This window comes from Equus przewalskii, chromosome 22 (assembly GCF_037783145.1).
Source record: "Equus przewalskii isolate Varuska chromosome 22, EquPr2, whole genome shotgun sequence".
Taxonomy (NCBI): Eukaryota; Metazoa; Chordata; class Mammalia; order Perissodactyla; family Equidae; genus Equus; species Equus przewalskii.
This window is the reverse complement of record NC_091852.1, coordinates 27,041,804-27,113,892: the sequence shown is the minus strand read 5'-3', so window position 1 is coordinate 27,113,892 and position 72,089 is coordinate 27,041,804. Positions and strand designations below refer to the sequence as shown.

The window sequence follows — 72,089 nt, the reverse complement described above, 5'->3', positions numbered from 1 at the left end:
ACCAGTGACTTTGAGACAAGTTACTCAATTTCCCTGAGCTTCAGTTTCTGCATAAGGAAAACAGGAATTGATAAATCTTACCTCTTAATCTGTTATAAGGATAGAAATAACATATGTTAAAAGCCTAGAGTACTACTGGCATATCATAAGTAGTCCCCAAGATTATCAGCCTAATGGGTTAATTCTTCTCATATTCCATAACGCCCATGAACTATAAGAAAAAATCAGATAAATTTTAAGTTAGAGATTTCTGATACGATATAGCCCCATACGAAGGTTGTTACAAGTATATCCCAGTTTTAGAAAATCAGAACTGTAAAATTTGAGGTGAAAGAAAATACAAATTAAAGGATGAGTTTACACATCACCAAATGAATTCTCATTTTACAGCAGGTGTAATTTTAGGATTCTTTTAACTAGCATTGCTTCCCTCAATCAAAGTGCATTTAAATATGATAAGTTCTACTAATATTTGATTTAAGTAAAATGTTGCAAAAAGTTCTCTCTTTAAATAAAGAGAAGTGAATCTTAACATTTATTGGCATAGAGTTTCGAAACAAGAGGCAAGACAATAAAGCAGAAAAGAGAAAAGGTTTTTGATGGAAACAGTGCAAGGTTTGAAAGTGGACTGTGAAACTTACTATTGTGTCATCTTAGTCAAGTTAACCACTCCTAACCTCAGTTAACTCACCTGTAAAATGAAAATAACAATAGTCCCTACAACATAGGGTTGTGGCAGGGATTCAAATTTAAATGAAATAGAACACAGTAAGCGTAGATGCAGCGTCAGACACATACTATAGGCTCGAAAAAGATTAAATGGCAGCTCATTCTTCATTTATATTTTATCTTCTGAATCTGGAAGAGACTGAGCCTAGGAGTGTGTCTGCATTGATTTTTTTAAAAAATCATTTTCTTTTTTAGATGTTGTTAGGGATTTTTTAAATGTCAGATGCACTATAATTAATTCTATAATACTCCTCCATTTATAGCACTCCATGGCTATCAACAGACTATGGCAGTCTGTTATTTGATTACGTTTCCTCCTCTTGTCAAGGGAAGACCATTCCCCATTTTAATTACCTGAGGGAGCAGGCTGGAAGAGGCAATGCCTTGATGATACTTATTGCATGAGATGGGAACTACTTCTTTTCTGCAGCAGAGGAAGCTGCTGATGACAATCAAGGGGACTATATTTAATTCTGGCAGGCACACTTTGGATGAGTTTTCTGAGTTGAGTCTACATACCTATCTAACCTCCAGCATCAACAGAGTTGGGTTTCTAGGAAAGGAGCCAAAAGACCAAATTTATTCACAATCTTATGCAGAACTGGTCACAATGGCTTGCTGATGTTATTCAGATGGATAGGTGAATGGATGGATGGATGGGTAGATGAATAGAACGTTACAATGGCACAGTCTGGAAGTTTATTAAAGAAATTTCTGAAACATTACCGCACTCTAAATTTTGTGTTTTCCCTCAAAAGCTAGTTGAAAAGTTTCCTTCTCAAAAATGCATCTATTTGGGGCCAGCCCAGTGGTGTAGCGGTTAAGTACCCAGGTTCCACTTCTCGGTTCTCGGGGTTCACCTGTTCGGATCCTGGGTGCGGACATGGCACCGCTTGGCACGCCTTGCTGTGGTAGGCGTCCCACATATGAAGTAGAGGAAGATGGGCACGGATGTTAGCTCAGGGCCAGGCTTCCTCAGAAAAAAGAGGAGGACTGGCAGTAGTTAACCCAGGGCTAGTCTTCCTCAAAAAAAAAAAAAAAGCATTTATTTGGCCTTCTAATGGACACTCAAAGGAAGAGGAAGAATGAGTTTTATTTGATTTAGTTGGTGTTTGTTTAATGACATTCTCCTCGTAAGAGGCAAGACAGGAAAGACAAATCAGTTGACTGTGTAGTTCATAAACATAAACTTTGAAATAAGACATTAGCGTTCCAAAGGAACCTCTCAGCCAAAGTAAGTGGAGGATCCTTACTATATAATAATTTACTATTGATTGCACTTGAGAATATCAACAGGCACAATAGAAAAGTTCCAGAAGGATCCATAGAGCTTCTCTCGTAAATATTTCAATGTTCCACAGAGAGAATTGAGCATAAACTGATGGTTGAAAGAAAAAAACTTAGGAAAGTTTAAGCATTTAGTAGCTACTTAGCAAGATGTATATGTGATAAGAGTAGGTACTGAGAAACCAATGTTGATGTTTTACCATAATATTTGACTTGTTCACCATAAATATTTAGCTTGTCACATTTAATAACCATAAAATGTAATTACACAGTAGTTACCAATGTCATTTTAAGTTTATTTCAAATCGCCAGATTATCTCCACACTGCATACACCCTAAATCACAATAGAGCTGTTAGAATAATCAATATTTAATTAACTTATAATTACTCATACTAACTGCCTTTTAAATGTAAATTAAACGCTACCATGTGACATTTAAAGAGATTATAATTTTTCCTATTAGGTCACTGTATAGTATGTTTATTGCCATAATTTATCCTTATTGCTAGTGAGAGTATTTGTAGTCTCAGAAGATGTATAATTTGTAGAACATTAAGAAAAACAAGGCACTAACAACTGTGTTGTATTATCTTCTAAAGCCATAATTTAGAAGAAGAATAAATAACAATTCTTTTAATTTAGCGATTCTGATCTTGCTCACAGAAGTACACCGACTGCTTGCTGCTCAGACTTCCCAGGGGCCTGAAGGAATCGCTCCATTTACAGCAAATGCCCTGGTACCTTGCAGCAAACGGTCGGGGTCCAGGTGTGAATAGATGGTACTGATCCAGCTCAGACGCTGCTCTCTGCTTGCAGTTTCCACTCCTTTGAAAGCCGTAGAAATTCTTTCAGGCCTCAGAATTGCCATTGAGAAGGTAGCTACTTCAGTACATTAAACGGTACTCTACTGGTTAGAAAGCACTTTTCAAGTGTCCACAGTGGCAGGACTTATAAATAAGAAGTAGTTTCAGCTAGTAGATTGCAAATGGCTCTTAATTAGATTCTTAATTTCTGAGAGAGCTGGTAATCAGTTTTATATCTTTGGTATCCTTCATGGTGCATAAATCTGGGAGTAACCTATGACAAGCATTCTTCTATTACTTAATTTGCTATGCAATGGAAAACCTCAATAATTTATTTTTAAGGGGGGGGTCCCTTACATCCAATACCAAACCACTATAGCATTAGAGTCAAATCACATTTAAGAAAATTGAATTCAAAGATGCCTATAAAATCGGGAGATCCCAAGAAAATGCTGTGATTTCCAGTAGGAAGACCTGTGCTCCCAACCCACTAGAAAGCGAATTTAGTGAGACGAGCAGTCGGTTGTAAATTCAGGAGAGGCTTCATCTGTAGAGATGCCCTCAAGTGACATAAATGTCCAATGGTATACGGCTATTGACACTACGTTCCAGTATGGCAGACACAAGAAGGAGAACTGGAGACTGCAATGACCAGGAATGCATGCCTCGTCTACAGGGAACAACTACTGCTAACTCTAGCCAACTGTTCACATACCTTCTTCTAATTTTTCAAAAAATTATAAGAATCCAGATTTTTGTGTGAAACCTGATCATATGGCAAGTAATTTGAATTTTTTAAAAATATTACATGAGTTTCCATTGTATAAGCAATATGTAATACAACTTTGGATTCTGTGTGGCTCATGGTGTCAATTAGCAACCTCTTCTCTGTTGTGTCTAACACATCCCCTTCACTCCAACCCAATAGCTGCCCAACAGATCTCCGAGCCCTTAACTACTCCACACCTGTACACCTGTCACTTTCCTCCACTACTTCCAGATCTGGTCACATCATTCACTGATTTAAATCACTTCAGAGTTTCTCTGTTGTCCAAAATAAAGTCAGATTCCTTGGTGAATTCTGTTAAGTCCCATGTACAATTTTAACTCTTACTACCCCAGGACCCAAGGACCCTATACTCAAACATCTCCAAACGATTTACAGCTTCCTAAGTATGCCATGCCATTTTGCACACATATGTGATTGTACATGCTATTCTAAGTGAATTGTCTCCCTCCTCCTGTCTCCTCCACCTGGAGAATTCTACTCTGTCTCTAGGCCCAATGTCAGTGACTCCTCCTCCATCAAGATTTCTCTACTTGTACCATTGATTTCTCTTTCCTCTGTGTTCCTGTAGCCCTTTTAGTGTTTATTTCATCAGATTGCAAATATGGATTTGTGTCTCTCCCTATTAGAATGTAATCTTTGAGAGCAAAGAACAACCCTCTTCATGTTTACATTTTCAGTGCCTAATAGATCACCTGGTTTTTATTAATGTTTTATGAATAAATAGATAAACCCAATATTGACACCTGGATATTTCATTGGCAAAGCACAGATTTTGTAAAATATGTACTGTATTTAGGGAGTATGCTTTGGATACATATGTGTTCATGGAAGAAATGAGTTAAGTAAATGTATCAGTCAAAATATAGCAGATGGGCTACAAGAAGTACATGCCAGGTACTGGACAATCCAGAGATGTGCTGAAATGGCTTTGAAGCAGGGCTGAAGGAGACGTGAAATAAGACTGGCTTTAATGCCGAATGAATGGCCATGAGGTAAGTGCAGATATAAAAGTTTGGGAAAGTGAAAAACAGCCTGTGGGAGAGTTAAAAATGCTGGGTAGCATCCAAGCTTTGATTAATCTAAGCATTCCACATCCTGTCATCAAGTAGAAAGGTCTCTGGAATTTTGAACCAGACCCTGAAACCCATCCATGAGAAAAGGAAATAGGGATGGGGTGGCAGAATGGTTGGGAGACACAGGGGTGAGGCTGGATGAGTGATGATGGTCATGCTATGGTCCAAATGCTGACAGATAATCTGGTGGGGGCCAACTTGGTGTGGACTTCAAGGAAAGCATTTCAATTCTCTTGGCCTTTATTTCTCCATTTGTAAAATAAAGGATTTTGACAAAATATTACCACACATTCATTCCACTGGTCTATGATTCTATTTAGTCTATGAACGTCTAAAACAAACCTGGAGGAACATTCCCCAAGTCTGGAACTGCCCAACACTAGGGACTAAAGACACAGACGTGCCACGGTGACCCCAGAGGGTGAGCTCCACGAGGGCAGGTATTTTTGTCTCTTAGCTTCACTGCTATAAGGCATGCATCCAACGTAGTGATTGGCTCACAGTAGGCTCTCAGCAAATGTTTATTGATTGAATGAATTGGGGAAATACTTCACAAAGACACTTAGAACCCTTTAGAACCCTTTTCCAAGCGCGAAGGCAGTGTCCACATCTGTCTTTTCAATAAGGCTCTAAGTGTGTGTGTGTGTGTGTTTGTGCGTGCGCGTGTGTGTGTACCTGCATTCACCTGAAAATCTAGGTCATTTTTCCATTTACCAACTTTTGGCAATAGTACTTCAGCATGTTTTGCAACACGTCTATGCAGTGGGTGGTTATTTGTGCTACACAACAACAACACGAACGAGGGCACAGCCATGTGTCCAGGTTCCAGTATTTTTGCCATAAGCAGCTTTGCCCTAGACATCTTTGCTGCGAGCACTTTCAATGCAAACATTTTCGCCACATACTTAACTGACCATAAGGCAATTTTGCTGTAAAAGATAAATAAAAAATAAAACAGGGACATTAAAAAGGACATAATGAAACATGAAAAAGGAATAATAAAATTTAAAAGACTTTATTGTGAAATAAACACAAAATATTTGCATATGTTTAAAATGTTTGTAGATTCATGGCAATACTGTGCAAATAACTGATTTTGTTTTGTGAGTTGATTGTACCTAAGCACTTTTTTCTAAGTCCTTTGTTCATAGTATTATACTTTTTTTTCGCTTGTTGATTCGTCTCATTTGGTATCCATTACAGTTTTTCTTTTTGCAAAAGTTTCTTCCTTCATTAAGAGAGGTATCAGTTTCCAAATACGAGGATGCATCTTTATAGCTGAGGTTTGTATTGTGTTGTGAAAAGGCGGCTACACTGTTGTTTGTTCTTGGCATATTGTCACATGTCCATTGACAGATGTGTCAAAGTTCTATGGGAAATGTGGACCTAAGATTTATATAATATAAAAATGGGAGTACTGTGTCAACAGAGAAATGAAACCAAACTCTCAACTAGTTATTTTATCTTAACCAAACTGTCAACCAGTTATTTTATCCTTTACGACAAAAATGCCTTACAGCCAATTAGTTATGCAAAAATACTGGGCGTGGTATCAAATGAGTCCCATTCTGTCCGAGGTTCCCCCCTAAATGTCTAGCAAGACTATCCCAGGCACTGTAGATTCCATTCCTGGAACCAATGAGCACTCAAATAGATGACAGCACCTTACTCCATAGAAAGTAGGGTCTGAACAATTTTAGCTCAGTAGTTTTCAAACTGTTCGTGGCCCTTGGATCCCATAAAGTTATATGGAGGGCTGAGTGAGCAGGGTTCCGGGTTCCCCATCTCCTGGGCTAACTGGAGAAGTATCATGTTTATCTATCATACTGAGTTTCCCATAAAGTTTTAAATTTGAAGAAAGAATTTACTGTTTTAAAATGTTTGAAAACCGCAGATCTAGCCCTCAAAGGTTCTACTCAAAATGTCCAAGTGCCTACAAGTGACTAATGGTAATAGCTATCACTAATGAGCACTTGCCATGTGCTAGGCTCTGATCTAAGAACTTTACAGGTATTCACTCATTTAATCCTCATAAGTAGTGTTACACAGGAAGTCAGAGACACCGGGATACCACCCTATGACAGAGGTATTTCTGTTATTCTCACTTTTCAGATGCAGAAACTGGGGTAAAAAGAGGTTAGAAAACTTGCTCAAAGTCATGCATAGCTAGTAATTGGCTACAGTGAGATTCAAAGCAAGGCACATTACCTCCAGAATCCACGCTGTTAACCACTCCATTATGTCACTCAATTATAGAAAGAGTCAAAAGTAAGCACTCCCTGCTGGCTTGAGTAGGTTTTGCTTCTGGAAATCTCTCCAATAGCTTTTGCATGATCCGCTTTGATAGACAGCAAGACTTTCAACTAAAAACAAAAACTACATCTGCCCAGGAATTTCAAAACTGCATCTTGCTTCACCTCCTTCAGATTCAATCCTTTGGAATTAAATCATTGATATGGAACTTGAATTTGTCCCTACACCATTTGGACTTACAGGTTTAACCTAATATGGGAATAACACCTCTGTTGTACACCTAAGTGTGTCTAGCCCTTTAAGGCAACTCAAATACTCAGGTGCCACACGTTTATCAATGAATAGGGATGAGCAGAGACACCCCAAGTCAATCATGGCATCCCCTTAGATCCTGCTTTCTTCTGCCTCACTTGCTGCCTTCCTAAGCCCTATCTCCATTCTGCTTTGAGCTCTTGGCTCCGAGACTCCTATTCCATCTTGCCCCAGGACCTATGGCCTTGATGTTGCTTCTTGGCTTGCCAGAACCCAATGTGCTCAGATTTGGCTTGCCTCTTTGGCTCTCCCAGCCAAGTACTGTGTCATGTCAGAACCCAGCTTTAGTCCCTGTCCTTCAGAATACAGTTACCAACACTAGCCAGTGTCCTGGTCCAGGATGCCCAAGCCCCTCTTCTCTAGGGCTGTATTCAGATGTTTTCCTCCTTCTAGCCTAAATTCTAGTTTGTTCCAGTGCAGGAGCTCTTAGCATTCACCACGGCCAGAGCTGGGTCATTTATAACCCAAGTAGAGCATCTGAGTAACAACAAAGTGAGACTGAACGAGTCTTTTAGAATCTCTAAAAAATGAGTAAGAAGATTATGAAGAGAGCCAAGGAAAGGTAATTGGATTGCCTCACTTCCAACCTGATACAACGATAGAGAGTTTTTCAAGAGGAGTTTCAAAACCAAGGCTCAGAGAACTGAAAACTGAAGATGTATTATGGAGGATGGGGTGGTAGGGGAAGCCCTCCCCTAGATATTAACACATTTACACACTTAGCACTTTAGGTCACCTCAGAAATTTGATGGAGTAATTTTTTTTAAAACTCAGATATTTACAATTCACTCATCTGCTACGGATCCTCAACTCTTCAAACAGAGGAGAGAGAGAATGATAGAAAATGGCCTGGATGGATCTTGCTGCATGTGGATTTCCAAGAATTTGAAACTGTATCTTCAAGCCCTAAAAGTCATTTGACTTGATGCACAACTATTAACTCCAGAGTCATGGGAAGGTAAATTGGGGTTAGGGTGTGTGGAAATTACACCCCATTAGAATAAGAGAGAGTTGGCGTGGCCTGTACTCTCAGCTAGCCTATGCTGATTTTAGTCCAAGTGTAATATTGACAAAATCAGTATGCCTGGCAGTTGTGCACTAAAGGCAGTACCTGAGTAGCATTTGCAATAAATGATTAGCTAAATAGCTTACTCCCTGCTGGGCCAGTAGTGTTTGCTTTGCTTTATTAGTCTGCAATATTTAGAACATGTGACTGCTGAAAGAGACCCAGGATGCACTCACAATTAGAACAAAGAATAGAAGGAGTATGCAGAGTTTTTGAAGATGCTTGTTTTTCTTTCAGAAGAATAGGTTAGGTGGAAGAGTTGTAAGCCTTTATTGAAGCCCTACTAATTCTAGACACTGCCCTAGGCATTAGTCATGGTCATGAAAATGTGTCTCTCAGATCTCTGTCTGTGAGAAGCATGATTGATCCAGGCCTCCACTGCTGTGCTCTGAAATCCATCACTGCCTATTCATGGAGACCATGCTTCCATGGGCTGCTCCTAACCAATAACTGAGCATGGCTGCATACTGAGGTGGGTCCATTCTTAGGAGATAAGGAACTCTTCTGGTGGGTGTCTTTGGCTCAAGGACTTTCTTAGGCCTGTGCTGCTGTCTAAGACTCTTCCACACAACCCTCCTTCCTTCCCTGTCTCCTTCACAAGGGTCAGGTCAACACTATATTCTGACGGTTCTCCAGGCTTCTCTTCATTTCTTACCCATTTTCCCTCACAGTCATTTCTCTAATACATCTCTTGTATATCTAATCCCATTTTAGTGTCTGTTTCTCAGACTTAGACTGTAGTTTTATATACATTGATTCATTTTACTCCTTACAAAAATCTTATGCAACAGGTTATTAATTGGGAGTCATTTAAAATCATACAAAACTGGGGCTGGCCCCGTGGCCGAGTGGTTAAGTTCGTGTGCTCCACTGCAGGCGGCCCAGTGTTTCATTGGTTCAAATCCCGGGTGCGGACATGTCACTGCTCATCAAACCATGCTGAGGCAGCGTCCCACATGCCACAACTAGAAGGACCCACAACAAAGAATATACAGCTATGTGCCAGGGAGCTTTGGGGAGAAAAAGGAAAAAAAACATTCATTGTAAAATCATACAAAATTGATGTTTTTAAAACAAGAAATTATATTCAACTAGCAGGGGTAGATGGGAAAGGGAATAATTTTTTTTGTCGGAAAAGTCAGAGGAAGAACTTCAGGCATAACTGGGTTTAGGATTCAATCAATGTCATCAAGAATTAATTTCTGTCTATCTTTGGCTCTGAAGTTCTCAGTTTTGGCTCCATTCTACAAGAGCTTACATTTTTGTATTAACTCCAAGTTTGTATCCTCCTGCTAGCAACTTCAATGGTTCAGAGCTTCTGTCTTCCCAACAACACAGTCAAACTTCTAGACATGACTTACATTGACCTGAGTCAGGTAACATGCCCATGCCTGAAGTAATCATTGTGGCCTGGAGAATTGGATACACTCACTGGCTTAGTGCTAGGACATAATCCCACCCTGAAGCTGGGGGTGGGATAAGCCCCATTCAACCACATGGGCTAAGAATGAGGAAGAGATGGTTTCCGTAATGGAAAATTAGGATGTTCTTTTCAAAAGAAGGAGAACAGTTTCTGAGCATCATATGTCGATCACAGAAATATATCACATATTGGAAAATGGAAGTCCAGGAGCATTAAACTATTTGTATAAAGTAGTGGTTCTTAAACTTCAGAGGCTGTCAGAATTACTTGGAGCACTTGTTAAAAACATAGATTACTGGGCTTCACCCTCAGAGTTTCTGATTTAGTAGGTCTAGATTGAGCCACAAGAATTTGCATTTCTAACAAGTTCCCAGGTGATGTTGATGCTGGTCTAGGAACCACAGCTGGAGAACCCACTGCTCTGAATAGACAGAAAGTGTTAATTCTTTTGAGTAATTACCAGGTTCTAGACACTGTTATAAGGTTTACATACATTATATCATTTAGTCTTCACAATAATGCTAGGAGGTACTTACTATTATCATCTCCATTTGAAAGTCTTAGGAAGCTAAGTTTCGAAAAGACTAAGTAGCTTTACCAAGGACCCATGTGAGAAAGTGTCAAAGTTGGTATTGAAACTCAAACATCTCCTAAAGTAAACTTTCCTGAGACAAACAGCCAGGAGGATGATGTCTGCCTAGGGAAGACCTGTTCCCCGCTATTGGGTTATCCATGGCCTAGGTGATTTGAAATTTAAAAATCAATTAACTATCATTTCCCCAAGATCATACATGTTAATTATATCCTAAGCACATATAGGCACATAAAGAGGTTATAAAAATGGTAGTGGTTTTATGCCAATTTATAACCCAGACCAGCATCCACATCATAGAAACACCTAGAAAGGACGTGTTTCTCTCAGATATTTCCTCCTGAGCTCCTGCTGCAGCGTGAAATTTTAATATCTCCTCAACTATATAGCAGTCATAAACCACCATCCTTTTTTATCTAGTTTCTAATGCAAGAAGAAGCACATTCTTAATAATGACCTAAACCTATCTCATGAAATAATGCTCAACAATGATGAACTCTAAATTACAAGTGATTATTTTTAAATGCACGGCAACTTTCCTGAACATTTTTACTACCTGCTTAATTTCTCTAGAAAACCACAATCATTGTCACCCACAGTATAAGCAGTTCATGTAGAGGAAGGAATTCTTGGTTTCCTTAAAGGTTTATTGCATTTCAAAGAAGAATTTATTACATCAGATCATGGCATATTCTTCTGCCAAGCACAGCCTCATGTTTACAAAAATTGAATCATAAAAACATTATTAATTATAGCCTCTGAATAGCTTATAGTTGAGGAAGAGAAACCACAAGGTCAGATATGAAGGGAGAAAGAAAAGAATGCGTGACAACTAGGACTTCAGAGTCTGAATATTATGAACTATGATTTAGCCTCAGGAACTGCATTTAGTCAATAAAGAATCGCAACAAGTTGGCTACGCACAAGGCCCTGTGCTAAACATTACAGAGGATGCAAAGAATATTAAACCACGAACATGTCCCTTAAAGAAACATTAGTCTGATCTGATAAGAGAATTGACACACCACCTGTGGTTTTTGAATACCTATAACTAGCTGGATCTCATACTAGATACCTAGTTAGGGTAAAGACTATAGTGCTCTAACAAGGATATTCAAAAAAGCAATAGCTTAAACAAGATGTTCACAGTGGGTAGCTGGCCTCTGCTCCAAGAATCAGTGAGAGAGCCAGGGCTAAAGATTCAGCTCTGCCTTCTTCCTGGCATGTAAAGTCTAGGACATTGTCGTCTCCATGGACAAAACATGAAGGTACCACTATGTCCTGGTTCCACCCAGAAGAAAGGAAGAAAGAGAACATGGAGGCAGCAGGCATGCTACCTTAAGGCCTACGCACAGAAGGGGCATGAATTACATCTGTTCACCTACCACTGGAAAGAATTTAGTCACACAGCCACATCTAGTCACAAAGGAAGATAGAAAGTGAGGTCTAATACTGGGCCCGAGAGGAAAGGGAGAATGGATTTTGGTGGACAACAAGCAGTCTCTTCTCCAGTCCTGCATATTTATTTCACTTAATCCTCACAACTACACAAGGATGTAGATATTTTTATTTCCACTTTATATGATGTAACTAAGGCTTAGAGAGGTTGAGCAACTGGTCTGAAGTCACAGTAAGCCATTGAATAGAAGAACTGAAATTCTAACCATGATACATTTGATGTCCAGCCTGTGCATGTGGCCACTATGATGGGGAGGCACTATGACACACTACTTTCCATCACTCTAAACACATGAATAACTGCAAAATTGGGTAGAGTGTGGAAAGAAGTTCTGTTTCTTCTAATGCGAAAGCAGTTAATAGTAATGATGTATATATGAGTTCACGAAAGTTGTGAATCTTGACAAGAGGCCAGAAAAGTGTAATCCATGACCCACCTGGCAGGGACAGAGAGCCATTGATTTCACTACAGCTTGTCTCCTGCAAATCTTTTCACCCAGTTTTGCATTTTATTGGGGGTAGTGTTGGGTAATGTTATTATAATTAAGTAGTTTCTAACTAGAGGGCATTATTTGGCCAGAGCGAAGAGGAATTGCAATCAAGGCATAGCTGGCTGTGCATGGTAAGTTGAAATCTAGATGAGCTGCATGACATTTGAAAGATTGAGAAGTTGCTTCTATTGCCGTTTTGTTTCACAAGTGCAATTTGATTTCTACAGCCTTTTTTCTTCATCAGATTTCAAATGTGTCTGCCACCGTGTACCAAAGCAGACAGATCCGTGGTGCCCACAAATGGAATCTTGGGCTGCCTGCCCGTTGGAAGGGGAAGATAGGCAGAGTGGCTCTTTATTTCAAAAAGGTAGTCACCACTTTCTGAAAGTAACTCCTGAACATCTGCAGGATTGGTAATACAAAGAGAAAGAGAAAAGGAAGGATGAGGGAGGGCATGTTGGAACAAAGGCAGGAAAGTTTGATAAATAACCGTGTTTAAAACATGCAAAGTAAATATTAAAGAGTTCAAGAACCAGTTTGGACATCTTAGTTGTTTAAGATGAGAGAGAATTCAACAGCTGGTAATTTTTACTAGACAGCTCATTGCCTTTTGCTTGGGAATGACATCTGCTAGGCAGCGAGCATTCAGGACTGGAAAGAGAGATTAGGTTGGGCTCACTACACTGTCATATAAACTTGTCCATGACTGGCAAAACACCTATCACTGAAACAACAGCAGCAACAGCAGCAGCAGCCCCGTCATCTCACTGAGGAAGGAGGGATGGTGTTGGCCAATGACTGACAGCAAGCTTGACATCTGGCTACTTATCGTTTGAAAAACTCCAACAAACAAAAGGAAATAGAGCAGGTGTGCAATCCTAGGACAATTCAGCTGAAATAAACCATCAAACTTACCCCTCCACATTCCATAGATGCACCCAGAGCAATGGGCCAGACACTATTCTAGGCTATGATCTTCCCCTCCACCCTGGAGTCCTCCCAATGTCTTCATGGCCGTGACTTACTTCTACTGTGGCCTGTAAGGTAAGCGCATAGCCTTATTCTTTCATTTCCCAATTTCCTCTCTAAGGCTATGGCTCTACTTTAGGAGAAAAGAGAAACATTAGTCAAGAAGTAGCTTTCTCAGATGGCTCAGATCAATTAAAATGTCTATACACATTGGAAAATTCATCAGAAGCCAAGATGGGGTGGAAACAAGAGGAGGATATTGTTGGGAGGCAATTCCGCATGGTTCTCTCACATTTCTGCACATCTCGCAGGCAGAGGCACTGGTAGCTTTTGTTCCAGACTATCATTTCAATAGTGTCTATATAGCAAAGAGCCTTGGAAGGTAGAGATAGTTTCTCCTTTTGGAGCAGAGGGCAGGTTTGTTTACTGTCTAGCATAATACAGATAATATCTCCCCCTGGGACAGACCATGGTAGGTCTATTTGTAGCCTGTTATAAAAGATTTGGATTTCCTAATCTTGGGGTTCCTCAGCTGTGACACAAACCCATTGCATGTATCACATTCCTTTGGCTTTTCTGCATCGCTCTTGTGAGATTTGGGTGAAAAAGAGAGCCAACACCAGCATGAAGCTCATGTTGCTTGCAGTGCCACGTGTAATGAAGCTTTTTGTCTCTGACCCAGAAGTCTTGTGTTTTCTGCTTACATTCATGAAACTGTAGCAGGCTAACTTGTTAGGTTTCCAGTGGGGTAAAATTGTAGATCCTTCACAGTATTGACAACCATCTCTCTGTAACTTTGTTCTACCACCTAATCTCAACTTAATCCTAAGAAGATTTTATTTTTACCTCATCTATGTACCCCTAATGCTTATACAAATTCTGTTATGACACTTATTGAAAGTCATTATTTAAATAAATGTTTTTCTTTCACTTGGCTTTCTAAGGCAAAGATCCATGCCTTATTCATCTTCGAAGCTTCAACTACTAGTGTAAAACAAATGTTTAATAAATGAATTAGGGCATTTGAAACAGCCAAGTTGAGTCCTTCAGATATTAGTTGTCTTCTTGGCATGGTAAACACTCCATCTGGTTCCTATTTGTGGATGAAATTGTAAGGTTTTTTCAATCCTAGATTCAGTCATCATGACAGTCTTTAGCACAACTGCTCAAGTACCCACAATTTCATCTTGTCGGGGCAGCACTACGAGAATGAGCTACAGCTGAGAGGCAGAAAGAGGCTACTGCAGTGATCCTGATTGTTGGAAATCCCCAGCAAAAAGTCCTGCTGTACTTGCATATTTCTCCAAATGTCTTTGCCTATCTTCTAGGGAAAACACAGTCTGGGCACAAACTGTTCTTACCAGGAATATGGCATCTTTTCCAAGACTCAAATGTCCCTACCATAGAGAAGATGAGTACCATGGTTTCCAAGACTAATTGTGACTCCTTCACATCTTTCCCAAGAAATTTCTTCACTCTCCCATAGCTCTTGATTCTCTTCAGCACCCTCTCTCCCACCTCCACCCCCAGCCAGCAGCTTTGAGTGACAGATATTCAAGGAGGCAACATGGTTCCCACTGTTCCCTTCAATAAAATGTAGTGTCGTTTTCTAAAAAGGGGCATTAAGTGAGAACAAATCTCTGTGGGAAGAGATTTATAGTTAGAGTGAAATAGGAACCTTTTCCTTTCTCAAGATTTTTTTTTTAAGGGAAATAAAAATTCCCTCTATGCAAGCATAGTTTGATCATAACTATTGTATTTGGCACAATTCAAAAACTCATTTTCCACCAAAATGAAGAAATAACTGAAACAGCTTCTCTGTTCCTCTTTCTCTCACTCTTAAGAAAAAGCAAAGGGTATAAAATTTTGCAGATTCTATCATATATTTTAGTTGAAAGAAACTGGACATATGTGTAAAACAGATTTTTAGAGATGTATAAATAAATTCTATTAAAAAGGAATCAAATATTCCCCATATTCTGTAAAAGATATTGATAAGTACTGATGAAAGACAGTGTCTTTATTTCCTCCTTTGAACAGAGATTATGATTGATTATGTGTTAATTGAGCTGCTCCACCCAGATTACCATATAAAAGGATGAATAATTCACCTTTATTGTTTCTTCTCTTCCTTCCCTTTCACTGATAACATTCTGTGATTTAAAATAACTTGGGGCATTTCTTTCTCATATGAAAGAAGGAAGGGACAAATAGTATACTATAATAACTTAAAAGCCTGTGCTTAGCTTTCAACTCAGCCACTTACTTAAGTTCAGTTAGCCTCAGTTTCCTTATTTGTAAAGTATCAAATATAATGTCAACCTTAAAGGTTTTGTGGGGTTAAATAAAATAATACAGAAGTGTTTCCACAGTACTTGTTACATGGTAACTGTTCAAAGATTAATACTAGTGACCATTTTGTGAGTCTTATGACATGTCAGGCACAAGGACAAACACTTTACTATATAATGGCTTATTTAATAAAATAGGCTTTATTAAAAATTTCTATTTTACTAATGAGGACACTGGGCTCCAAGAAATTACATTATTTACCTGAGGCCATAGAACTAGTAATTAACAGCACAAGGATGCAAGCCCAGCAAGATATTCTGACTCTGGATCCAATATTCTTTCCAATAAATATAAACAACTGGGAATAGATATATACTGGTTCCATTTCACCCTGTAGTCTAGCCACAGGCAACTGCCTCTTGCTTTCCCACAAACATATCCCACAGGGTCATATCTCTACAAATTTTATGAATAAGTTTAATTTGGGATAATTTCTGATTCAGGGGCTGGGATTTACGGGTCTCTGCAGCCACCTTTGCTTCCTGGAGCAGAAATAGAGATCAAAGTCACCCATAATCACAGGAGATAATAACCATCTTTAGATCAGAGTTCAATAAAGCATCAAAATCCCCAGGAAACCCCTATCCTCAGCTGTCTGCCCTTGAATCTTAGGAATATACCAGTGTGGACTTATTTCTCCTGCTCCCAACTTTATCATGTTGAATCCTTTCCCTATCGAATCACATTCCTCTGAGCACGTCTCATGATTCTCAAATATAAGCAGCCCTCTTCTCAGTGGTCATATGATGGATGCAGGTGTCATGTTAGCCCATACCTCTTACTTTGGGCTCCATTTTTTCACTGATGTTTGCATCAGGGGTCTAAATTCTGGCCTGTAATTTTCTTTTTTCAATAAACAACATGTCCTAGACACTTTTCCATGTCAATACATATAGCTATGCCTGATTGTTTTTAACAAGAGTATAGCACTCTACTGTATTAGCGTACTATATTTAAACAATTTCCTACTAATGGACATTCAGTTTATTTCCAGTTTGGGGGCTATTATACGAATACTGCAATAAATACCCTAGTAAATAAATATTTGAGTACTTGTTAGAATATTTTTATAGGATGAATTCCTAGAAGTGGAATTGCTGAGTCAAAGGGTATACACGGCTAAAATTTTGACAGACATTGTCAAATTGCCCTCTTAACCATTGTATTTGAGAGTGCTTATTTCCCAAAATATTCTCCAATGTTGGATATAATCAACATTTTCCTTTTTGACAATCTGATAGACATTAAAAGTCTTAATTTATATTTCACCAAATGTTAATGAAATTCAATATTATAGTTTCAATTCTACCTCCACAGGAAGCTCTATTAGTGCTGCATTTTAATTCCAGACTAGGTCTCCTGCTGATGTCCCTGCCAATTGACCCATCACTATCACATTTAAGACAGACACGTTGAGATCATCCACCATCCCTTTCATTTTATAGAAGAAACTGAAGCCCATAGGACTCAGGGGACATGCCAGCGCTCAAGCTGATATGCAGTGAAATTGAGGAGGGTCAATGCAGTTACCCTCTTACTAGTTACTAGTTAGTGTCCTATGCAGATACCATGTTCTTATTCATTTTTATGTCCCTCCAGTGTGTCTACCATGGTGTAGTAAGTACTTACTATATGTTTATTAAAGAAATGAATTGAAAGAAAATAAGCTCTTTTGATCTCTAATGGTAGGAGGATCATTAATAGATGTCGCTAGTGATTGCAATACTGAAACTGAAATGACAATACTAGGTTTTTCTTTATTTCCTACAATATTATATCCAAATTATATTTGTGTTGATGTGGAAAAAGACAAATACATACAAAATGTTCAACAGACAAAGTTATTCAACCAAGTAGGTGAATATCAATCGCATAAGAGTGTCACTTTGTATTTCAAAGCAAAGCCCTCAGATACTGCACCTACCTATGTGAGAATCAGGGTCCAGAACCACAGGGGGAATAATTGGAGTAGAAGGGTCTGGCTAAATTATTTAAAGCTAGAAATGGCCAGATTCAGATGGATTTTTCCTGAAGGAAAATCAAAGGAACGAAGTGGAGGGAATCTAGCTCTGAGCAAATGCAGGAAGTTGGGCTCCGGGAAACAGCAGGGAATTGGGCCTGAGAACCTCCTTCCTCTTTTCTTCTATAGCCCATATAATTTGCTGACCACACCACCCTCTCACGTTCCATAATGTTCCAACATCCACACCAATTCCCTCATTCTAACAGAACATCAACTGTACACATTTTTATTGCTGTGTAACATTACCACAAACTTAGTGGTTTAAAACAACTCTCATTGACTACCTCATAGTTCTTTAGGTCAGAAGTCCAGTATGGCATAGCTGCGTTCCTTGCTCAGGGTCTCACAAGACTGAAATTAAGATGTTGACCAGGGCTTTGTTCTTATCTGGATCTTGGAGTGTTCATCCAAGCTCACTCACAGTGTAGGCAGAATTCAGTTTCTTGTAGTTGAGAACATAGGTCCACATTTCTTGCTGGCTGTTGGTGGGGGTCACTCTTAACTCCTAGAGGCTGCCCTCAGGTAATAGCCGTGGCCATACAGCCATACATCACATGGCCATTTGGCAATACATCATTTGGCCATGTCACAGAATGGCAGCTTGCTTCTTCAAAGCCAGCAGGAGCATCTTTCTCCAGTCCACCATGAGATTAGTGTATGTAACATAAGGCAATCATGAGAGTGACCGTCACCTTTGTCATATCATGTAACCTAATCAAGGGAGTGACTGCCCCATCAAGTTCACAATTCCCACCCACTCTCAAGGGGAGGGGATTATACAAAGCATGAACTCCAGGGTGTGGGAATCTTGAGGATCGTCCTAGAATTCTGCCTTCCATACAAATTTAGCCGATAGAAGTCTGAAGTGACTCTGGTGAAATACACATGACTAGCAGACATGACAAAAGATGCTCAGCCTCAGCAGCCTAGGAAATAGAAGTAATAACAATAAGACTACAACTTGGAAAGGTTTTAAACAAGGAGGAATATGATTAGAAAAGTTTGAATATATTTTGTTGGTCTGAAAATGATCATCTATGGTACAATTGAAGACATAAGTGAGATTTTTGTATTTTTCAAAGCATCAAATAATGGTATTACATCAACATAAATATCAATATTTAATTACTTAAAAATAATTCAGTATATCAAAAAATCAGAATACTGAAAACCAATATTACAATCATAAAATGTCTCCTGAACTTGGGGAAATAAATCAACATCAATATTTGTAAATTATTCTCCTTTCTAAAGGGCTACCTATACCTTAAATAAGCTTATTCATTTTCTAAATATATAGGCTTTTCATAACTATGAGAAGTCTGCCCTATTTCATTGTCAGCTTACATTCTTTGACAATTGATAATGGAGCATTTCTTTTCTTTTGTACTCTTCCACATTCCATTAAATCTGTACTCTGATTCTCCTTTCTTTGGTTTTTAATGAAGTAAGTCCTTTCCCTTTCCAGTTAATTTTTTAAATAGAATTTCACTGATGCTGAAACACCCATTGCCTGCTGTTACCCACAGGCAAAATGCTTGCCACCCATGGGAAATGAATGAATTGAGTATTTCAAACAAATAAACATAAACAGTTTAACTTGTGATACATTCTGACTTTGAATTATTAATTCAGTAGCTCTGATACATCCTTGGTGAGGCTCAGTTGAGCTTAGTGACTTAAACTTGTTGCCCAGCAGAGTAGAAAGGCAATGGTGGTTCTGTAAGTTAACCATAAGAACTGCCAAGGATTGTTCCTTTATTTCCTTTTCCTCAAATTATGTCTTATTGGTCATGGGGTCTAAAAACATTCACTATTAATTTTTGCAAATTTGATTTTGAAATTTTAGTCTTGAAGTTTCAAACACAAACATAAGTGGTGGCGATAGTATTATAAACTCAATGTACCCATTTCACCATCCAGCTTCAACAACTATTAACACATGACAAGCTTGTTTCATTATACCCTTACCCACTACTCCCTCAGATATTTTAAAGCAAATCCTACATGTCCTCCCATCTCATAGCATAGAGATATTTCAGCATGTATCTCTAAAACACAAGAGTCCTTTTAGAAAGCATTATAGTCACACCCAATAAATTAACAATAGTTCTTTAATATCATCAAATAACCAGACAGTGTTCACATATCCTTGATTGTCCTATAAATATTTTAAACAGGTAATTCATTTAAATCAGGATCCAAATAAGGATCCAATCCATACATGGAAATGGCTGTTATGCCCATTAAAGCCTTCTCCTTCTGTTTTTGTTTCTCGTATTTCTTTTGGTTGTTATTGAAGATACTAGGTCATTTATCCTGTAGAGTTTCCTAAAGTCTGTTATACTATTTACATTCCAGTGATGTCATTTATTGAGTTCCTTTGTCATTTGTATTTCCTATAAATTGGTAGGTAAATTTAGATGCTTTACCAGATTCAGGTTAATTTTTTCTTTTCTGGGTAGATTTCCTTCATGGGTAATATTGCATACTTCTATCAGGATGTACACGTTGTCTCTCTTTCATGATGTTATCAACTGTTGATGATTATTACATAGACCCATTAATTCATTGGGGAGTGCAAAATAGTGATATTTGTCATTTCTTCTTCATTTATTAGCTAGAATACTTCTATATAGAAAAATGTCCCCTCGTCAATTATTTGGTTACTGAGGTACAGTTATATAAGAATGGAAGACAGATGTTTGATTCTTTCTCTTTAGGAGTTTTCAGTAAATAAATAAATAGAATCACCAAAAGTCATTAATGAGTTGTTTTTAGTACCACTATAAACCCATGGAATTAAACATATTTGATGTGACTTACTCCATTGTAATTTTTGTCTTAATTGATGTTCAAATTATTCCCCCTTTGACCAGTGTGAGCTTATTCAGGTTGCCTCCTGAGTTCTTTTGATATGGCCCAAAAGTCTTTGATAGTTACCTTGCTTTCCAATACTAAAGGATGTTTCAGGTTCGCTTTGTATATTTCTTTTTGTCTCATATCTACAATCAGCCATTTCTCAAAAAAAAAAAAACACAAGTTCCTTTTAATGTAAACGGTAGAAACCACAATCTGGGAACTAACTGTAGTCTTTACTATTGGGCTGGTCATTGTTTTCAGGTATTTTCAGTGTACACAGGTAGGAAAAGATTTTAAAGATAAAATACATCATTGTTTCATATTGATAATTACAATTTATATTCAAGTTTATAGAGTTTTAGGGAGTTTTTCTGATAGCAGCATTATTGAAATCTAATTCATATACCATAAAATTCACCCTTTTAAAGTGTACAATTCAATGTCTTTTAGCATATTCAGAGTTGTGCAGCCATCACCACATTCAACTTTGCAACAATTCCGTCAGCACCAAAAGAAGCCCTGTACCCTTTAGCTGTCATCCCTCAAGTCTTCACACTGTCAGTCCCCCCACCAGACCTAAGCAGCCACTGATCTGCTTTGCATCTCTCTAGGTTTGTCTATTCTGGACATTTCACATAAATAGAGTCATATTATTATATGTGGCCTTTTGTTTCTGGGTTCTGTTACTTAGTGTCAAGCTTTCAAGGTTCATCCATGTTGCAGCATGTATCAGGAGTTCATTCTTTTTTATGGTTAAATAAGTTTCCATTGTATGGATATATTACATTTTGTTTATTCACCAGTTGAATATTTGGATTGTTTCCACTTTTTGGCTATCATGAATAATGCTGCTATGAATACTCTATATAGAAGATTTTATCTGAACATATGTTTTCATTTCTCTTAGATATATACCTAGAAGTACAATTGCTGGATCAAATAGTAACTCTATGTTTAACTTTTTGAAGCACACCAGATAGTTTTCCAAGTGACTGCACCAATTTACATTCCTGCCAGTGGGGCCTGAGGTTCTGATTTCTCCACATTCTTGACAATGTTTGCTATTATCTTACTTTTTTCTTATAGCCATCCTGATGAGTGTGAAATGGTATCTCATTGCCATTTGGATTTCCCTGATGATTAACGACATTGCACATCTTTTCATGTGCTTATTGGCCATATGTATGTGTTATCTGTATAAAAGTCTGTTCAGATCGTTTGATAATTTTTTAAATTGGGTTATTTGTGTTTTTATAACTAAGTTGTAAGAGTTCTTGGCATATTTTAGATATAAGTCCCTCATCAGATATATAATTTGCAAATATTTTCTCCCATTCTGTTGGTTGTACACAATCTGACCCCAACTTACAGTGCCAGCTTGATCTCTTGCTTCTTACCACCATAAACTGTATAGTCTAGCCAAGGCTTACTTCCAGGCCCTGTATTTAGAATCCTTAAATTCTAACTGAAATTTCTTCTCTCCTTCATAAATTCTAACTCAACTTTCAGAACATTGAAACCTTCTCCAGACCTCAAGAAGATGATAACCCAGTTACCTTTCCATTTATGTATCTCCTCTAATATCTAACCTGCTCTTTGCACATAGGTGACACAAGTAAAACAATTAATTTTGGGATAACCTGCATGCTATTAACTCTAAGGGCAATAGAAGTTCATAGAAAGATTAAATAAATGTGGCCTATGGATGTCAGAGGAAATATCTTCCTGGAAGAGGTAGAACCTGAGCTGGAATCCTGTATAAATAAGAGGTTATCTCTTTTTAAACATATTTACAAATTCCAATGGTTAGCAATGCACATCTCCCTGCCAAACTCATTCAGAATTTAAACCTACTTCCTAAAGTACAGCCTTAGGAAGAATAAGTACAACTCATCCACAGCCTCGCCCTATGTATGAAAACTCTTATTAAATTACTTACAGCCAATGATTGTGCTCCAGGGCCAGCTCACTTCTTCACTTCTCACTCCTGGTCTCAAAAGAGCTTATTAAGATCTTATTTAGCCTGAGCCTACAACATTTACTTATCCAAGGAATGTTGGATTATGATTAGATTTATTTGAGAATTGAAAATGGCCATCTAACTAAACCCTGTCCTCCGAACGTAGCATAGCATGATGGTTCTTGGAGTGGATTATGAGATTTGTCAGACTTTCCAGAATCTTATGTTTTCTGATTATCCTTTTAAAATAACTGCTGCTCTTTAAGACTTAGGCAAGACTGTGATTTTGCATTTATGTTTGCAAGGTTGTTCAGGATCCTGATATGTAATTTTTATGACTCTGAAGAAATATGCTAATTTGTCACACCTAAATGCTCTCCCATATCTGATCTTGCTTGAACTTCAAATATCCTTAACCACGCTTGTTCTATTCTTTTTTTATAGCTTATTTATTTTTTTAAGTAATTTTATTGGGATTATAATGGTTTATAACATTGTGTAATTTTGGGTGTACATTATTGTTTATCAATTCCTGAATATACTTCATTGTGCTCACCCCCAGTAGTCTAATTTTTATCCATCACCATACATATGTGCCCCTTTGTCCCTTTAGCCCACTCCCTAACCCCCTTCCCCTCTGGTAACCATTGATGTATTCTCTTTATCCATGTATCTGTTATCTTCCACATATGAGTGAAATCATGCAGTATTTGTCTTTCTCTGTCTGGCTTATTTTGCTTAACATCACACCCTCCATGTCCATCCATGTTGCAAATAGGACAACTTTGTCTTTTTTATGGCTGAATAGTATTCCATTGTGAATATATATCACATCTTCTTTATCCATTCATCTGTAGAAGGGCACTTGTGTTGTTTCCACATCCTGGGTATTGTGAATAATGTTGTCATGAACATAGGGGTGCATAAATCTCTTTGGATTATTGATTTCAAGTTCTTTGGATAGATACCCAGTAGTGGGATAGCTGGGTTGTATGGTATTTCTATTTATAATTTTTTGAGAAATCTCCATACTGTTTTCCAGCGTGGCTGTACCAGTTTGCATTCCCACCAGCAGTGTATGAGGGTTCCCTCTTCACATCCTCTCCAACATTTGTTGTTTTTTGTATTGGTAATTATAGCCACTCTGACCAGTGTAAGGTGATATCTCAATGTAGTTTTGATTTGAGTTTCTCTAATAATTAGCAATGTTGAGCATCTTTTCATGTGTCTGTTGGCCATCTGTATATCTTCCTTGGAAAAATGTCTGTTCATTTCCTCTGTCCATTTTTGGATCAGGTTGTTTGGGTTTTTTTTTTTTGTTGAGTTCTTTATATATTTTGGAGATCAACCCTTGTCTGATAAATGATTTGTGAATATTTTCTCCCAGTTGGTGAGTTGTCTTTCCATTTTGTTCTTGGTTTCCTTTGCTTTGCAGAAGCTTTTCAGTCTGATGTAGTCCCATTTGTTGACTTTTTCTTTTGTTTCCCGTACTCAAGTAGACATGGTATTCAAAAAGATGTTGCTAAGACCAATGTTAAAGAGTGTACTGCCTATATTTTCTTCTAGGAGTTTTACGGTTTCAGGTCTTACATTCAAATTTTTAATCCATTTTTAGTTAATTTTTGTGTATGGTGCAAGATAATGGTCTACTTTCCTTCTTTTGCATGTATCTGTCCAGTTTTCCCAGCACCGTTTCTTGAAGAGACTTTCCTTTCTCCATTGTACGTTCATGGTTCCTTTGTCAAAGATTAACTGTCCATAGATGTGTGTTTTTATTTCTGGGCTTTTAATTCCAATCTATTGATCTGTGTGTCTGTTTTTGTGCCAGGACCATGCTGTTTTGACGACTGTAGCTTTGTAGTATATTTTGAAATCAGGGATTGTGATGCCTCCAGCTTTCTTCTTTTTCTCAGGATTGCTTTGGCTCTTTGGGATCTTTTGTTTTTCCATATAAAGTTTTGGATTCTTTGTTCTATTTCTGTGAAGAATGAGATTCTGATTGGGACTGCATTGAATCTGGAGATTGCTTTTGGTAGCATGGACATTTTAACTATGTTTATTCTTCTGACCCAGGAACATGGACTATCTTTCCATTTCTTCATGTTTTCTTCAACCTCTTTCAATAATGTCTTATAGTTTTCAGTATACAGGTCTTTCACCTCTTGGGTTAAATTTATTCCTAGGTATTTTATTCTTTTTGTTCTGATTGTAAATGGGATTCTATTCCTGATTTCTCTTTCTGCTAGTTCATTGTTAGTGCATAGGAATGCAACTGATTTTTTTAAATTGATTTTGTACCCTGAAACTTTGCTGTAATTGTTGATTATTTCTAACAGTTTTCTGGTGGATTCTTTAGGATTTTCCAAATATAGAATCATGTCATCTGCAAATAGCAAAAGTTTCACTTCTTCTTTTCAAAATTGGATTCCTTTCATTTCTTTTTCTTCCCTAATTGCTCTGGCCAACACCTCCAGTACTGTGTTGAATAGGAGTGGTGAGGGTGGGCACCCTGGTCTCATTCCTGTTTTCAGGGGTATGACTTTCAGTTTTTCACCATTAAGTATGATGTTGGCTGAGGGTTTGTCATATACGGCCTTTATTATGTTGAGCTACTTTCCTTTTACACCTATTTTATTCAAAGTTTTTATCACAAATGGATGTTAGATCTTGCCAAATGCTTTCTCTGCATCTATTGAGATGATCATGTGATTCCTATTCCTCAATTTTTTAATGTGATGTATCACATTGATTGATTCGCAGATGTCGAACCATCCCTGCATCCCTGGAATAAATGCCACTTGAGTGTGGTGTACAATCCTTTTAATGTATTGCTGTATTTGGTTTGCCAGCATTTTGTTGAGGATATTTGCATCTAAGTTCATCAGTGATATTGGTCTGTAGTTTTCCTTCTTTATGATGTCCTTGTATGGTTTTGGTATCAGGGTAATGTTGGCCTCATAGAATGTGTTAGGAAGTGTTCCATCTTCTTCAATCTTTTGGAATAGTTTGAGAAGGATAGGTACTAAATCTTCTTTGAATCTTTGGTAGAATTCTCCAGAGAAGCCATCTGGTCCTGGAGTTTTGTTTTTTGGGAGGTTTTTGATTACTGTTTCATTCTCTGTACTTGTGACTGGTCTGTTTAGATTCTCTATTTCTTCTTGATTCAGTTTTGGGAGGTTGTGTGAGTCTAAGAATTCATCCATTTCTTCCAGGTTATTGAATTAGTGGACATATAGTTTTTCATAGTATTCTCTTATAATCCTTTGTACCTCTGCAGTATCTGTTGTAATTTCTCCTCTTTTACTTCTTATTTTATTTATTTGAGCATTCACTCTTTTTTTCTTGGTGAATCTGGCTAAGGGCTTGTCAATTTTGTTTATCTTCTCAAAGAACCAGCTCTTAGTTTCATTAATCCTTTTTACTGTTCTTTTTTTAATTCTCTATTTCATTTATTTCTTCTCTGATTTTTATTATTTCCATCCTTCTGCTGACTTTGGGCTTTGTTTGTTCTTCTTTTTCTAGCTATATTAGGTGCATTTTAAGATTAATTATTTGAAATTTTTCTTGCTTGTTGAGGTGGACCTGTATTGCTATGAATTCCCCTCTTATGACCACTTTTGCTGTATCCCATAAGAGCTGGTATGTTGTATTTTCATTTTCGTTTGTCTCTAGGTATTTTTTAATTTTCCCATGGATTTCTCCAATGATCCCACGGTTCTTTAATAGCATGTTGTTTGGTCTCCACATATTTCTGACTTTCCCAGTTTATTTCTTGTGGTTGATTTTTAGCTTCGTAGCATTGTGGTCAGAAAAGATGGTTGGGATGATTTAAATCTTCTTAAATTTATTGAGACTTACCTTGTTTCCCAAAATATGGTCTATCTTTGAGAATGATCCACGTCCACTTGAGAAGAATGTACATTCTGCTGTTTTCAGATGGAATGTTCTAGATATATCTATTAAGTCCATCTGATCAAGTGTTTCATTTAAATCTACTATTTCCTTGTTGACTTTTTGTCTGGATGATCTACCCATTGATGTGAGTGAGGTGTTGAGGTCTCTTACTATTATTGTTTTGCTGTTAATTTCTCCCTTTAGGTCTGTTAATAATTGCTTTATGTACTTTGGTGCCCCTGTGTTAGGTGCATATATGTTAACAAGTGTTATGTCCTCTTGGTCAAATGTCCCTTTTATCATTAAATACTGCCACTCTTTGTCTCTCATTGTCTTTTTTAACTTGAAGTCTGCTTTATCTGATAAAAGTATGGCAACATCTGCTTTCTTTTGTTGGCCATTAGCTTGGAGTATCATATTCCATCCCTTCACTTTAAGCCTATGTTTGTCTTTGGAGCTGAGATGTGTTTCCTGGAGGCAGCATATTGTTCAGTCTTATTTTTTAATACATCTAGCTGATCTGTGTCTTTTGATTGGAGAGTTCAGACCATTTACATTTAGAGTGATTATTGATATATGAGGGCTTAATACTGCCAATTTATCTCTTATTTTCTGATGGTTCTATGTTTCCATTGTTTCTCTTCCTTTGCATTTCTGACTACCATTTCATTTTGGTGGTTTTCTGAGGGGGATTTCTCAGTTCCCTCTCTTTTCGTGATTTGCAGCTCTGCTCTGATTTTTTGTTTAGTGGTTACCAGGAGGGTTGTATGAAAGATATTGGATATGAGATAGCCCATTTTCTTACAGCCTCTTATCTCCATTAACCTAAGCAGGTTCCTTCCCTTTCCTCTCCCTTTCTGAGTAATTGCTGTTACAAATTGTTCTGTTTTTAATTTTGTGGGTTTGTGGCTAAGTTGAAGTATTTATCATTACTTTTGATGCTTTCTTTCCCTTTCTCTTTAAAGTTGTAATTGAGTCTTTGCCTTCCTATTCTGGTGGAGAGCTGCAGGTTTCTGATCACGTCTATTTGTCTTCTTGCTCAGAGCTTTGTAGACTTTTGCCTTTTTGTTGCCGGTATGAGGGCATCTTTAATTATTACTTGTAGGGGAGGTCTAGTGGTGATGAACTCCCTTAGCTTTTGTTTATCTGGGAAAGCTTTTATTTCTCCATCATATCTGAAGGAAAGTTTTGCTGCATAGGCTATTCTTGGCTGAAAGTTTTTGTCTTCCAGTATTTTAAAAATGTCATTCCATTCTCTCCTAGCCTGTAGGGCTTCTGCCAAGAAATCCACTGAAAGCCTGATAGAGTTTCCTTTGTAGGTTATCTTCTTCTGCCTTGCTGCTCCTAATATTTTTTCTTTATCAGAAACCTTTGCCATTTTTACTATTATATGCCTTGGAGAAGGTCTTCTAGCATTGATGAAGTTGGACATTCAATTAACTTCATTTATCTGTAAATCTGAAACCATTCCCAGGTTTGGGAAGTTCTCAGCAATTATTTCTCTGAACAAGCTCTCCACTCCTTTCTCCCTCTCTTCTCCTTCTGGAATACCTATAATCCTTATGTTGCTTTTCCTGATTGAGTCAGATATTTCTCCAAGAATTCCTTCTTTTTTTTTAAATCTTAGTTCTGTCTCCTCCTCCACCTGTAGAATTTCTACATTTTTATTATCAAGAAGACTAATTCTTTCCTCCATAAGATCACTTCTACTTCTTAATGATTCTAGTTTTGTTTTGTTTTTTTCAAAGATTGGCACCTGGGCTAACAACTGTTGCCAATCTTTTTTTGTTTTTCTGCTTTATCTCCCCAAACCTCCCCTGTACACAGTTGTATATCTTAGTTGCATGTCCTTCTAGTTGTGGCATGTGGGACGCTGCCTCAATGTGGCCTGGTGAGCAGTACCATGTCCACGCCCAGGATCCAAACCCTGGGCCGCCACAGCGGAGCACGTGAACTTAACCACTCAGCCATGGAGCCAGTCCCTAGATTATTTTTTTATTTCATTAACTGTGTTTTTCATATACAGAATTTCTACTTGATTTCTTTGATAGTTTCAATCTCTTTGGTGAAGAGAATCATTTTATTGCTAAGCTCCTTGAATTGTCTTTCCTTGTTTTCTTGTAAGTCCTTGAGTTTCCCTATGATGGCTATTTTGAATTCTCTGTCATTTAGGTTGTAAATTGCTGCATCTTCAGCATTGGTTTCTGGAGAATTGTGATTTTCCTTCTGCTCTGAATTGTTGCTGCAGTTTCTCATGGTGGTTGACGAGCTAACCTTTTGTCAGGGCATTTGTGGTATTCTTCAGACACAGATTCCATCTGTTACCTCTAGGGGGAAGCAGAAACAGTGTTTCTGGCCCCACCCTGTCTGCTGGAAGCTGTGGGGGTATTATGGGTACTTGCTGCAGCCTGGGGTGTGTTCAAGCGCTTGTGTGGACTGTCCTTTGTGGACAGAGGTTCCTTCCTGAGACTGGGGCTAGGGCCACTGCTTGGCACTGCAGGGGCCCTATGGACACCCCCTCCTCGCCAAGAAGGTGATCCTGTGCAAGCTTGAAGCTGCCGTGCCCACAGCCACCCAGACACATTCCCTCTTTTGGGGCTCGGCAGCCCTATGAGTGCTCACTGGGGGCCTGGTGAGTGCCTGCCCCAGTGTGTAGGTCTGTTTACAGTCCACGGCACCACTGTGCTTGGCAGGGGGGGGCGTCTATGCTGGGACCTGGTCTAGGGCTGCTCCTAGGCATCGCAGGGTTATGGAGGACTCCCCTCTCCACCAGGAGAGCAAGAGCAATCATGAGCATTGGCAAAGGTTACCACTATCTCCTCCTACGGTTGTCCAGGTGTGTGTTCCCACTTTCAGGGCCTTGTGCACTAAGGTGGAAAGTGTTTGTGTGGTGCACAGGGCTATGGGGGAGAGCTGGGCGTACTCACCTCTCTCTGCCACTTCCTGGGCGGCCAGTCCATCCACCCTCAGGTGTATAGTTCTGTGTGTCTCTCAGGCATCCTGTTGTGCTGTATGGGCTTCCTCTGTTGGTCAGTGAATGTCCATATAGTTGTGGTTCAGAAGGGAGAGAGACAAAGAGAATAGCTCACTCTGCCATGTTGCTGACATCCTCTCCTGCTTGTTATACTCTTTCCAGCTTTCAGTTCCTTTCTTCAGAATCAAAATAAAAGAAGGATCTGAAGTTGGTAGAAAGAGCAGTTGAAAGAGCAGGTACTTAAGAACTGAAAAAGTGAGTTATTCTTTTCTTGGTTCAGACAGTCACATTATGTGTGTGACTTCGGGCAAAGCTCACAATCAGTCTTGACTCCATCTCCCTATCTGTATAAAGAGGCGAGGATAGGCAAGTCTTGGACCCTTCCTCCATGTCTGTCCTCAGTAAATGTGCTTCCCACCATGCAGCTGAGTCACATCTCTTATAACATTCAAGTAGCTCTGAGCCGCCATCTTCTTTTGGTAACACCAGTTTTCTCCTATCCTGAGGTTTTTCAGCCCAAGTCATTGCTAGACAACCTATAGAATGCTCATAAAGCCTACAAATAAGTCATTTTTTTCACTCATATGTGGTCATCTGCCTCGAAATCTCAGACTCTTTTGTAAGTTCTCTAGAACTGCTGACCTCGATCCCCACCACATTGCACACCACTGCCATTAAAGTCCCAACAACTTGGGTGGCATAAAAGAGGCTGTTCCTTCTGTGTGGTGCCACAGTCACCAGAGAGGCCTAGGAGTCAAAGGCAAGGCTCTGTACTCCTCACAACTGTAAACCCACAGTGAAGGCCCCTCAAGCGGCAGAGAAGGCTACTCTTCTCTCGGGGTCTTGCAACTTCACACAGTAAGAACTGCCTGAGGCCTAGAGCTATTGTTCCCGTTTACAAACTCCTTCACACTACACTCTCTCACACACACACACATGCGAGTACACACACATGCAAACCTCACAATGTGGCGGAGTCAGAAGGAGCTTCAAAAAAAGACACAAGAACCTCTAAAACTAAGCGCCTCAGGAGCAGAGGAATCTCCTCCTTCCTTTTGCCCATGGCCCACTTTATAAAGTTTTAAAAGCTTTATTGACATACAACTAACATACAACAAACAGTACATCATTAAAATGTACTATTTGCTATTTTGACTTATGTACCACCTGAGGAGTCATCAGCACAATTAAGACAAGGAACATATTTATCATCCACAGAAGTTTTTTCCAGGCCTTTTAATCCCTCCATCTTACCCCTTTCTCACGCACCTCTTTCCTGTTTCAGATATTTACAGGATGTGGACATCCTTTGGGATTGGGGCTCAGAAATCCTATTTTTAACTGGCTCCCCAAGAGATCCCTACACACTAACATTTGAAAACCACAGCCTTGGGGAAGGAGCTTCCCATCCTCTTTGAACCATATTCAATTTGGGGCTTCCATCTATAAAAGTATATCTTTTTTTTTTTCCCCACACTAAATGTCTTAAAAGTCTCCTTTCCTATTGTTTATGATATATGTTCAACTACTCCCATCGTTCTCTTCCTTTATTTTTTGGAATTCCGAGTCAGGTTTGTCACATAGTCATAATCTTTATAAATATATAGAGCCCTGACGTATAGTTCTAAGGGGAGATGGGGGATAATACAAATCTCTGAACTTCATAAAGGTCTGCGAAGTATTATAAAAGGCTCATGTTTTATCACATAGAAATTTCAAACATTTCTATATACAAAGTTTCCAAAAATGTAGCATACACGTTTTCAAAAGCCAGGATTCACCTCACAGTGCCAGATGATTAATTTAGAAAGTTATTTTTTGAAAGGTGTTCATCGTGGTTTTGTAAGTTAAGATAAATTATTTGGTCTTCACCGAAGATATGCAGTCATCCAATTCAAATGGGGCTTCTCCTCAATGGGACTGTATATGGGGCATCAAACGTGATCACCAAAAACACTAAATAATTTATATTGGTAATACTACCACTATTGACATTTTTCTTTATACTATTCCTCAAAATGTTTCTAAAGGGAATAAGACAAAAGTACAATATTTGGAAAGTCCATTGAATGTATTTATTATTTATTGTTGTAATAAAAGCAAACTGAAGTCTCACCTCCATAATTAATGCTTTAAGCTCTTATTTATTCTTTTGATGATTACAACCCCAGGTAAAATTGAGAAAACATAAAAAACCCTTAAATTTCAGGTGGAAGCATTATTATTTTACTCTTGAGCAAAGGAAAGCACTGTGAGTCATTGCCATCAAATGGAAAAATGCCTTATGGTAAATAATGCTTCCTTTTATTGTTGGTATAAAAGTCCCAGCTCTGAGAGTAACCTAGGAGGCATTGCAAGAGGTTTTCTGTGAAAAGAAATAAAACCAAATGATCAATGCAGAGACCAGAGTGTAATCCAGACTCCGAATAAAGCAGGAATTCTCATATCCTAGTTTTTATGGCCAGCCTGCCAAAAGATGTAAACATTAACTGGAGAAAGTTAGGAATGAGGATATAACTGAAGACTTTGGGCTTAGTGTTCTCCCTCTCAAGGAAATGAGGCAACCTTTCAAAGATGTCTGTTGCACTGTTTGATTATACATCCAGAATGCTTCTCTGAATTGTACAGGCTTATTAAATCTCCATAGCAGAGTAAAGAACTCTCTAAGACACTTCTGTGATTTCTAGAAGGGCCAAACTGAGTATGGCAAGATCCTTGATCACAGTGTTTTGACATTTCTTATCTAACTGATTCCAAGTAATGTCAAGATAACTCAATAGCATCCCACTTTTAAAAGTTAACGTATTAAAAATTTTGATGGAAAGATTTACCCATTCATTCATTTAACAAAACTGTTTTTAATGCCCACTATGCCCACCTACAGGGGTCTGGAAGATTCAAAACTCCTCCCTCTTATTTTCACTAGACTAGTTTATCCATGTGGCTCTAAAAAAAGACAGCAGACTTCCTTGTTACTTACCTCTTGTTCAATAAATGCCTCTTCCCTGAAGCCTTCCCTGATCATCTCTACTAGAAATTATGCCTCTCTTCTCTACACCGTATGATCATATATCAATGTTATATTTTATTTGATTTAGTTTTATATCTTATCTTTCAATATAGTCCATAAGCTCCTAGAAAGCAGGGGCCCTGACTCTACACTCTTATTCATTCATTCATTTGTTCATTCAACAAGAAAGATACTGAGCCAGGCATTACGTGAAATGTAAAGATAAGTAAGACACAGGTACCATCATCAATTTGACTTTAGTTTAATTGGTGAAATAAGACATGTAAGTAATTGCCATGACACGATTCCTATAAATTTTTTTACATCTAAAAATGTGTTAACTTGAGCTGAAGGCTTTTCCCAGCATTCCTGGCCTCTGGTTCTTTATACACCTCACATAATTTAACATGATGTCATGGACAGAGTAAGGACTAAATAAATACGTGTTGGATGAATATTTGTCGAAAGAACTTTTCAAGATTTCACTGTTAAGCCCATCAGACTTCCCTTTTGTTCATGCATTTCATAAAGCTACCCACTCTGACACTTTATTACATTTGCATTTTCAGATTCTGGTGGCTCATAATTAATATAAGGAAACAGAAGTCTTAATCGCATTACGAGGCAGCAATGTGCAATGAGAAAAGCGTTGAGCTTTGAGTCAGGGAATCTGCTCTTGACTTTGGTTCCTCCATTTCCTAGGCATGTGAATTGAATCTTACCCTCTGACTCTGGATCTCAGTTTCCTTATTTGTAAAACAGGATAATAATAGCCACCCAACAATGTTGTTGTGAGGCACAAATGAAAGAATGTGTTTGAAAGCACTTGGAATGCTGCAAAGCACTTTAAAAAATGATACTGTGAGCTCACAGACTGCTTATGGCAAGGAAAGGGTAGCATGGACTCAAACACAATAAGAACATCCCTTGCTGCTGTGCCTTGCTACCTGACTTGCTACTGACTCCTTATCGTTTTAGAAAAATCACATTTTGTCACTGAATTCCCATCTTTCTAACCACAACCTGAAAACCTTAAACAGGTAAAGGCTTAGTGGAATCCAGCATTTGATGACCTTAGCAATAGCTGTAAAATCATCAGAAATCTTTAGAATAAAAGTAACAGGTGAATATACCCTTACTAGTCACATATTAACAGTAGCTCTGGATTACAGAATGTTTTCTATGTGCAAGACAGTACGCAAAGCACTTCATAGACATTATCCTAGCAGAGTATATGGATAGAGATCTCAAAGTGCAGTCAGAAGATGCCACGTGACTGGGGCTGCACCAAAGTATAGAATGGCTCCTGGAGTCTGGAGACCTGAATTCAAGTTTAGGCTTTGTCCCTTAACCTAAGTGATTTCTAGTACCTGATTTCTCAACTATTTAAAAAGAAAAAAAAAAAGAGAGAGAGCCAGTGTTAGTTTCTGCCACATAGGTTGTTGTGAGAAGTGAATTTACTAATTCATGGAGGGCATACGCAGCATGTCTGGCTCAATATTGGGTATTAGTATTTTTTCATCTCTTCCACCTACTAGCAAATTACCTTGGACAAACTACCTAATCCCTCCAGATCTCAATTTCCTTATCTGTAAAATGGGTATAAAAACAATGTTTTCATCATTGTGCTATTGTGAGTTTTAAATTATATAATATGTAACCTGGAAAACACTGTAGATATTTTAATTCATATTATCACCTCATTCTCCTTCTCTTCTGTCACTTTACTCTTCATACTAAGCACAGTAAATTACAAGGATATGCTCTCTGGAAAGAAATTCTGGAACAAATTAAAATTCCAAGAAAACTGTACATTCTATCACCATGAAAAGTTATCTCCCTTGGGCTGTGAATGCTTCAGATCAGTGGCAGCCCCAGAGCCATCTCACTTTACAGGATGATGCCGTGTGGATTAGTGTCAGCAATCCGTAAGATGCAGTGGGTTGTAGGACACCTGGCGCCCATCTCCTCTTCTGCTGATTCACTGGACAGCAAAGAACAGATTCCCAGATGTTCACCCATGCAATACCCACCAGGCCTAAAGAAGCTTACAAGAGGGATCAGTATGAATTCCTTCCTTACGACAGTAGAAAGGAGCAAGGGAGTAGAGAGGCATCCTGTTGAAGTGAATAAATGCTGTGGGAAGAACTGAAACAAATCATTTTTTGCTCACAGCTCTAAAGGTCTGGGCTTGCTGACATGCACTTGAATAGCTTTTCCCTCTCAGCTCTGTATAGACATTAGACATTTCTAAGGTAAGAAGATTCAAGATACTATGAAGTGCCTTTTCTTGAAGACAAGCCAAGCTATTTATTCCTCATCTAATCAATACCAGCATCCAACCAAAGGAAATATACTAACTTAATAGCCCATATAGAACTCCTTGAATTTGACGACCTAAACATTAGTACCAGGCTGTAAGAGTGGTTGATCTTACAAGAACAGAATCTACTTAAACATCATTTTGAATAACATTTTTATTTTTGGTTCTGGTTGAATGAGATACCGCAAGGAGTCAATGTCAGTAGACTGAAGTAACGTGGACATCTCGAGGGTACACTAGCTGCCACTGTGCATGATGTGAACATCCTAGACATATAGTATATGTGCAATCATAAGTTGAGGAGTCCATGGGAAATTATTGTAATAATTATTAGTATACCCTAACTTTTAACTCCATCAACATCTACTATTTTTCAGGTTCTAATTACATAAACCATCTGTTATTATTAATACAGCCATATAAATAACGTATGTAACATTATTACTCCAAAACGTTCCACCAACGCTAGTTCTTCCACCTCATAACCCTGCCCCAGGACAATGGAGTCAGTGATATTTACATATTTTTCAGCAGTCCACACATTAAGCTAAAGCATTCTTCTTCCCGGATTTAACTAATTTTCTTCCATCCAAGTAGAAATAATCTCCTTTTCTACATTCTCACTAAATTTTCTTACTATCTCTATTATAACATTTGTCACAGTCTATAGGTATTAGATTTATTTATGTATATGCTTAGATTCTAAAAGCCTAGAAGGCAGGTTCTATCCTCATCTTTGCGTAAGACCCTCCCCACCCCGCCTCCTCTCTACTAGGTGTTTGCACCTGTTTGGTATTTAATGGCCTTTTTCTGAATGATTTTTTTAAAAAAGGTTACTGCTCACCTCAGTTATATTTTAACTAGGGTGCTATTTGCTGACCCTTAAAGTAAGATGATAGTGTAGCCCATCCTCACTCCTTATAAAAACATGTGGTTATCTCCTAGGGACACATGCAACCAGATTCATTCTGTGCCTTCCTCTCAGCTACACAGGACATCCCTCCCGCAGTTCTTAGGGTGATACTTTCTCTCCATGCCACTGTGGTAAGTGGCAAGCAGTGTGTTTCCCTAGTGAGAAGGAAATCAATAGGTTGTATTTTACTGTGACAGCTGGGTCATTTGACTTGAGTCTTATTACACTTGATGGCTACCTTTAGGGAATGTCTTTTTCAATTGTTTATTCTCCAAGCCTCTTGCCAGTTCAAACTACAGAAAACAAAAGGGGAATCCACATTTTGCTAATGTGCACTCACAATTTGGAAAGCACTTTCTCACACATGGGCCCAAGAAGATATTTCAGTCTAGTGAAATTCATAGATATTTACTGAGTATCAATAAGAGTATAAGAATGATATAAAAATGAATAAACTCTAATAGTTCACTCTTGGATATTATATTTAGGAAATAATACATACATACATAAAATTAGAAATTATCTGAATTATTTAAAATAGAAGACAAAAAAATGTCTAAAATATCCAATTTGGGCAAGATTTTAATAATGGGCACTCATTTCAGGAAGACAATCTAGCTGGACTTGTCAACTCATTTACTGAGTTTTTCAGTAGGGGAACTATCAGCGTTTCAGCAAAGCAGTCTTTATGGCATAGGACTGTTGTCAGCATTACCAGAGATTTAGTACCCCTGGCCCTTGGACATGGCCACTGTGTCAACAAAAATGCCTCCTTATCTTTCCAAATGCCTTCTAGGGTAGCACCCTTAGTTGTGAACTGACTGTACCAGTCAAAATAATCTAGGTTATGCTACAGTAACAAACAACTTCAAATCTCAGGGACTTAATACAACAAAAATGTATTTCTCCCTTACCCTACATATCCAAAGCAGGTCAAGAGGAGTATTCTGTTCATTATAATGACCAGAGACCAAGGCTGATGAGGCTCCATAGCAACAAATACATCCGCAATCACTATGGCAGTGGGGATCTCACAGGGAGGGTTGGAGAGAAGAGACAGAAGAGCAAGGACACTGTAGTTGCAGATATCAGAATGAGTCAGCAAAGTACAATTACTAAAGGTGAAGGCTATCCCTTGAGATGGAAAACCTGAATCCCTAGGTACCATAGAACTAGTTTTGTTCCATGAATAAAAGAAGATAGTTAAATAAGGAAACCCAGCAAGAGGCCATGTATGCAGGAAGCACACTGTCACCATGGCAGTGTAGGAGAAAAAGACTGAGTCGTAAAAACCCCAAAGTGGCCTATTCCATTCAATGGAAAGAAAAGAAGGCTACATGAACTCATATACCACTCCCTGAACCACGAGATAATCCCAACTGGCCTGGAACTCAGGTCTGGCTGTGTCCGGATGTAAACCTGCTCCTAATCATTGGGAAAACTCACCCTTTCAAGGACGCCTAATTGACAAGAGAACCAAAACAGGATATTCAAAGATACACTAGGGAAAAAGGGAACAAATGGAAAAAAACAAGAAAAATAAATGGCAGATTCATAATAACATCCAGAAAAATATTGTCATGGAGCATACAAAAATCACTGCCAAACATTTCTCCTTGAATTTTAAAAACTGAAGAAGCAATCAAGTCTATGAAGCAAGAGCTCAAAGCACAAATAAAAGAACTTTGAGACAAGACGACTAGACAGCACAGGAAGATAAAACATGAGTGTCAGAGCTCAAGAAAGCAGTGGGAGAAAAATGAAACCATCAAATTTATAAAGGACAAATGTAGAGGCATATAAAGGAAAAGAGACACTGCTATAAACACTTTAAGGAGCAAAGATAAAATAAATAAGAAAACAAATGAAAAGGATTTGTAAAAGAATGAAAGAGCATACAACAGGATGTAATAACTGGAATCCTTGAAGAAAAAAGAAAAAATAGAACAAATATTTAAAGGGCAGATCCACGCTGGCAACCAGAAGAGGAGGAAGAAGTGATGTGGCTGTCACTCTGCTGAGGCCACACCAGACTCCCAGGGCACAGCTGAGGAGTTACAGCATGTCACACTGCCCTGCTGTTCTCCTTCATGTGCTGAAGCTGCAGCCCACAGCTCTCTGGGCACTGCCCATCCCAAAGTCTACAGCAGTAATGAAGATTCCCTCACACATACTCATCAGCAAAGTAGAAGAACAGATTGTTAGCTGCAGGGAAATACGCAGAGGCTATTTGTTGTCACAAAAAGCAGACATATATCTTTCTGAATCCATGAGCTGACACGGTCTGAACAGGCCCATTTATCACTGGAATTGCAAAGAGATCGTCGTACGAAGCTGCTACTGCTCATGCTGGAGACGGGGGAAAGAGAAAAGAATGCGAAAGGATGAAAGTCCAGCAGAATATGAACAAGATGTCGCTCCTCATCTTCAGGCATCTCCAATCTTCTGCCGTGGAAGTTAGAAGCCCAAGTCCTTTGCTTTTCTAGAAATAGAGGCCCACCACAGAGACACACCTGCAGAAACTCAGGGGGGTTCTTTTACAGGGACCTATTTTTTCCTTCAGCAACAGAATAAGCCAGCAGAACCAGGAATTGGAAGCAAAACTACAAAAGATGATCAAATATTTATAAATAAACAGATAACCAAAATTGTGTATCTAAAGAGGCACATGGAGTTCCTTGAGGCTGAGAATGTAAGAGTAAGGAAAGAAAAGAAACAATGAAAAGCTGAAAAGGTCAGTCTTCAAAGAGCTCTAATAAAAAGGAGCCACAGGTAGATGCTGATTTTGTGAGAAAAAAATCAGAGTTATGGAGCTTATCATCACATTTAGAAACTTGAACATCATCAGTCTGGCAGAAGTTTGCAGCAAACACTGGGAAAGCCACGGACATACCAACGCCCAATCTTCCTCTCTTTAATTTTCCATCTCAAGAACTTCTTCTTGGGGCCAATCCCATGGCGTAGTGGTTAGGTTCTGCATGTTCCACTTTGGCAGCCCAGGTTCACGGGTTCAGATCCCGGGCGCAGACCTACACCACTTCAGCCATGCTGTGGCCACAACCCACATATAAAGTGGAGGAGGATCAGCATAGATGTTAGCTCAGGGGGAATCTTCCTAAGCAAAAAAAGAGGATGATTGGCAACAGATGTTAGCTCAGGGCTAAGCTTCCTCAGCAAAAACAAAAACAAAAATAAAAAAACCTTCTTCTCTTACAGGAACTCTTAGAGGAATATTCTTCTGGAGAATGTTCTTAAAGGACTTATAACCAAGTAAAATAGAAAAGCACATGAGAGGAAAGGAGGGAAAATAATATGGTTCATACATAATAACAACACCACCAACATACAGAAAACCACCCATGCCAGGGATACTCCCTAGAAAGGCATAATCTGTCAGGACTTCAGGAGCAAAGGCAGAACCACCACTTAGGAAACAATTGCTGTGAAATATGCAGCATATCTGATTTGTTGACTCAAACCAAGGATTCCAGATTTGGCAGACATCAAATTCCTGGAGGTTCAGTTTATCCTATTAGAAACCAAATGGCTACTGGGAGATCTTTTTCAAGAAACAATTATTTCTTTTCTTAAGGTTATAAATATATAAAAATATGTTTTATGTAATAACGTATAATGTCATAAAAGATAACTCAATGCCAAATTTTAATATGAAAGCCTAGGGCTCTCTGGATTCATTTTGTTATGCAAATTTTATTCATTCACATGAGGTGTGTAAATTACATCCCTCTCTAGATGACACTATATTATATGTATCACGCTTTGAGCTAATTTAACATAAAGATAACATTAAGACTAAGAGAACTCTTTAAATTTCTATTTTATAAGGAAAGAAATAATTAGTTTTGCTCTTTTCTTAATTACTAGTTTACATAATGAATTAAGGTACTTTTGTAAATTTAACTTTTTTTGTTTGTTATATAGTGCACTATTTAAAAATATCCAGTGAATTATCCTTTTCTCTTTAATGATGAATGACTAGAAGTAATGCTAGTTGGCTGTTTTTGGTTACAAGAAAGCAATAAAATAATTGTACTTTAAAATAGATATAATTCAGACAAACATTCCTAAAATAAAGATAAGAGAATATATATATATTTGTCTATAAAATATGGTATTATATACATATTTATATGGTAATATTTATGCCTGGGAAACTGAACTAGAATAGTTAACAAAGATATATATTCTAGCAAAGATGTTATTGAACTTCAACAATTTTAGGAAAGAAGGGAGAAAGGAAGGAAAAGAAAAAGAAAAGAAAATCATTAGGGCATCTAGGCAAAAATATCTAGTTCCTTACATCAGAGAATAAATTGGACTGGCATCGTAACTCTCCACAACAATATTCAATGTCAGCAAATAGTGGAGTGACACAAAATCTTTAAGGAAAGAAAGTGCTATCCCAAGTGGTTATACTTTGCTGCCTTGGCCTAGGTTCTTCAGTGCAGAGTCCGGAACAAAGGTTTCATAAAGTGCCTGTATTAGTTTCTTGTGGCTACTGTAACAAATTACCACAAACTTGGTGGCTTAAGACAACAGAAGTGTATTCTTTCAAAGTTGTGGAAGGCGGAGTCTGAAATCAGCATCCCGGAACTGAAAACCAGGTGTTGCCAGGGTTGTGCTCCCCCTGGAGGCCCTAGGGGAGAATGGTTCCTTGCCTCTGCCAGTTTCTGGCGTCTGCCATCATTCCTTGACTTGCAGCCACATCACTCCAATCTCTGCTTCTCTGGTTGCACTGCCTTCCCTTCTGTATGTAATCTCCCTCCGCATGCGACTTATAAGGACACCGGTGATTGCATTAAAGACCTGCCCAGATAATCCAGCATAATCATTCCATTTCAAGATGCTAATTAATCATAATTATAAAGACCCTTTTTTCAAACAAAAGGTTCCATACAGATTATAAAGAAATTAAAGGAACTGTTTAATTCTACCTCTCTTCTTAATTCAGTGCAAATGAATTTGAAAACTGGGATAAAGTCGATAATATTCCAGAAGTGTATAATTTAGCAAAAGTATTTCCAGCAGAAAATTTAAATAGATTTCCAAAATGCAAATAGAGAAAGGTGTCAAAGATCCTCCCTTCCCATCTCCCGCACCCCTGCCAAAATAATAAAGGGCCTGGACTAGAGGATTTCATAGGAAAATTCTAGCAAAACCTTTAAAAAGCAGATAATTCCAAAGGTACAGAAAAAGAAGGAATGTTTCCAAACTCTTTTTATGACATGGGCATAAAAGTGATCCCCCAAATCAACAAGGATTACAAAAAAGAAAACTACCCACCATATTTCAAAGGTTCACCAGAAGGCACTGATAATTCAGTATTAGGATATGTGGAAATCAATAGTCTTCTTGTATTCAAACAACAACCAGTTAAGACACAATAGAAGGAAAATCTCTCATTTTCAATAACCACACAAAAAATAAAATGTATGAGATGAAATGTGTGAGATCATCATGAAAAAGACTTTAAAATGCTACAGAGGAACACAAAATAAGACATGAACAAAAGAAAAATCATTCCATGTCCTTGGATAGGATGACTCAACATCATAAAGATGTCAATTCTCCCTAAATTAACCTACAATTTTCACACAAGTCTAATAAAAATGTCAGCATCATTTTGTCAGACTAGTCAAGCTGAGTTAAAAGTTCATGTGGAAAAATAAACATGTAGAAATAGCCAAGAAAAGCCTGGAATAGAAGAGTAATAGCAGGAACTGGTCTCCAAATATTAACACATTACAAAGCTTTAGTAATTAAAAGAGTGTGATGCTGGCACATGAATAAATAGACAGAGCATGGAACAGGATATGAAGTCTGAGAATAGACACACATTTATATATGGCATTTTAGAAAAGGTGGTATTTCAAAGAGGTCGATAAAAGGTGGATTATTTAATAAGTAGTGTTCAGAAAAATGGGTCAGGGGAAAGAAAAAAAAAAGAAAAAGAAATAGAAAGAAAGTCTGATTCCATTCATGACACCTAAAAATAGGATAAATCCCAAATGTACTAAATTTTTAAGTGTTAAAAAAAATCAAAATACCCGGGGAAACCGGAGAAAGTGGAAGGCCTTTCTAATTATGACATGAAAATCAGAAGCTATCAAAGGAGAGACTGATAAATTCAATTACGTGTTTAAAAGATGTGCATGGTAAAAAGTACAACGAGCAAAGTCATGAGGCAAATACCAAATTGGAAGGGAAAAAAAGTGAATTTATATCACAGATAAAAGCTTAATCTCTCTAATGTATAAAGAGTTCCTAGAAGTCAAGGTGAAAAAGACAATCCAATGAAAAAACAGGCAAAAAAGGTTACAGTTCACAGAACAGGAAATTTGAATTGTCCTTAGACATACATTAAGAAACTCACTCATAAGAAGAAAAAGGAAATTGAACCATTTTCACTTTTCAGATTGGCAGAGATCAAAGTTCAATAATTCACTGTTTTGGGGAGACAGGTCTTCTCATCCTTGTTGGTGAGTGTAAATTGGTGCACCTCCTGTGAAGGGTAATTTGGTAATGTCCATCAAGTTTATATATACCATACCCTTTAGAAATATATTCTAAGATACACTCATATGTTTGTGATGTGATGTATGCACAACGTTATTCACTGTAGCACTATTTGTAATAGCAAAAGAGTGGAAGCAGCCTAAATGTCTTACTAACGTCCATCACTATGAGGCCAGTTAAATAAAGTGTAGTATGTCCATACAATGGAATACTACAGCGCTGTACAAAAGCATGAAGAATTGATATGATTGAAATAGAATGATCTCCAAAATCATTGGAGGAAAGAATACACACAGGCATCTCTGACAAGACACACAAGAAACTGCTAAACTGGCTGTGTTAGTGAAGGGGAATTGGGTGGCTGCGGACAGGAGAATGGACATTGTTTATATACCTTTTTATACCTTTTGCATTAAAAATTTAAAAACAAATAGAAGAGGTAAGTGCCAAAACGAACTATAGAGATAGTAAGTAGTAAAAGAAAGAAACAATGAGTAAAGCTGGCTTTCAATCTCCTATTTCCTTCCCCCCAAAGACACACAACTTCCTCCCGTTACAGTTTCGCTTGCTTTCATTGGCCTCTACCTTCATCTATTCTGAGACCCTACTGTTTCCTTTATCTCAAAAGGTGCCTTAATATTTCTAATAATTTCCCAATCAAAGTTATTTTAGTACATCTCAATTTCAACATGTGCTATGTGCAATAACAAAAATGCTTGAAATCATTCATTTGAGGAATCAGAAGAGACCAAACTCAAACTTTTGGAAGGTACTTTAAAAAACAACAGTGGTTGAAAGCAAATCTTGCCTGTTGTTCAGAAAATGTGTTATGCACCATTTTAATAATATCTGTTTGGAGAATTAAAGATGTCCTCTCCTGGGATACTTAAATGTAATAAGCACAATAAGAAGGTAAGCTTTTAGATAAAATATGAGTGAATAAATATCAAATAACCATAGTATCCATGGAGATGCACAAGCCTGTATATTGGCATGAGGGAAAATATTGAAATTTCTACTTCTATTATTTCATCTTATCCTTATAATGTATAAAGTAGTACATTCATATATAATTTATAAATAATAGATCGGCATGCATAAATGCCTGTTGTTTGCTCAATATTTTTTATCCACAGAAGCATGTAGTCAAAATGTTTGGTGACCATAGCCAAATGATTTTTTTTTCACATAAATAAGGAGAAATCACATGCATTATACAATGTTGCATCAGGCATACTGAGAAGAAGCAGCCATAAACTAATTTCTAAGTGAAATACTATTGAATTCATTTGGTACGGCACTTAGCACAATGCCATCTGAAGAGAGAGTCCTAATAAATACTAGAATTTTCAAGTTAGGTAACAATGTTAGATATCACCTATTTCAAATCTTATCTTAAATGTGAGGTAACTACAGGCCAGAGAGAATAAATAACACTTTCTACATCACATGGCTGACTCATAGTGACAGAGCCAGCTATAGAACTCAAATTTCCCAACATATGGAGATACTTTCTACACATGTATACAACACACACGTATATACACATATATGCTTGTATATACATGTTCAACATTTCTATACATGTATACAACACATGGAGAGAGAGATATGTGTGTAACAAAATGGAGAGGGTCTTTGAAATTAAGCAGCAGGCCAACCCAGTATTCTCACTACTTTATTTTCTCCTATTCCTTTATTTTCTGAGCTTTACTCTTTTATAAAACAGATAGACAATCATGCCTTGCTTAACAACGGGGATATGTCCTGAGAAATTCATGGTTAGGTGACTTCATCATTGTGTGAAAATCATAGAGTGTACTTACACAAACCTAGATGGGATAGCCTACTACACACCTAGGCCATGTGGTACTAGTCTTATGGTACCACCATCAGATATGAGGTCCATCATTGACTGACTTTGTTATGCAGCACATGACTGTAATGGTAATATATCTTCCAGGAGGATTGTGAGAGTTAAATAAGACGGCATGTACTAAAGCACCTGGTAAACTTGATGGACGTTACCGAATTGCCCTTCACAGAAGTTGTACCGATCTACACTCTCACCAACAAGTATGAGAAGACTTGTTTCCCCACCCTATTCCTCAAAAGAGTGAATTATTGAATTTTTGATCTCTGCCAATCTAAGTGAAAATGGTTTAATTTCCTTTTTCCTATTTATCGATATCTTTATTTTTATCTTTTTTTTTTAGCCTTCCCAAAATCATATCCCGTTTTACACAGTGGAATATGTAGTGAATTTCTTTTTTATCATGTTAACTTTTTAAGCCATTCTAAAGGAGAAAAGTTCAAACCTGAATTTAACCCTGTCTTCACCCATGTACTCTAACAGAAACAACCTCTGAACTCTAAATGTCTTTCTTTCTTACTAGTAATCCTCTGAGAACAACCCAGAACAAGAAATATATACCCAACTCTACCCAAAGGTAAAGAAAGGTGAAACGACTCTGGAGTGGACTCTATAGAAGTTGAATTGCAAAGAAGCAATCAGAATTAAAAGTCCATTCTTAATGGATGATAAGAATTTAGATCTGCAAGAACAGAGCCTATATTAACTCCTCAAATCCATTAGCCTGTTTTTGAGTTGAATTTTCTCCAGAGCTCTCAAAGTAGAAATAATACCTTGAGTATAAAAAAATTGAGATCATGACGTTAAAAAAAACTAAAGAGAAATTAAAAGTATTTATCCAGATAATTCAAAGTGATTTTTAATACCTTCATTATATTTGCGTAGTCCCTTCACTATACCTACAGGTGGCATTTAAGAAATTTGAATCTGAATTCACACAGACATTAGTTTCAACTATGGCTATGTCACTTGACCAGTTTTGTCATATACTGGGAAACTGATATGCCATTGGGTTGGGAAGATTACACGGCATAACGCAGCTAATTGCTTAGCAAAGTGTCTAGCATACAATTAAGCACATAGAAAACTTAATTCTTTTGTGTCAGACATCTCCAGACAGGCTAAGTGGCATGCCCAAGGTCTTATCTTATGTGCTGCCCAGGAAATTTACAAACCCAGGCTTCTCCTCCAAGGAGATTGAGAGCTGGGACATTTAGGAGTGGACTAAATCAGAATTCTTAAAGGGACTGGGGGAAAAACTTGGTACCTGGCACGGCCAACTTCAGCGCCACAAACATCCACCACTACAGGTTCACCTTTTCCCCTTCCGAGGCAGGCCGGAACTACATTTCCCAGCGGCCCTTAGGCTGCTTCCGGCGCAGTGCGCCGGCGCTCTGCTTTCCTGCCGCGTGTTTTACGTCAGCTCAATCCCAAAACTCTTACGGGGGAAGCCGAGTTCCCGAACATGGGTTCTTTCGGGTCTAAGCTTTTTGAGCCGGTCAAGGTCGCTGCACCTCCCGAGGTCTCCTCCCCCGCCGAGCCCGCGCCCCTCGCTGCACCCGGAGCGCCGACTTCTCCAGAACAAGCCCCCGTATTTAATAATTGCTGGAGCTGTCGCGTACTCTCCGGGTCGGGGCTGATAGGGGCGGGCGGGTATGTGTACTGGGTGGCGCGGAAGCCCATGAAGCTGGGATACCCCCCGGGTCCAGGGACTATCACGCAGATGGTCATCGGCATCAGTGAGAGTTGGGGCACAGTCCTTGGGCGGCGGGGGCAGAGGGGGAAGCGGGGCGCTCTGGTTGGTCACGTGGCGGGAGGCACCCCAAACGAGATGCAGGGGCGGGGAGAGGAGGTTGGGACGCTTTCTCTTTTAAAAATCTCGCACTGTTTCTTGAGAACCTTTATTAGCCTCAGTCTTTTAAATTTTACCAGTAGCTGTTAGTTATAGGTATGATTATAGTAGTATCATTTTACTGCTGAACAAACTAAGGCATAGAAGTAAGAAGTATTCGTGTTCAAGGTCCGACACCGAGTGTGACACAGCTGGCTTTTTATCTCAGGTTTATCTGGCACCAAAGCCCATGCTTTTTCTCCAGATCCTGGAGAAAGCCTGCGGGAGGGCGCTTAACGTTGGTTTAAGAAGCTGTCCTTTGAAGTCAGATGGTAGATGTGGGTTCAAAGCCCACATGCTAGGTGTACCACTGGGTAGTGTGGCCCACACCCTTATCTGTAACGGTGGTGAGGGAGTGTCAAGATATCTTCCAGTAAAATGTAGTCATTCCTTTAGCTCTTCAGATCAACTGAGTGAATAGAGTTTTAAGTTTTAGGTCTCTTATCTTCTTAATTAGATTGCCCACATCACTTCCCTTTAAGTCCCTTTCTTGCTTGGGAAGGTAATAGGATTCTTTTTCCTCCACTTTTTTTTTTCCTTTTTCTGAACTTCACAGCTTGTACAGATACAGGTCACAGCTTCTGAGCTTCACTCTTCTATAGATATAGGTCATGGGTTGCTTAACAGTGGGGATACCATCCGAGAAATGCACTGTTAGGTGATTTTGTCATTGTATGAACACCATAAGATGTACTTAGACAAACCTAGGTGAGATAGCCTACTAAACAGTTAAGCTATGTGGTACTAAGCTTATGGGACCACCCTTGGGATATTCTGTCCATCGTACCAACTTCATTGTGTAGCCTGACTTTATTGGTAATGTATCTTCTAGGAGAGTTGTGAGGGTTAAATGAGATGGCATATACCAAAGCACCCGGTAAACTAAAGTGCAACGTACATGCAAGGTACTGTTGTTTTTTTTCCTAGGCATTGCTTGTTGGGGTGTGATCATCCTGTCAGACCCCAAGGGGAAGGCTATCCGTGCTGCTTGAAAGTACCACCAGTGAATTTGTCATCGTCTGTCCCTGTCCGCGTGACACACAGAGCAAGCATGGGGCTTATGGACATTCTGGACAGATATATCGACGTTGATAGACTTCAGTGCTGTGGATCCTACAAGATTGAAAAGACAAACATGAGTTGTCATTCTTTGGCCATGAGGGTTTGTAGCTGTCTTCTCAGGCTCCACAGGGATCAATAAATCCCTCAGAGAACAAAGCAGGTTCTGTGTCTTATGTGGGGTAGGAGGATATAATTAAAAAAAACCAAACACGAAAAACCAGAAGAAATGATAAACCAAGTGGGAAAATGAACTAAACTGTTGTTTTAAATAGTTCTTTTTACTTCTCCTGTGATTAGATCGACACCTATTATCAACCTAACCCTGGATAGGCATCATGCGATATGCAGGACTACATAAAACTTGGTGTACTGCTCATACTTCCCAAGGCGTTGTCAAATCCATCGCCTTCTGAGAGTTTCACAGCTACTTGGAGGTGGTTATTTTATTTGTGGTAAGTGAACCTTAAAAAAGAGGCCTAGTGATTTGCCCAGGGTCATTCAAAGGGTCAGTGATGGAGCTGGGACTTGTTCTTGCTGAGTTGTGCTTGTTCCAGTCTTTCAGAACTAGGATGGTTCCAAAGAGGCAAGAATTACCTTTATGAAACAATTAGATAATCATGAAAATCAGCGTACAAGAAAAAATTTAAGTGCCAAAATATTTGGGAGAAATTTACAACCTTTTGTAATTAAAAAAGTTGGTTCTTTTTCCACAAGCACTGGAAATTTGTCTATGATGAAGATGTTTTTAAGATAAGAACTTAAAATTAGTTCATTTCTAAGAGAAATCTGTACTTCCTTCCAGTTCTTTTTTCTTTCTGATACACCATGGCTTCTCTATAAAGTTATATGTAGCTGTTTTTAAGAGCAGAAAGATACTCTGAAATTCAGCTGCCAATCACTGTGTGAATTTTGAATGATATGTTCAGCAGGCACCTTTAGGACTGTTACTTTTTCTAGTATTAAGTAGAAGTGCCTAAGTCTGTTAAGCCTTACAAATAACAAGTAAGATTTGCATTGTCTACACTAGAGTTCCTGGGATGGGTAGTGATGTATATTTATATATCTATGCAATTGAGAAGGAAGACATTTCAACGTAAAGTAGACAACAAGGTATTATTTATGTGAAATGTACAATTCAGTTATATAATGTTAACGAATATAGAAGTTTGAAATTGGAAGGGACCATGGAGGATCCAAAGCAAGGTGCCTCGTTGAGGGCCCGTGATGCGTGATCACAGATCCCTTAAAATATCAATGAAGATAAGTTACTTCCTACTTTAAAAGGCAAGCCATTCTATTGATAGTTGGCTGGAGTCTGAACATTTTCTTAGGTTAAACCAAAAGTTCGTAGGACTAACTTGTTGGTCTTGGCTTGACTTACTGAGTAAGTAGAGTAACTCTTGAACTTTAAGTGTTATACTATTTTAACATCTTTCTCAGATTTTGTTCTACTATGAATCTGTAAGCAAATGAGAGCTTTTTCCAAATAAACTTGCCTGTTCACCAGATACAGTGCCAAAGTATGTTTGGTTCTTCCCAACTTGGGGCCATGTAGCTAGGTGTGAGCAGAGTATTTTTCTATCAAGTCTGTAGGTAGTTAAGCAGGAATAACCCCCTCGCCCCGCCCCCCCCAAAATAGGTTACTTACACGTTGTTTTTTTCTTTTGAACTGTATTCCAAACTTTGCTTTGATTTCTGCCAGTGCTAAGTTAGAGATATTTGTTTTAGAGATGAGTCTGATCTTCAGAGGAGAAAGACATCCTCTTAGTCCTGCGATTCAAGACGTACACTTAGTGCCCTTATTGTCTTCCCTTTTGGGGGGATGAAGTGGGGTGAACAGGATAAACAAGCTCAAGAATCAATGAATTATTACTCAGTAATGTAAGAACACCAGCTTAAATGTGATTTATGGGCTTTAGAATCTCTACCATATGCAAATGAGTGTTTATAAAGGCTCATAATTAGCAAAGAAGGAAAGAAGAATGTACAAAAGTGGGTAATTTAAAATGCACTTACAGTTTTCCTTGAAACAAACCAAAATGTGAGCATACATTTGAACACTGATGTTTTTCATGGTGTCCGGGATACCTATTAGCTCAACTTTTACATAGTGAGCATAAACTTGGGTATCTCAAGATGATCAAGAAATCATTACACCCTCTCTTTTTCCTTTTGTGTATTGCATTGACTGGTCTGGAATCTTGTGACTAGCTAACAATATGTCTGAACATATTAAAGGTCCCATATATAGACTGATCCTCAGGATCTTGCTGTGTGTTTAGGAAGAGGTGAGAAGTCTCTTTTTCCCTAGGCCGATTGCGGAGACAGCTGTTGCTGGCAGCACTGGAGTGTTCCCAATGCAGATCAGTGTAAAAAGTTGACTTTCACCTGGCTGAAACCAATTGCAGAGACGTCTGTTTCTGTTGGCCCTAGAGGTGAAGCATCTCAGCCATGATTTGTACTTGACCTCCACCCTCGGCTTAGCATTTGCTCCTGGCTCCTTTTATTACGGTTTCTCAGCCTGGCTTTGTCTGAATTAGGAGCCTCTTGAATGAAGCCATTTGATTTGACAACAAAATATATTGCTCCTAGATTAAATATATGTTCAGGGCAAACATATGTTCAAGTACCCCCTCAACCCAGGCATGGCCTCAACTGATTTATTGCCAGGGCTGCATGGATCAAACTGACACTTCTCAAATCTTGAAGTCAGGAATAGTAAGCAATTTTGAGTTGAAAAGCTTTTTTTCTTTTTAAATGACAGATAAATCCTAGCCTTGACCCAATGATTATATAGGTGTTAGGGGCGCAGAGTCAGAGGTGAAAGACCTGTGATTACACATCATTCAGAGGTATCCTAAGAGCTTGGGGAGAAAATAAGTCACTCTTCTAAAGGCAGGTCCCTTGGCCTTTGAGATATTCAGCAACTTGTCATTCAAATGTAAATGGAATGTAGAGAAATAGCCAAAAGGGCAAATGTTAAATGCCGCAGTGCCACTAAAAATCACTACTGGGTCCTGTGACTGAACTTGCATGTGCTGCAGGAATGTGCTAGGCAGGACTCAAGATGGTCCAGACCCTTGGTGTACACATACCTTCTCCGAGTTATTCATACATCATTCTAGGTGCTGCTGTAAAGGAAATCTGCAGATGAAATTAAGATCCCAGCTGAGTTGACCTTAAGATATGGAAATGATCCAAATGGGCTCATCACGTGAACCCGTTAAGTCTTGGTCTAGAGGTCAGAGATGGGAGAGGTCAGAGATCAGAAGCAGAAGGGGATTCAGTGCACTAGAAGTCATTGCAGGGCTGGAAGAAAGCAGATATCCATATCGTGAACTGCCTGTGGGGGCCACGTGGCCAGGAACCACAGGCAGCCTGGAGTTTCTGAGAGTGACCATCAGCTGACAGCTAAAAGGGAGAGGAGGACCTCAGTTCTACACCTACAAGGAAATGAATTCTGACTGCAACCTGTGAGCTTGGAAGAGGGCCCTGTGAGAACCAAGAACCACAGCCCGGGCCAACACCTTGATTTCAGCCAAGTGAGACCCTGAGCAGAGTATCTAGTCATGCTGGGAAACTAAGATAATAAATTTGTGCTGTGTAAACTTGCCGGGTTTGTGGTAATTTGTTACACTGCAGTAGACAACACAAAGAATCAGGAGTGTTTTGTGGTATCATAGTCACAGAAGGTGGCATGCCAGACCACATGCACATCACCATTCTGGGTATTGAGGAAGTAGCAAGAAGGGGCCGTCTGAATAGCGTTTGTGTTTAGTTACTGTCTTCACTTCTTTTACTGGTGGTTTTCTTGGATAGTTTTTAATTTCTGTTTTCCAGCAAAATTGTTCCACTGCTAAATGTTAAGAAAATCACAGCACTCTTTTTATGTGGCAAGCATTACGCCAAGGGCTTTGCAGGAATTGTTTAATCCTCAGCAATCCTGTGTTACAGATGAGATAAATGAGGCCTGGAGCAGGTGGGAATTTTCCCGAAGCCTCAAGTAGTGAACCAGTAGTGACTTGGCGAAGAGCACTAATTGGGAATTGGGAATTCATGTTGCTACAGTTGTTTTCTTAGCATCCCTTCTCAAAATGTTCAGATATCAAAACTAGAACTGTTGAATTTCCATTTTTTCCTTGGTTATCCCTTAGTTTAATACGTATCATTAATCTTTTGCTTTCCTCTTCTTTATAGTTGAGGTTATATCGCTTATCACTCTGACAGCAATTTACATGTTAATCCAGGACAAGAAATTCTCATCTCCCTAAACAGGCTCATACCCTTCCATGACTTTACCCCAATCTCTTTCCTGCCCTTGGACCATTCTCCTGAACCTCAGTCTCTTATTTCCCAGCCACAGTAGGACATCCTACCTCTGCAGACACCAGGTCCCAACTTGACCCAAGTAAACTTATCTCCCTTCAACCTACTTCTTTTCCTCTATTTCCTATCTCTGTTCATAGCATTTTCATTTCATCAGCTGGCCAAGCTAGAAATTATGGATTTATCTGACTCTCTACTCTCATTCTTTACTTCTGATCTGTTAACAAGTCCTGGTTATTTTAACCCTTGATGCCCTTTCCCGTCCATTCCCATTGCTGTTGTTTGGAGCAGCTACCATCATTTCTCATGTAGATGCTGTAATAGATTCTTAATTTCTCTTTGCTCCCAGGAAACCTTTCTCATCTGCCCCCAACTCTGTAGCTAGAGTAACCTTAAAACATATCCCATCTTAAAACCCTTCAGTATCTTTGCCATAAACGAGATGAACTCCAGACTCCTGGCAGGGTGTGGAATCCCTTTCAATAGTTCAACCTCCATATCTTTCCATCTTCATCTTCCACTCCCTGACTTCTGTTCCACACACTCCATGTTCCTGCTATTCTTATTTAGCCAACTCTCCTGAAAAATGCCATCCTCCATGCATTTGCACGTGCTGTTCCTTCAGCCTGTAATCCTTTTGTCCCTACTCCATCTTGAGAAGTCCCACTTATCCTACGAAGCCCAGCCCAAATGTCACCTCGCTGGTGAAGCCTTCCGTGAGAAGTCTGTGTTGTTACTTTTAGGGCTGTGCAGCCTTTACACTTTGTATAGACTTCTATCAGTGCACTTAAAAGATTGCTCAGTAATTGTTTATACATCTATCCCCACTGATTGTGAATTCCTCAAGAAGATTGTGGTTTTGTCATCTTCATGTTTCCCATCCCCAGCATCAAACATGCCAGGCACCTGGTGTGTTCAGTAAGTAATTGATGAATAAGTGAATGAAGGGCTGAACAAATTAATAAGGAAAGAAAGGGAGAGATTTGTTCCATTTGACAACTTGAGTGTAACTCAGTAGCTCTTATTTCAGGTGTGGTCCCCAGACCAGCAGCATCAGCATCACCTGAGAACCTGTTAGAAATGGGAATTTTTGACCCCATGCCAGACCTGTTGAATCAGAAGCCCTGGGGGTGGACCCCACCATTCTGTATTTTAGCAAACTTTCTGGGTGATTCAAATGAATGCTTAAGTTTGAGAAATGCTGGTGCAGTTGAATCAGACTGACCTGTGTACAGCAGATCTCAGCTGTAATATGGTGGAAAGAACATCTGATTGAAGACCTGAGATGAGATCCAGGTTCTAATCTCAGTTGTGCCACCAGCTTCTGAGATGCTCTTGAGAATGTCACTTAACCTTGTAGAACATAAATCTTACCCTCTGTAAGGTAGAAGATCAGACTAGGTAATTTTCAAATTCCTTTTCAGCACTAAGATTTTCTCCCTGTATAAAGGAGAGGTACTCTCTGATTCCAAAGGACAGAGACAGTAGTGGGGAACTGAGAGAAAACTGAAGTAGTTCTCTCTGCAGTGATCATGCGAAGCTGCCCCAGGAGATCAGACCTTTGCTCCCACAAGTTCATGCCCTAGCATCTTGCAGCTGCAAATGCCGGAAACTTCACAGAAATTTAGCAACCTCTCACCCCAATTAGTGCACTTGACCAACCAAACAATTCCACAGGGAAGGAAAGGGGTCCTTCCTGACCCTCTTGTGATCAGATCATGCCCCGAAGCATGAAATGTGATTACCCTCTCCTAGCCTGCATAACTGGCCAGGCGTTCAAAAGAAATATGGGCAGTCACGGAAGGATTGGGATTGGTGGTGGTATATGTGTGTATCGCGCCTTTCTCTTTCCCAAGAACCCAAATAGGAAAATCCCTCCTTCAGTTTCACCCTGCGTGATACTCATTTAGTGATGTGAATTAAATTAAACATGTTATGTTATGCAGGCTGTGTCTAGAATAACAACAAATCCCAGCGAAGGAAAAGATGCCATCAGTGAGTGGGCAAAGCAGACCAATAAAAATGCATTCTGTCCTGTACCCGGAGGTATCAGATTATACATATATAAAAAAATACATTTTAAATGGTATCCACCTGCATATGATGCTGAGTAGACACAATAAAGACCCACAGGTTACTTCATCACTAAAATGGCCAACTACAGAAAGAGCCATTAAGCCTGGGACCAGGAGGCAGTACTGGTGAGAGCCCTAGATTCTGGTCATGTTATCACCAAGAAGGTTTCAATAACTAGAAGTCTGGCCTCATTTCCTTAAGAGGAATTGCCATTTTCTGGTACCCCAGATGCATTGGATTGAGATTCAGTCCCATATGCCTTTGTAATATGCCAGGCACTCTGCTAGGTGTGTGGCGAATATTGCAGGGTCCCTGCTCCATGAAGCAGAGAGTCTAAAGGGAGAGACAAAGACTTTAAAAAGTGACTGTGATATAAGTGTCATACTCTGGGTACATGGGAGCAAGGATAAGGGGTATTTTAGATCTTCTTAAACAGGCACACAAATCAAGTCACCTGGAGCAAAACCCAATCACCAGTGGGACAAACTTTTGACCTGTGTGCCGCCCACTAGGACGATGAATACGTCAGACACATGTCAAGAGGAAAAAAAAGCTACCCACACTCACATGCAGGTACGCAATCAAACAGAACCGCTGAGGGGGAATGCTCAGAGTTCCTTGACTTGGGGTTGCTTTAAGCAGCACGCTGTGCAGCCATGCTTAGAACTGTGTGACAGAGAACTGCAAAATGCCTGTCAAAACCCTTGACAAGTGAAAGACAGGCAAATTGGGAGGGAGGCTTGCTCTCCATCCTCGCCAGCCTGTGAACACCTGTTTCTAACGGAGCAAGCTGAGAGACACATTTGGCACATGTTGGCAGCACCAGCAGAATCAGCCCCTCCTCATGATTTAGAGAAAACGTGATCATTTCTCTGTGGCTTCTGCTGCACAAACCCATTTCAGTTTCCATGACTGTATTGTTATTAGAAGTGAGAGGGAGAGGTAAGTAAACTCCTTGAATCGGTTATACTGTAGCTGAATATGGGGATGCCAAAAGTTTTGGCACCATTCTTTTTGAGATCAGAAAAATCACACTAACTCCATCTGTAGAGAGTTTTTCAATTGACAAGACGCTTTCATTCATTTATATGCTCGGCTCTACAGCAACCTGAGAGAATGGGCAGGGCGTCTCTTACAGTTCCCATTGTACAGGTGAAGAATGGAGGTGGTTTCAGGTGGTGGAGGGACTGTGCAATCACCAGGAAGAAGCACTCGATCGTGGGAGCTCAGGCCTTTGGCGCCTTTGCTGGATACTGGGTGTCAAAGAATTCAAGGAACTCCGTCTGTTCTAGCCCAGCTTTCTAGGGACGAAGCAGTTTAGGTTGTCCCTTTCAGAGCAACAGAAATTCCACTTGTCTTCCTCGGATGCAAGTGCGTTGACTCTGGTTTTGGAAGCCTGGGTTCAGAGGAACTGGGACAATGCAGGCCAAGGGTGTGCTCTTAGCATCAGCCGGGCTGTTTGCCCCTAAACAAGCCACTCTGTCTGAGCCTCAGCTTCCTAATCTGTAAAATGTGAATAGTCATGCCCACCAGGTTTTGTGGGACTGAATGTGTGTTTCATGACTGTGACGTATGAGGCAGTCACTAAATGATCATCAGCATCATTGTTTCCAAGAGTATAAATAAAGTCACCACTCCTCTTGCCAGCTGGTGGAGGACCCTGGGTCTGGATGGGAGGAGGGGGCTGCTGTACTAGCGTCTGTGGGACTGCGTGTTTTTGGTCACGTCATGTGTCATAGGCAGGTGCCAGGAAGGCAGAGTTAAAAAAAATCGAAAACCTGCACCTTGCTCAAGGTATAATTATGTTTGCAATTTGGCTCAGTTCATCTCAATTTTTTACTTTAAAATGTTTCACTTAGTTAGAAATGTAACTTTAAAATAAACAGCAAATGAAAAATTAAAAAAAACGGAAAGGACAAACTCTATCTAGAAAAAAGTTTTCTTCTGAGGGGGCTCCAGAGTTGGCTGTACGAAAGTGCCAGCTGCCGGTTTGTTTTATTATTACTCAGTTTAAATATATCCATGGTTGAGGGGGAGGAGGGCAATTGACAGCAGCTTCGGCTTCCTGCGACGCTTGCTGCTTATTTCACCAAGCTGGTTGTGGGACTGACATGCTTTTCCTTGACAGGAGCTCTAAATGACTTCTCTGCGTTGAATGCTTTCTCCACCGTTTATTGACTATCTTGCTTCCTTATCTAAAACAGGGATGATCTTTCCTGTCTTTGCCATCTCATGGCTGTTTCATGTAGATCAAATAAGATAAGTGGATATGTAAGCCTTTGAAACTGAACATAATACCCTGCCAGTGTTACCCACGTCTCTCAGCCAGTTGTACTTTTTCAAAAACATGCACTGCAACTCAGGAAATGGAGTTACGTACCTAGTGGTGCTGCTAGGCATTCCGAATCCAAGATCTTCCAAGTTACCCTGCTTCTGTGCAATATTAGACATTCTCCTTTGCAACCGGTTTAGCTCTTCAAAACTGCCACTGTGATACTGATCCTTGAATAAATAACATGATTTCCTGGAACTTACTTTCTCATAGACAATCTTGTTAAATAAGACTTTCAGCTTGGGATCCTTAGAATCAGAGGATAAACTGTGAGGTTTGCTCTTTCCTTCTCCGCATAGTTCACGTGCTGCTCTAGGATTCCTCTCCCCTTCCCTCTGACTTTGACTTGAAATATGGCGTCTCTTTCCACCAGCGTTCTATTCAGAGTCCCAGCTGTTCAGGAGCGTAGCCATTCCTTCTCTGAACTGGAGTCAAATGGAACATCCCACCTGGGCTCAGTAGGCCACTATATATGGCAGGTGCACATTAGTGACAATTTCCTTACTCTATAAAGCCATATGTGATCTTGAGACCAGTTAATGTTGGTATCATTTCTTGAGAACTCAACTCTTTCCTAGGGTTAAACTCGGCTAAGGCCCTCCAGCTGATACTCTCTTTCTCTATTTGAACTTTAGTTGGAATATCATGCCTAGTTAATGGCTTTTCTTTTACAGTTCAGAAAACTCTGCTGATTTTTAAAACTTACTATAAGGTCTTTTTGTATTCTGATTTTCTCCTGCTGCATTTAGCTTTCACTTATTTCCTTGAATGTGTATTACATATGTATGTGTAATATCTATATGTTATATGACAAATACTTTTTAAATTAAATGCCCTGCATATTTTTGATAATATGCCAATTTCTGCCAAGTCTGTTGTTTCACTAAGTCATCTAGATACAGCCAGATATGGAACAAAGAAGGTGGAAGAAGTTTAGGCTTCCAGTCTCAGATCTGCTACAGGTGATCTTAGATAAGTCAATGATAGTGATTCTCAAATTTACATCTCTACACCCAAAATCTTCCTGACCTTCAGACTCATCTGTTCAATTGCCTTTTGATGTTGCTGTTTGGATGACTAATAGATGTCTGGAGTTTAACACATCCAAAACCCAAATCAAGAAACTTGATTTCTCCTTTCACTTCCCAAGTCTGCTTCCTCTCTTTTCCCTTTCTTAGAAAGTGGCATCTCCATCTTCTCATGTGCTTATATCAAAAACCTAGGAATCATCTTTGACTCTTGTCTTTCTCTTACACTCCATACTTGTTAAATTAATTAAACAAAGAGGCATTTAGACCGAGGTGGCTGTAATGCCATGGGGGCCTATGTAAACAAACCAAAATCTAAGCCTGTAATGCCTCAAGGTTATGAAATCAAAACACTAAGGACAACCAATCATGCACAGCCAACTGGGCTTTAAGCTCTAGCCAATCAAATCATTTCCGTTCTTTGGTCCTGCACTTTCTCCTGTAGAAGCCTTTCCCCTGGCTTCTGCTCATGAGCTCTCCTAACCACTTCTGTTTTGGCACTGCCCCATTAGAATCAATGTTTGCTCAAACTCCTAAAATTTTTAATACGGCTCAGTTTATCTTTTACCACACGCAAACCCTCAGCAAATCCTGTTAGTTCTATTTTCAGAATATTCCTAAAATCTGACCGCACATCACCACCCTGTTTCAAGTCCCCCCAGCTGTTGCCTGGACTATTATAATCCTCTCCTGACTGGTTTTTCTGCTTCCTGTCTTATACCCGCTCCAGTTTCACTCCACACAGCACTCAGAATGACCAATTCAAATGGAAATTGGATCGTGTCCCCCTCTTTCCCTAAAACCCACCCATCGCCAATCTTTTCCTATCACACTTAGAACAGATTCTAAACTTCTTATCTTGACCTTCGAGTCTTTACACAATTGAACCCTGTGTACTTGTGTGATCTTATTTCACACACTTTCTCTCTTGCTCACAGAGTTCCAAACATATTGCATGCTGTCTCTCCAACACACATAACATCCTCTCACCTCAGAGTCTCTGCACTTACTCTTCCCTGTGCCTGGAACTCCTGCCCTGAAATAGTCACACAGCTTGTCCCTCACCACCCACAACCATTAGGTGTCTGCTCCAACTCCCTCAGAGTGTTTTCCATCATATCCAGGAGATCTCCCACTTTTGATCCTATTGCTCTATTTCTTTCCTGTATTTTGCTTCTCTTCCTAGCATCCCTCACTACCTGACATTCCGCTCAAACACGTGCTCTAACTGCTTCACTCCTCAATTAAATGTGTCATGAGGACAGAGACTTACAGTATTTTGTTTACAATTTTATTCCCAGTAACAAGAAGAGTGCCAGGTATTCAGTAAGAGCTAAATGAATAATTGTCAATGAATGAAAGCATGCAAGCTCTGGGTCTGTTTCTTTTCTGTAAAGTGAAGGTTTCAATCAGATGATCTAGAAGATCACCACTGGCTTAAAAAATCCATGACTCCATGCTTTATTTTATGGTTTATGATCTTGCTTTGTTATGCACAGAAAAACATCTGTGGCAGAAAACAGCAGCATAGGAGGTAATGAGCTAGACCCAAGAGAATCTTACTGTAACTTTAAGGACTTGCTCTCAAATTTTCTTTTGATTAAACTTCTCATTTCCCAGAATTTATACAGTTATGGAAGGTAAATTAGTATAGCTAATGCCATGCGTGCAAAAAATCGGAATTTGCCAAACGAAGCAAACCAAGACCCTGGTGAGGTCTGGAGGCTCAGGATCAGCCTTCCTATCTCTAGAGAGCTTTACATATGTAGCCACATAGGCAAGGACTCCCCCAAATTGTTCTACTTGATGTCCTAATTTGTACGTACTGCCCAGGCAGTGTGTTGTAATCAAATTAGCAATCTGATTCTGATTACCCATTCCAACACATCCTGTGGGTGTAGACAAATCATAAATTACCTGAGCTTCATCTATTGAATGAATTGACTAAGATAGTGAAAAAGCTTCATGCAGAAATCGATCTGTGTGTTTAAGGTGGAGAGACAGACAGACAGATTTCTTTCATAATGTTCATGGTGGCAAGCCCTTTTTGGCTTCCATTCAACATGAAGAAGCTTGGAGTCAATTTAAAGGAGCCCCACTACTGTTCTTTCCTAATGGATAAGAGGGGTGGAACAGCTCATTTTTATCACCTTTACTCTTAGTCAAGTCCTCACAGAGAATACAGAGGATGTACAAATTGTTCTCTATTTTGAGACACAATTACCATCCCGTCATCATTCACAGGGGCTAGAATTTTGAAGTGGCATCTTATATATCAGTTGCCTCCCACTTTGACCCTTGGAGTCACTAGGAAAGCAAATCCTTCTCTCCATGTCCAAGGTCTTTTTGACCCCTCTTCATTTCTTTCCCAGGGGCCTTCCTCTTCTCAAGTCTCTGGCACAAGTTAACAATTATTTGTGGGTCTGGGGGTGCATGGAGGGAAGTGCCTAGGATGCTATGAGCAAAGCATCAGTAAGACGATAGAATAGTTTTATGCTGCCAGAATAAGTTTCTTCTTTGCATAGCTGGAGTTTGTTTCCTTCTTCATTTGATCTGCACTACCAAGTTCCTCCTTCTGCTATCCTGATGTTAGCGTGTCTAATCACTATGAAGGAGGAGGAATGGGAGAGAAATAAGTTTATCTCATCGCAATGAGCAAAATAACATGGAGGAGGGTTTGGAGGAGACTTGCTCATGAGATGGATTTTAGGGAAAACTCAGGCAAGGGGGCTAAACAACAGTGACACACATAAAAAACCTGGAGAAGCTGAAGAAACAAAGCTGTAGAACCCAGCCTTCTCTTCCTTATACTATGATCCATAGTGTGTGTTGAGATTCTAAACCTTAGCTCAGAATCCCACCTGAGAATGTCCCAGAGCTCTAATTCTGCTTTGGCAAGTTATAAGTGAGAAAGACAAACAGCAAGTGAAAGTTAGATCTTCTCTTGACTGGCAGCTCTGTTGCCAAAATTACAGCCAAGTTTAAACCTCAGGTTCATGAGGTGTATTGCCACAAACTGAAAAGAAAAGTGCACCAGTGCATCTGAGCATCTAAGAGTAGGATACACAAACCCTTGTGCTCAGCAGTCCAAGTGTAATCCTGAAATGCAACGTCAGGCAGAGTGGGGAGCCATAAAATGTGAAGTCAAAAGGCTGACTGAGTTGTCAATGGAAGGTTCATTACTACCTCTGATATGCTCCTTGGCATTTACCCAGACAATGTGAAGCTGTGACATTAACATGTGGTTCTTTATGTGAATCTAAACCTTGCTGCTTCCCCAGAGAGAAATGAGGGAGCAAAAAACCTGAAATATTTTCACTTCTTCTGAAGTTTCACTAAAAGCCCAGGAATAGCTTTAGATATAGAGGAAGAATATCAGCAAAAATAAAAGTGTAAGACTTTTTTAAGTTCATTCACATATTTGCAATGCTAAATGCTGTCATCATTTCAGATACTTTTCAAGTAAATCTGCAGGTGCATCTTAAAAAATGTTTAAATGACTGGGAAGAGGTGAAGTATTCCCTAATACCATTGAGGGTTATTAAATTTAAAGAAAAAGAAAGAGAAAATGGCCTTTCTGCTTTTTATAACAAAGTAATCCAAAGGTCTTTTCCAATGGAGAAGAGCAACTTCTAAACATATATCTAAACGTACATCTGTGTCCAAGGTTTGGACTGCTTTTTGACAACACACGACATAAATCCTGCTTAGGGAATAATTGCCTGGGACGGCGCTGAGTTACCAGGTCATTTCAATCGATGCTGTGTGCTATTGCACACTTAAAATTATTTACACTGCTCTTATCCTGGCTCCAATCTGTTCTCGCTCGCTAATGCAGTGGAGAGCAATTTACTCCAGAATACCAAAGTCCTTCTGATTTCATTTTTGCTCCCACATCTGCTGCTGTGAGCGCAAGTCCTGGAAATAAAACCAAATAAAGAAGCACATGGAAGCTTTGGGGAATGTGGGTTTTCGAGTAAACATCAACAAAAATTTCAAAGTTCTGTTTCTGATACTTTGTTCTAATTAACTTTAATGGGTGATTGCAGTTGGTCTTTGGAGAGATTTGGAGGCGTTCTTTCTTCCCTCCTTTCTTATTTCCTTCCTCCTCTCCTTTTTTTCCTGACACAGCACCCCTTCAGGATTGAGGCAGAGGGTGTACCATTGGCAGTTTTCATTCAGAGGCTGTAGTCTGTGGCTCATGTTACTTGCACCATTGAAATCATGGACTGTGAGAAGCAAGAGAGTTCTGATCAGAACTGAAATGATTGGCCAACCCTAGAAAATATCAGTCATCATTGTTTTGTTTAAATCTCAATTGTTTTATTAATACTTCATGGTACTTATACCCACCTGAAAGGCTGTTGAAATTTCTTAGTTGTATTTTTTTTATCCTCCCCCCCAAAAAAGCAGAGGGTCGTTAGAAATGAATTGAAAAATCAGACACTGTAGATTGTGGGTAACTAGGGAAAAATCAAATAACTTGCCATTATTGTAAGCCAAGATTCAAGATGAGCTTCTGGCTATTAATGGGATTCCAGAGTGGGAAGGTAGGGGTTATAAAGATGCCGAAGATTAGCACATGAACAACTCCATCAGTCTCCCAGAGCTTTTTCATAATGAAGGACCAGGAATCTTTCAGTAGAGATTCTTGGTTGCCTATTCTAAACCCACCTCTTTTCTTCTCTACTAATAACACTCCAACTTTATTCATATTTATTCCTCAGGGAGGAAATATTGAGTATTCTAAGCAAAAAAAATAATAAACAAGATAGACCCATTCTCCTTGACAGTGATTGGTTTAGGAAAGAGCGTGTGATCGAGTTCTGGTGATGAGATTAGGGGTCAACTTGCTGAGAATCTTCCGAGAGAGGTTTCCTCAGCATTAAAACAGACATTCAAGAAGGGATGGTCCCTCTTGTTCTTTTGGGCGCTGGGTCTGTAGTTGATGCCTGGCACCACTGTAGCCGTCCTGTGACCATAGAGTAAAGCATTGTGAGGACAAGCCAACAAGCTAATGGCGGAACAGGAAGACAGAAAGACTTGTGCCCTTGATGATATTGTTAACCCAGTGAAAACATCCTATTAAAACCTCCCATTGGAAAAAAAAGAACCTCAACCTATCAGGGAGGATGTTGAGGTCAACAAACTCGATATGAGGTTGGAGAAGCTTTGTAGGAAAAAAGGGTCTACTTGAGTGTCATCGGCTCCCTACGCAACCTCCCAAACCCCACCGTGAATGACTTCTGACCGTTTTTTGTGCACAGGAAGGGGTGACCAAGTGAGAATCACATCACTCCACTCTCTGGCAAGGCATTGAAGGTAAAATGTGGATCCATTTAAAGCCTCAGATGCAGAGGACAACACAGGGCTAGCTGAAGAAAGTATTCCTCACTGGCAGGGTAGCCTGTTGGAACTGGAACCATAGAAGAAGGACCAAATTGAGCTCCGGGGTTTGACAAGTTGGAAGCAGAAAGTCACAGCATCCCTGAGAGCTGCTTCCATCAGTAGAGCAGTAGTAGAAAGCCGGGACACACCAGTGATCGTATTGGAGCAATAGCATAGCAAACCTGAAGAGCAAGAAAGGAGATGAGGCCACCCAGGGACCACAGGAGAGCACAAATGAGGTATCTTCTGGGGACTTGCTGAATGCCTCAGGAGGAATTTGAGGATGAAACTGCTGCTGGGTAGAGGGCTACTCTTTTGTTAACTTTATTGCATCCTTACATTACTGTGACAAGGCAAAGCAAGAATTCTCTGTCATCAAGCCAACAGTCACTTTGATTTGGGTTAGGACAGAAAACTGATATGTGGAGAGAAACTTCTTGGTAGCTACTAGGCCAAAATGGCTTTGTTTAATGGTATACTGCTGAGTTGTTATTGTTTTTTAATGGCGTTCATTAATGTTGCCTGGTCATCAGACAATGAATGGATACGTTCTAGGGTAAGATTGGTTACCCACTTAAGATCTCGTACAATAACTTAAGTTTCTAAAGAGTTGTTTTTGAAACATTAGTATACCTAAGACTTACCTAAAGTTCTTGTTTAAATTACTGAATTCTGGAGTCTGCAGATTCTCCTTATGAAGGTCTGGGGTGGGGCCCAGGAATCTGCATTTTAACAAGTTCCCCACGTGGCTCTCCTATAGGTGATCCACAGACCACAGTTTAAGAAACTCTGCTGTAAGAATTCTGCATTAAAGTACAGATGTTATGAATATAAACATGTAGCTTTCCCCTCCAAGAAGGCTTTGCATGTGAAATATTGTTCCACTGTTAGGAATGAGGTTGATACTGAATAGTCCTCTTGGGATCTACAAATAGTCCACGGGTCGTGATTTAGCCACCCAAGAGCTGTTGTATTGCTGTCATTTTTCTTCATAGAGGCTCCCTAAACCTTACAGAAGGAATTCTTGTTGTTGTTGAGGTGGGAAATGAGAAATATGGAAGACAACACTCACTTCATATTTCCTCCCTCACTGCAAGAGGAAGTATAAGAGGAGGTCAAAAGTCCACCCTCCTTGAGACCAAGAAGCAAAGTATTGATTTGTGATTTTCTGAGAGCACAGCTTGCAATTCATCTCTGCATTCACAGCATTCACCCGTGACATTGCTCTACCTACTGCCTTGAATGCAATAGGAGATGGCTAAATATCTTTCAAATGTTAGTGAATTGGGGGCAGAGTTTTTGCTCTGAGCTTATAATAACCCTAAGACAGCAAGTACAGGTATGTTCTAAATTCTTAGCTCCAAGAGGGAAGGGAAATGTTTTTTGTTTGTTTACCTACCATTGTGTATACTGGGCACTAAACAAATGTTTGTTGAATGACTGAATGAATGTATGAATATATACAGACCCTGAAACTTTATACTCATCTTGTACATGACATCATGTTTCCAAACTAGTTTTTTAGTGACAGAACCTTCACTTCAAAGAAAAACTCATGCAGGACCCCTCCAGATAAGGCAGACAAAAGCAAAGTTGAGAGACTGGAGGTTGAAGACTCCTCCTCTTTGTATCTCCACCATCCTTCAGCAATAAATGGTCCCTGAACCAATTCCTCTTGCCCTAGTTTAAAGCTATCGGTCTGTAGAATCTTCACAAGGTTCTTGTGCAGGTTTCTACACTTCTGGATTTTATACTTCAATGTCATGGGTTACTAAAATTAACTCGGGTAGCCCATCTTTCTAACAATAAGCAGAAAAGATTTTTTTTCCACAAAGCTGACATACATTTTAATCTTCTAGCCATGGGATGTGCACACCCTGCACTTTCTTCTTTTATAAAATCTAAAATAAAATATTATATATATAATTAGGAAACATAGTTATTCAAACATTTCTTTTTGGTTTATTTTACAGATTGCTTCTATCATAAATTCTACTTATTCATAGTAGACTATAGTTGCTATAATTTTTCTTTTCTTTCTATAATTTCTACTTTCCCACCAGATTTCTTCTGGTTCCTTTGGTGAGCTGGTGGATTGTAAATTCCTATGCCCCCTGACTCCATCCCCACCCACTACTGCTGATGCTGACCACCCCCACCATCATTGTCATCTCAGGGTAGGCTCATCAATCAGGCTGGCCGATCAGAGTACTAATCTCCTTAACTGCAGTGATTGGCTCAAGGGTGAGCATGTGACTTGGGATTGACAGATGGGGGCTGGGAGAGAAAGATCTTCTTTCCATTCTACTGCTATGCCATAAATGTGGTAGTTTGGAGATGCTGGAGATCATGTTGGTCATCACATGGGAGTAAGCAAGGCCAGATGGAGAATGACCTGAAGGTATCACTTGAACCCCTGGGTCTGGCTATGTCACACACTGTTCCACCTCTGACGTACCACTTGTTTGAGCTTAACTATTCAATTTTCTCTTGATATAGACTGAATTGGTTTCTATCACTTAAAACCAAATGATATCTTTTAAATAAAATACTGAGTGCATTCAGAATAACAGGAGAAATTTATGAACTAATAGAGCACTGAAGAGCTACTGAAAGAGTTTCCTCTTAATTTCTTATTTATTTGTAATCTCAAAAGGATGATGTAAACTAGACATGAGATTATCCTGTAGAATACGGAAACTTTGCAATTAATAAATTTTTTTTCAAATAACCATATTGTTATCTAAGGAGCTACAAGGATTCTCATATTTTATTTTGACAAACCTCATTGCATGTTTTGTGTTATATGTACCGTTCTAGGTGAGAGGGTTAGAAACAAGTTAGAAGTGAGTGTTTCTATTTATTTAGAATTTCTTCTCTGTGCTTTTTTTGCGTTTTCCAAATTTTAAACGAAAGTTAAGCATTAACTTTTCAATTGCTTTTAATAAATTAATAACAATAACAATAGTTATTTAATTTTGACTGAAAATGTGCTTGATGCATGCCAGGCTAAGTATTTAGGTACATTAGCTTAGTCAATCCTCACAACAACCCAATAGGGGTGGTGCAGTAGCCCGGCCACCAAGATGGCCTCCAGCAGTCCTTGCCTCCTGATTTCATGCTGTTGTGTAGTCCCCACCCACAGTGAATAGGGTAGACTCATGTAACCAACAGAATATTGTGGGAAAGATGATGTGTGACTTTTTCGGCTAAGTCACAAAATCTGTAGCAGATTCTACCTTGCTCTCTCTTGGATTACTGACCTGGAAGATGATAGCTACCATGTTGTGAGGTCCCTTAAGCAGCCCTATGGAGAAGTCTACATGGCAAAGAGCTGAAGCCCCCTGCTAACAGCCAGCATCAGCTCCTCATCCATGTGAGTGAGCAGATCCTCTGGCCCCAGTCTAGCCTTCAAATGACTGAAGCTCCAGCCAACATCTTGACTGCAACCTCATGAGAGAACTTGAAGGAGAACCAGCCAGCTAAGCTGCTCCTGAATTCCTGACCCACAGAAACTAAAGGTGTGTGGGTAGTTTTTAACCCACTACATTCTGGAGGAATTTGTTGTGCAGCAAGAGAGAGTAATGCAGTTGGTTCTATTGCTATCCCCATTTTATAAGTGAAAAAATTGTCTTAGGGAGGCTATAAATTGATCTCAAAATCACAAGGAAAATAAGTAAAAGCGTTTGGGTTAAAACTGAAGCCCATCAGATTTCTAAGTCCTTTGTGACCTACTATACATATATATTCCGGAAGCGTGAAGATAAAAGTCGTTCTTAAATGGCTCCTCACACAGCCACTTCACATATTGTCTCTTTCCCACTAACCCTGGACAAATGATAGGAAAACAATATGATGCTGTCATTTTCCTTTTTTTGTTTATCAGTGAGGAAGATTGTCACTGAGCTAACATCTGTGCCAGTGTTCCTCTATTTTGTATGTGGGCCATCACCACAGCACAGCTTGATGAGTGGTGTATAGGTGCACGCCTGGGATCCTGAACCTGCAAAACCAGGGCTGCCAAAGTGGAGCATGTGAACTTAACCACTACGCCACTGGGCCTGCCCTGGTCTTGTCACTTTTATAGTTCCAAAAAAGTTGAATATTGGCAATTTCATATGTTGCCATCTAACAGAAAGTATGCCCACAGCAAATACCTCCTTTTCCTGTGATATCAAACACAGGCTATGACATCTTTTAGAGTTTTTACAAGGATTTGAGGTAGAAGCAAAATGTCTCACATATAACAATACTCAGTAAGATTTAGATTAATAAACAATACATATGTTAAATTCACAAATAATTGTGGAATTTTTAAGAAGAGGGTAGGAAGAAGAATGACTTACAATTAAGGGGTGAGAGAGAAAAAGTATGTGTGTACTAGGTGTGCTATACCAGAGGCAGCTCTGTGCAAGCATATCGTTGCCTTTTTGCTCTCCCTGCTACCCTCTGTCAATTGCCCTTCCCAAACCTTTGCCTTAACAAGTGCTACAAACAAATTGGGCACCAGCTGCCATCCTCATGGTCTCCATCTTTCTCTATTCCAACCACATACACCCACATGTCTCGGTCGTCCTCTGCACACACAGTGTCTGCCACAGAACCACTACCCTGCACCGCAATGAGAATGCATCTGTGTACGTGCGTACACAGGTGTGCCATTGTGCACTGTCTGTGACCTGACACTCTCCATCCAGCTGCATTTTCAGCAGCGGCAATTAATTCTGCCATAACTCATCCTCCCCTTTAGCGACCCCAGCACAGCCCCCTTGAGATTATTCCTGCATCTTTCTTTTTTCCAGAATGTTAAAAGCAGAACTCTGCTGGCTAAAGCAGAACCCTGTGAGCTACACAAAACATGAAGCTGAAATCAAAATGCACCAGCAGGACAGACACCAAACAGAAAAAGGCCCTGGGGCACCACGGTTCATGTGGGAAAGCTCCAGGGAGACATGAAGCCCCCAACAGCTCTGCCTTGAGAGCAAGGCGAGATGGGCCTTCAGAAAGCAAATATTTCCTAGAAAACAGTGGTTGAAAGTGATGTTTCCTTAGCTCTTCTAACCACCACAGTCCTAAAATGAAAGTAGATGAGAAAAGAGGCAATAACACTGAATTGAGCATTCAAGAAGCATGGATTTGGGTACAAGCTCTGCCAATAGCTAGCTATATAATCTTAGCAAATTTTTCCACTTCTCTGAAAGATGATGATTTGACTATAAGATTACTAAAGTCACTTCTGCTTGAACACTGTTTTTGGTATTAGTGGAAGAGGAAGCCACAATTTAATGAAAGCTGAAGAAAATGAGCTCAAAAGGGAAAAGCTAAAATATTTAGATTATGGAAATGATTAAAAGTGAGCCAATAATGGTCTATCTTTTAATAAAGGGAATTTTTTTTTAAATGAAGATCAGCTGGACTTAATGTCAACTTGGGTCAGCATGGGAAGAAATGCACTTTATTGGCTGAGGTTAGATTTAACAGGGACCTCCCTGCCTGTGCTGAATGTCAAAGTTGCAGTAGGCAATGGAAAAAAATGTCCATCCTCTTAAAACAGCTTTCAAAGAGCATAGGTAATTCTCTATCCAAACGGTCTATCCCAAGCCGAAAAAATCTGCAGGTGGTTTTCATAGATCCTTTGATTTCACACATTTCATAGACAGTATTTGACATAAGAGATTAAAATCCCTACTTTTAGCCCTTATTTCTTTCTTTTTCCAGTTTCCGTCTGCTGCCTGTCTCCGTTGCTGAAGCTCACAGAGCCCAAGGGAAGACGACAGATGATCAAAAGCCAATGGCAAAGCAATATGGTAAGTGCCATAGGCAGTGGTTTGCTGGTAAATGTTTCACAGCTGACTCTGGGGACACGTGGGTCCCTGATTTCTTGTGCTTGCCAATTTCCATGGTGTAAGTACTCCCACCATGGCTGATTTCAAGCCACCAATACGGCATTGACTAGCTGCAAAATTTCTCAAGACTTAAAAACCAGCTCTCATGAGGCAGCAGAAGCCAGCACTAGCACACCACCGAACAGGTGTTAATAAAGTGACTGAGAAGCCCACTGTTAACTCTGCCTGGAGGAGGAAGGTGGTCAGGCACTGGACAGCAAGGGGCAGAGGAAGTTGTGAGAGTATGGTGAATGAGGGACACAAGGAGTTTGTCAGGGCAGAGTCCTGGGTTCACGGCGGGAAATCAGGCTAGGGAAGCAGCATGGAGAAAGATTATGAAGGGCCAGGTAGGTCATAGTAAGAAGTTAGGGCTTCATCTTGAGAACACAAGGAACCCGGGTGGTTGGTTCGATGCAGGGTAAAGATAAAAAATGATTTATTTTAGGAAAATAACTCTGGTGCGAGATGAATTATGGACTTATTCTGAGTCCAACTTGAGCTATTTTAAGCAAAAATGGAGAAGTTATTATAACAATTACAACTTTACAGCAATGCATGCAGGTCAATGAAACCCAAAAGTCACTCAGCTTTTGAAAGACTGTACCAGCCCTGGTGGTCTAATGGTTAAGAATCGGAGTTCTCACCGCCATGGCCAGCATTCGTTTCCTGGTCAGGGAACCACACCACCTGTCTGTTGGCTGTCATACTGTGGTGGCTGCGTGTTGCTGTGATGCTGAAAGCTATGCCACTAGTATTTCAAATGCCAGCAGGGTCACCCCTGGTGGACAGGTTCCAGCAGAGCTTCTAGATTAAGACAGACTAGGAAGAAGCACCTGGTCACCCACTTACAAAAAAAAAATGGCCAAAAAGCCCTATGAATAGCAGCAGAGCATTGTCTGATACAGTACTGGAAGATGAGAGGATGGCACAGAAGCCCCGGCAGGGCTCCCCTCCCCCATACACAGGGTGGCTAGCAGTGGAATTGCCCCTACCTGCTAACAACAAACCAAGCCCTGGAAAACTGTCAGGTATCCAAGACATACTCTCCGTCTCTTAATTTTGCTTTGCTTTGTACCTCTATTCACTTCTTTCTCTTTCTCAGCAGAGTAGTTTCCTCTGTAACTTCATCCACTTCATTTATATGGTAAGAAAATAACTGTGCCAAACTGATCCAGTTACAAAAGAAAAAGAAAAAGAATTTGGTTTACCTGGCTCTAATCAGCTATCTACTTCATCTCCTATCTCCTGTGCGGTGGAGGCGGCATGGACCAAGAAGGCCAAATGTGAGGCTATAGCTTTAGGAAGACAAAAGGTGGGTGTGTGGGGGGAATTCTCACAAAGAGGTTACTAGAAGCTGGGTAGATATTCTCAAAAGTATCTACCAGAGATTGGAAGTGAGAGAACATTATGGAAGACCCGTGTTTGAATCCAAGTTTTAACATATTTTCAATGCAAACTTCGCAAGGTAGGTTGCTTCTTCAAGACATAATTTCCTCATGAATAACATGAAGATAACAATACGACCAACCCTCTGAGGTTACTGTGAGGAATAACTGAGCTAACCCACACGAAGGAACTTCACACAGTAGCTGGGATGTACTAAGTCTTAATTAAATATTTATTTTCATCATAAATGTTACTGTTATTGTATAAATGTATTTTCAAGTTAGTAATAAATCTTGGAAACAACTAACTAGATAATTTGGAAAACATAAAAATAAAAGTATAATGAAGAAAATCTAAATAAATGAAAACACCTACATGCCCAGTATCCAGAATGTAACACTGTTTTCATTTTAATAGAGTCTTCTAATGAAAGAGACACTTTTGCATTTCTGAATTAGGATTGAAAACCTTTGTAACCGTTAGAATGTAGGCAGTAAAGAGCTGGAAAAACTCAACATAGATGTTAGACGCTTCACACATTAAGGCTCGTATATCCCAATAGATAAGCCATGTGGGTCCTACATTTCTCCTTGACACAGTTCTAACAAGATTTAATTTTTCAATTCAAAGTAGATAAGAAGCAACAAATTAGGAAGACAGACTCTGGAGGAGACAGTCTTTCAATTTTTCAGTCAATAATTACTTAATCATACCTTAATGATGTAAGATAACCAACAGCCTTAGTGTGAGGGAAGATCCCCAATATATTAGAAGAAAAAACATAAGTAAAACCCCCAAAAGTAAGATTTTGAAGTCATTTAGTGTAGGGGTGAGTGTCCAATAGACACCAGTCATAGCATAGACTTGACTGAATGATAAGCTTTGCACAATTGATGACAATGATTCTGAATCATCAAGGAAATTTTCATAAGACTCTGTAGGTGATAGCAATAGGACATTCCTAGAATTCCAAAAGTCAATGTAATTAAATCATGACATATTAGCAGAAGAGTTCCTTGACATGCAATGGAAAATAATGTTTATCTGCAGTGCCACCTCTAATAGATTGGCAGAAGCTGTGGAGAGCACTGTGTTAAGAATGACTCTGAGGCTTCCTCTGTACTCATAGGAAAGATCACCTTGATGCATTCTGGGTAATGTATACCTTGGGCTTCAGAGCTGGTAGGAGCTCCCTCTGTGTATCTATCTATCCTGGGCTTGACCACAGCTCAATTAGAGATATGAACACACATACAGAAAAAAACTGTCAAGAGAGGTGGGAATTACTGGCCTGGAACCTGGTTTGGGATAGGCCAACTTTATTAGTGTCTAGATAAAGTTTTCAAAGAATACCCTAAATCCAAGAGACAAGACAAATTTCTTCAGAGACATGTCTGTCCTTAGGATTATTTTCGAGGTTTAGAGTTTAGGCTAAAATAATCCCCCTCCCACACACACACAGTTGCTCTTGCATACAGCAAGTGATTTCTCAGTTAAGATTTCTGACGTCTCAGATACCTTAATAATGGAAGAGGAGTGTCCTGTCTAGGGGGCACAAAGATTCTGACCACTAAAAGATAATATCTGATATGAATAATTAAGAAATATAGGTTTACAATTCTGCCGCTTGTGAGTTGGATTAATGTAAATCAGCCCCACTGGCCCCAAGTCTTTAGCCTATGTCCACTCCAAAGAAAGAATCATCACTGAATACACAAGAACTGCAATGAACAATGACTCAGCTCAGACCAGTTGTACATATATTTTATATGTAATATACAAATTATATAAATATAAAATTACATTTATCTATATAGTTTTATGACTTTTCCTATCCCAAGTGAGACCTTCACTCCCCCATCCACAGAGTAAGGACCCACATTCCTATTTATTATAACTATGGCTGTGGAAAATAAAATAATTATCATCACGGTTAACATGGCTTACTATGTGAAAGCTTTATACTGACGGTTTAGTAAGTGATCTCATACGTCTCTCACAGCAGCCGCTGGGAATGAGAGTCTTATCGCCACTCTCCAAGTGAGGGATCCAAGGCTTGGAGAAGTTAAGTGTCTTGCCCAAGGTCACATAACTTGTAAGTGGTGGAGCCAGGATTGGAACCTCGGTTGTGCAATTCCAAAGCTCTCTTGCGGCTGAGCCAACAGAGAGATACCAGGGCTGATTCATGCCGCCCTCAACTTGAGCCTGCCCGTAGGCTTTTATTCAGGAAGCAGGCAGGAGCAAGTTGAGGATCAACATGCAAAGAAAATTCCATTTCGTAGCTGCAAAGGCGAGGACCAGACTCTGCATTATGGTGACCACACTCATATGCTCCTCAGTGCAGCCTGGCCTCTCAACTAGTGACTTTCAGACATCTTTGACTGTGACCCCCACAGTAAGAAATGTATTTTACATTGCATCCAAGGGCACACACATGTAAACACACAGACACAAACACAAAACAAACAAAACTTCACAGAAGAGTCTTTATTCGTGATGTACGTGATATACTCTAATTTTTTTATTCCACTCTATTCCATTTTATTTCATTCCTGGTCGAGATTCACCCAACTGACTTCCTGGTTGCAACTTTGAATAATGCTGCTTTATACAATTCTGCTGGTGGTATGTCTCCCACCCGGTCTCGCTTTGTTTTCATCCCAACTTACTGCAACATGATCATTGTACCTATATTTTATTTTATTTATTTACTTTTTGGTGAAGGAGATTGGCCCTGAGCTAATGT

At 39.4% G+C, this 72,089-nt stretch overlaps 1 protein-coding gene, 1 long non-coding RNA gene and 1 pseudogene across 2 annotated transcripts; 2 read left to right on the top strand and 1 right to left on the bottom strand.

The window, feature by feature from the left end:
* Positions 1 to 17,337: 17,337 nt before the first annotated feature.
* LOC139078795 (uncharacterized) lies at positions 17,338 to 45,323 on the bottom strand. The gene is made up of 3 exons (XR_011531910.1): positions 45,237 to 45,323; positions 29,267 to 29,362; positions 17,338 to 18,549 (listed from the first exon to the last, which is right to left on the bottom strand). It is a non-coding gene; the product is annotated as an uncharacterized lncRNA (long non-coding RNA).
* LOC139078361 (nuclear receptor-binding factor 2 pseudogene) lies at positions 36,539 to 38,523 on the top strand (annotated as a pseudogene).
* Positions 45,324 to 45,353: 30 nt separating the features above from the next.
* Positions 45,354 to 48,430, top strand: DMAC1 (distal membrane arm assembly component 1). Its single transcript, XM_070590882.1, has 2 exons — positions 45,354 to 45,708; positions 46,788 to 48,430. Exons 1-2 carry the CDS (start codon positions 45,435 to 45,437, stop codon positions 46,850 to 46,852), a joined length of 339 nt encoding a protein of 112 aa, XP_070446983.1. The 5' UTR covers positions 45,354 to 45,434; the 3' UTR covers positions 46,853 to 48,430.
* Positions 48,431 to 72,089: the final 23,659 nt, after the last annotated feature.

What these genes read in the sequence shown, in the direction of transcription:
- DMAC1 (XM_070590882.1), top strand. Translation starts at nt 45,435, where the DNA reads ATGGGTTCTTTCGGGTCTAAGCTTTTTGAGCCGGTCAAGGTCGCTGCA. An exon ending in GCAGATGGTCATCGGCATCA is followed by an intron (nt 45,709 to 46,787) that starts GTGAGAGTTGGG and finishes TTTTTTTCCTAG; the next exon opens with GCATTGCTTGTTGGGGTGTG.